Raw genomic sequence first — 72,089 nt, forward strand, 5'->3', positions numbered from 1 at the left:
AAAGGGCAGGGCTAGCTTAAGGCAAAGATAAACCTTATACTAAAAAATGTATATGCCTGGGGCATGGCTGCCCACCAAGACCTGCTTAAAGATTTATTGTCAGATCTCCGTGAGGTTACTTTCTGTAGTATCCTTGTTTCATTCACAATATTAACCTTTACCAGTAATATTTATACTTTCATGTTTTCTTGTTACTAATTAACACCCTTTTGTTTCAACTTAAATAAGTCCCTTAACATTTCTTGTAAGGCTCATCGAATGGTCATGAATTTTAGCTTTTGCTTGTCTGGAAAATGTTGTCTCCTTCAATTCTGAAGTATTTTTCATGCAGTTTTTCCTTTCAGTACCTGAAATATATCATACCTGTTCCCTTCAGCTGAAAATCTACGTACAGTCTTAGGGGGTTCCCTTGTACATAACAAACAACTTGTTCTTTCTCTTGATGCATTTAAGATTCTCCCCTTGTCTTTACCTTTATCTTCCTTTTCATTGAATTCATTGGGTGACACTGGTTAACAAAATTATGCAGGTTTCAGGTGCACAATTCTACAGCGCATCGCCTGTATACTGTATTGTGTTCAGCACCCCTAGTCAAGTCTTCATCCATCACCATGTATCCCCCCATACCCTGCTCCACCTACTCCCCCCAACCCTCTGCAGTCGCCACACTGTTGTCCAGATACAGTTTTTTTTCCTAAATCCCCCCCCCCCCCCCGTCAGCCTGCTCTCTTAGTCTGTTTTGCTTGTTAGTTCATTTTGTTCATTAAGATTCCACATATGACAGATATCGTATTTGTCTTTCCTTGTCTTTAACTTTTGACAATTTAATTATGTCATGTTTACATAGAACCTAGTCAGTATTCAATTAAAAAAAGTTATTTTGAAATATAAAAATAAAAATGTCATGTTGTGTCTCTTGAGATGCATCTTGTTTGGAACTCCATGAGCTTCCTGGATCTAGATGTCTGTTTCTTTTCCCAGGTTAGAATTTTACAGCCATTATTTTTTTCAAATAAGTTTATGCCCCTCTCTCTTCTTTCTGGGACCTGTATAATGCAAATATGGTCTGCTTGATGATGTCCCAGAAGCCCTCCCCTTCCCATTCCTGTCTTCTTGCCGCTCTGATGTAATGAGTTCCATCGCCCTGAGCTGGGTAATTTTTCCCCGCTTCATCTAGCCTATTGTTGACCCCTCTACCGACTTTTCAGTTCAGTCATTGCGTTCTTCAGCCCCACGTTCAGGACATTCTTGTATTTTCTGCCTTTGTGAGAGATATTCACCTGGTTCATGCCTTGAGACCCGGTCTCAGTGAGCACATCTACGACCGTATTTTGAACTCTGTCAGGTAAATCATTTCTCTCCATTTCACGAAGGCCTTTTTCTGAGTCTTTTTTAAAAATTTGGAACATATTCCTGTTTAATCACTTTCCTTGACTGTTGGTTTCTGTGGATTAGATAAAACAGGCACTTCCCTGTCCTGAAGGAGTGGTGTAAATGAACTTCATTGTTCAACCCTACCCTAGTTCTCGGCTCTCTCAGAACTTAGTGATGGTCCAAGCAGCCGTCTTGGTCCTAACTGGCTCCCAGTAGTTGAGGATGTGCCAAGACCCGTCCATGTCCCAAAGCGGAGGGCCTGTCAGCACCTAGCTGCAAGCTGACTGGAAGTCATGCCCTCAGGAGGTTTTAAATATACACAGTGGGAGATGGGTTTCTGTCTGCTCTTTCTCTGCTGAGCTCTGGGGGTTGGGGGTAACCAGCTAAATCTTATTTGCTACAGTCCTGTGGGAGCAGCAAATGTAAATACCACTTGGTCACCAGATGATCAAAGGATGTCCCATGTGGCAGCCACAAAAGCTGGGGTGCCAGATGTGTGCAAAACCTTTCCGGGGAAGTATAACCACCTAGAGTGAGGCAGAGGGCCAACACAAACACAGTGCTGTCCTCTGTGTTCTCGGGGAAGGACTGTAGTCAGCTCCTAGGTATGTTAAAGTTCAAGCCAGCCCCTCAGGTTGAAGCACTGAAAGCTGCACACAGGCCTACCCACCGAGACTGGGTACACGTCAGTACACTGCCTCTGCGGGGCTGGGAGCTCAGCCAGGGGGGGTCCACGCAAGCCTGGTAAGGACTGTTCTCAGCTTGCCAGATAGCCTGTGGGTCTCATGGACACATGCCCTGCTGCCTTTCAAAGCGGGATGTTTTGGGGGCCTGCCTCTTGGGTCGAAGTCTTAAAAGGTGGGGCACCAGATGTGAGATCCAAACCATTTGCTCTGAGAAGTTGGAAGTCACGAGTTTTATTCCAGCTGTGTCACTGTTACCAGTGGTGGGGTTTAATGCCACATGTGTCTCAGCCTCTCCTACCCATTTCACTGTGGGCTTTTTTCTTGTTCACCCACAGTGTAGGTCACTCAGCTAGTGTCTGGATTTCTTTCAGGGAATTGCTCTGTACGTAGCCACAGATAGTGTGTGTTCACGAGAGATGAGTTCAGGAACCTCTTATGTTGCCATCCTGTACTAGAACCTATCCATTCTTTAAACTTTTTACCTCCTCAAATAAAATGTCTAGAATACCAGTTGTTTAATAAAGAGTTCTCTATCAGTAGTTAATTAACACAGCATAATTTTTTAAAAATGTTTTTTATTGATTTTTAGAGAGAGAGGGAGAGGGGGATAGAGAGATAAAAACATCATTGATTAGTTGCCTCCTGCACAACCCCTACTGAGGATCGAGCCCGACACCCAGGCATGAGCCCTGATGGTGATCTCTTGGTTCCTGGATTGATGCTCAACCACTGAGCCACACTGGCCAGGCCAGCACAGACCTTTTGAGTGATTACTAAGTATCAGAAGAGCAAGCTACTAAATAATACTGTCCTGGATTCATTATTGATGTCGCAGTTTGTAATAAGCCTCAACCATAATTTTGGTTAGTCACCTCTCACAAAATATATCTGTCAAGAGGATTGGGCAACAGGATGAGTGCAAATCCACTGTTAAACATTTAAAAAAAAAGACTCAAGCCAGCAAATCCCTAACAATTTTACATATAATCAATACATTTAGACTTAGCTTGGTAGTTGACCTCAAATTTTGTCATTACTCATTTTGAAATAAGCAGAAATATTTCCTTTTCATCTTTAGAATCAATTTTATCCTTTATGTATTAACAGAAAATTTAAAATGCACTTGGTTAATTAACCTTCGTATTATTTCACTGAATATATATGATTTAAGACCTTTACCTGAGTTTGTTGGTAGACATAAGGATTAAGACCAAACTATTATACAAAAATTACGTTAAAATTGTTTACAAATACTACTTCCTCATTAAAAACTTTCTCATACTAAGTAGCTTTGTAAATGTGTCCCACAGGAAACAATGTAATGATTCTTCTCTGATTAATGTAAAGAAAATTTCTGCTTTGAATAGTCAGAAAACAACCAATTTAAAGAAAACTTTTGCAATAAAAAGTCATTATACAATAATTATTTAATTTTATTTTTCCTTATCTTAATCACATACTTTAAGTAAAAAAGATATGAAAGATGTTAAAAGCTGGGAAACTGAGATAGGCAAGCATCGTTAATACCAAAACAGAAATTCCAAATGGTTCCACTGTCACAATTGAAATGCATCTCCTTTTCAGATCCAGCCGCCTGGCAGAATGCACGCTGTTGTGCTGCAAATGGTGGTTACCCGAGGCCACTGCGCACAAAAACGGTGCTGCTGAGAGAAATGGCACTTTAGAGGTGCTCTGTTGCACTAATGCGGCCATTACCTTCAATTCTGTCAGCTGTTCTTTAAATACCCAGTGACACTGATATGACTGTAGAAAACGGCCTCCTGATATATTATTACTAATAAGATACAGGTTACTTCACATGGCTCCCAGGCAGCACTGGCTTTAGAGCTGATTCCACAGGCACATACTTAGGCCAAGTTACAGGATATATAGTACTTCTTATTTTATTTACTGCCTACGATGTTTTTCAGTTGAGTCTGAAATTATACTGATAGGCAGGAGCACACAGGTACCTGTACACTGAGCTAGGGACTCAGTGTGAGAACCGTGCATTACACACGCCAGTACTCTCCCCAGTGCCCAGCACACCACTATAACTGGTAGAGTAACTTGGTAAATATTTACCAGGCTTCTTCAGGCATTCCATTTTGGGATTCTTATAGAAACAAACCAATTTAAAGAATTTTCTGGGCTTTGAAAATTTAGTAAATGAAAGGCACTTGCCATTACCGATCATAATTCAAAAAGGTGGTGTTAACTTAAGGCTAGAAGTAATTATTCTGTATGTGCCTACATGTGTAAAATGAAATCTAAGATACGGAGTTATGTAATACACTAAAAACAACATGGGAGAGCCTATAAAGAATAGGGTTACACTTGAAAATAAAAACTTACTTTTTCTATAAATTGGAGCTATAAAGTATTTATGAGGAAATATTGGGGAAGGAGGTAAAATGATAATTTAAAAAAACAAAGCTCTTCCAATATAATAAAGCAGAATCCTAACAGGTTTTTGGGAAAACAAGATTTTTTTTTAATTCACTGATCTATCTTTTGCTCAATTAGGATTTTTACCATACCATACACCCTGGATTATAACTTTTTAAAAAAAATTCTCACCTGAGGATATTTTTTCCATTGCTTTTTCAGCAAGAGTGGGGGGGGGAGAAAAAGAGAGAGAGAGAGACAGAGAAACACCGATGTGAGAGAGACACATCAATTGGTTGCCTCCCACACACTCCCTGACTGGGCCCGGGGATTGAGCCTGCAACCGAGGTATGTGCCCTTCGCCAGAACAGAACCCGGGACCCTTCAGTCTGCAGGCAGACACTTTATCCACTGAGCCAAACCGGCCAGGGCAACTAATAATGTTTTGTTAAAATGCAAGGAAAAGATTTTTAGATTCTTTGAGTCTGAACAACTGAGAAATTAAAAGATCTCATTCTTCGATTTATACACTTAATTTACTTACAAAAATAACTTGTTATTGTGCCAATATTTATCTGAACATGGCAGCCTCCAACAGTAAACTAATAACTGGAATGACTACATTATCATTATAAGCTACAGCGAAACAAAACTCAAAGTTATTTTTCCTGTTTGAATAATGAAGAGAATAGACAAGAGGGAAAAACAACTACTTTGAAGAAAAACAGGCAAATGTAAATAAAAAATACATGTCAAAAGAGCCCACCCAGAAGACAGAAACATAAATATTAGAAAGATGCTTCAAAAGTTAATTACTATCATAGGGAAAATTTTTATGAAAAATATTTAGAAAATAAATTAACACATATCTTTAAAATATAGAACTCTAAATGATATATTTGGGATACTCTACAGTGCCCTGTTAAGTGCTGTACATATTTTTTTCCTCAGGTATTTCTGGATGCTGTAGAAATCTATAGAATTTGTTTACTTACTGTTACAAAAAACTTTCTTAACTGTGAAAATTAAAATCAATTCTTCAACCCGTAAGAAAGGAAAGAATGAAGAATCTTTTCATTGTAATATATCATGAAAATAGGGTATCTGTTTATTTTGCCACATGGTATTTTTAAAATGAAATATATGATTAGAGAATCAATTTTGGAGAATTTTTAGAACAGGTGACTGAAAACCAAGTTCTCTCTGGTCAGGGGAGCCACAACACTTTAAGTGATAAAGTTCACTTTGTACTACTTAGACATGTACGTATATACCAGCAGAGCAGGCTCATGTTCGAGCCAGTCAGCCCAAGCATCGTTTCCATTTCCAGCAGTCTGCAATCTATGGCTCACGGATTGAATGTGGCTTGTGATCTACTTGTGGATGGCCCTCAGCTAAGAATTGTTTTGACATTTTTCAAAGGGTTGTAAACAAAACAAAACAAGCATATATGACAAAGAACTGCATATGGTCTACAAAACCTAAATTTTTACAACGTGGCCCATTATAGACAAAGCTTGCAGCCCTTCATTCATACCAATATAGAGAATTTAGTGCAATTACAAGTCCAATATAATGTTCACTTATTCCCACCATGAATGTAGTAACAGTCTAAAAAGATGTCTTCTGATGTCATTTGTCAGAATTTCTTTTCAACTTTTTCTTCATCTTCAGTATCATTAAAGTTCATCCTTCAGTAACATAAAAGTAATTGAAAGAGAAAAAACCCGAGTTTACAATAGTAAAAACAAGGTAAAATAATATAAACTAACCACAATTTTACCCTCTCAAAAATAATTACTCTGTATTCTTATTTAATGGGTCCACCACATAAAAAATGAAACTTGCCTACCTAGCGATGTTAGAGAAAAGGGTATCACATAGTTCTTACCTGCCCACAACAGATACTATCAATTACAGTTTTACACATTCAAAGTCATACTTTGATGTGCTCTTTAACTTAATTTTAGGAACGATATTCTGATTTATGAGTAAAAGTGTTTTCTATTTCAAATGTTTAACTTAAAAGTTGCAATTAAAAAAAATAAAAATATCTTGAGAAAACATAGCTAAACAAACTATCAGGAAAACATTTTTTTGTTTGTCTATTTACTGAAACCAAGAAAATAAAGATTCATAACTATCTCTTCCCTATCTTTTAGATTTGGATAAAACAGAATTCTTGAAACAGGCTGTAAGACTTTCTATACTGGGGTGTGGTGTTCTAATGATTCTACAGAGCCAGATGTCTCTAGAACTCTCCAGAGGCTGTGCTGTTTTTCTGTCCTTTCATCTTAGAGGAAAAGAATCCAAGAAACCTCATATGTGATTGTATTAAATTCCATCCAGAAAGCCCTCTAGCACTCATGGACTCATGATTTAAAGATGAAAAAAACCAAGAGTTTCCAAAGGAGAGCAGGAAAAAGGTTATAACTGCTTGCTAGGTTAAAAATTCAAGGAGATGCCAAGATGCACATGGGTTCCAGTACATCCTGACTATCCCAAGAACAAAAGAATATTTACTATCCACATGTGTCAGGAGGCTCCAGTATAATTATTTATATTTGAACAAAAGTTAAATAACTTATGGCCAGTCATTACTTCTTGTTAAATGGTTTTACTTGTCCAAATTCCTAAGCATTTCAGAGTTTACAGGCTACATTCTGATTCTCATATTTCCCAAAGAATTTCCAACTACTTACTGTTTTTTGAAGCTTCATTTTACCTGTTTATTGACACGTATAAAGTGTAGGAAGAATAACTAGATAATGTTTACAAACTCGGCTCTAGATTCAGTTCTTACCTTATTTCTCATTCCATGTTTTTGGAGATTTTCCAATTTTTCATATATTAAGGTTGAAATCTCTTTTGCATCTCTGGAATCTATTTGCTCTCCCCAAATATTTCTCTAAAATTAAAAACACTTTTAAGTATGTAATCAAAACATGACATTTCCATCTAAGAAACTTGATTAAAATACTACAAAAGCACAGTTAACCCATTATTTACCTGAAATAAATACAAATGATACTGTTATAAGAACATGTAAATTAATCAACCCCCTGGGAAAAATGCACTGCTAACACCAAATGCCAACTAAATTGTATAAGAAAAGATATGCCCAGAGGACTGAAATAGTTCTAATACAATCTCTGGCACAGACAAAACCATGATCAACTATGACAATGGAAAGCAATGTTTATCCCCTGGCTCTCCTCTGCCCACAGCAGGGAGGTGGCTGAAAAGCAGGGGAGGGGACAGGTCCATATACCCAACTCTGCTCACCTGGGATCTAGAGCCATCTGTCTCATTCCTCCTGGAGGGAACCCCACATTTGTATGTTAGTATTTTGTTTCTTTGTATAACTGCCTACCTGGGATTGCATTTCTGTTTAGCCCCATCATATTCTGCCTTGGCCTCACTGGACCTGGACTTCTGGGTGCCACCCGTCTTTCAGTTTGGACAGGGCTTTCCTGGGTCCTAATCTGTCCTCTGAACTCCTCTGAGCACATGGTAACATCAGCTTTTCAAAGAGCTCCCTCTATGGCCTGATCATATCTGTGACTGTTCATTTTATTGATATTTCCCCAACATCATTTCATATGAAAAGACCCCTATTTATGTCACCCATTTCTCAGCTGTTCTGAAAACTGGGAAGTAGAGCTAGTGATTCCAAAGGAATGAAGATTCAGGCTCAGGTATAAGCTCCTTTCCCCTCAAATTATGCTTAACCTATGCTGTTTGTAAGATAGAGTTAGCCTCTTGGACTACTCAAAATCCTTTACTGGTAAATCTAGGTGTTTGGCAATTCCAGATTTCTGAAATTCACCATTTAATTTCTTTATTTAGTTCTATTAGAAAATGTATTATAATTACCAATAAATAAGAGCTTAATCTGATATTCTTTGTCAAAAAGTACATATTAAAATATTTGAAATTTCATATTTTATCAGAAAACATGAATATTGTACAAGGCAAATATTTTATCACAGTACTATTGTAAAAAATGTCATTCTTTACTTGGGAAGATAGCAAAGGTCATAAGTACTTTCAGTGAGGAATTATACTGGCTGACAAATATGCTCTTTTTAAAAAAAATTTTTTTTTTTTAGAGAGAGGAGGGGGAAAGGAAAAGGGGAGACACACACAAACATCTACTTGTTGTTCTACGTATTGATGCATTCACTGGTTGATTCTTGTATGTGCCCTGGCTAGAGATGGAACCTGAAACCTTGGAGTACTGAGATGACGCTCTAACCAACTGAGCTACCCGACCAGGACCAGACATATGATTTTGTATTAATAATCATAGAAGTTATCACCTGAATTTGAATTTCAAGACCCATTGGTAGATGTCTAGTTTCTTGTTGGAAAAAAAAAATATCACTGACCCAAAAAAGGAATTATAACTGAATCAAGGGACCCTAACTTTTATCTTGTAGTCTAAACCATTCATTAATAAATATTCCCCAAGAAAAATACTCAGATGCTAAGGCTCTTTCAAAAGTATTACAATAGTATACTATCCTTTCCTGGAAAAAAGAATTAATTATAAAGGTAATATATGTTAACTCTATAAAAGTAGGAAATATAAAACTTCACAGAAAGTAAATAATTACCTCGAATTTTATCACCCACAGAAAATCACTATTAGTATTTTGGTATGTCCCTTGAGTAACTTTCCTATTCATGAGTAAAAATTTTAAGGCAATGAAGATATCAACTTTGAGACAAAAAAACTTAAAAATCTCGTCATGTATATGTAAAGAGGACCTGTTTAAGTAAAATGCAATAAAATAATGACAAAGAGAGAAGAAACTAGAAAAAAGCATTATTCAGACTAAAAAAAAAAATCTTTTGAGCCTGGCCCGCTAAAGGAAAGGAACACAGAGGAAAAACCGGTACATACCTTTGCTCCTTTGTAGGGATAAAATCTAACAGTTGGATAGGCTCTGATACCAGCTTTCTGGCATGTTTGAGCATTGGCCTGACAGTCCATTTTTCCAGCTTTCACTTTTCCTTTTATCATCTGGAAAAAAGACAAAAATGGTTTACCATTCTCTTTGGCATAAAGTACTTTGGCAACCACAAAGCAATGTAATACCAAACGTTTCAAATCTTTATAAACCCAAGGATTTGTCATTGAGATGCTGTACTTCTTCCTGGCACCCATGCCTTGTCTGCCACAGCACAAACATCTCAGGTTCTGTCTCCTCCCGTCTTTCTCTGGTCTCACGTGCTGAGGCAGCACTCATCCTGTGGAAGGCTGACTTCTCCAGCTACACACTCCAGTTCCCTCCCTGTCAAAACTCTTACCCTATTCAGCGTATACACACATATACGATCAAAAACGGATTCCTTCCTTAACCGCAGGGGAAGGAAATAGGGAACAAGCAGGACAAGTGAGGCTTCTGCCTGCTGCGGTTAGGTAGATGATGATGTCATCCAAGGCAGAGATGTTAGCTAAACTTTTAAATAAAGGGTGACATCTACTGCAAAGATTATAGTCATATAAAAATGAAATAGTTTTTAAAATTCAGAGGAAACTTTTAAGAAAAAAAATTATATTTAAAATGTTTTAGCTAATTATGAAAACATGCATATGACTACAACTTATTTAAGTAGATAGACAAGACCTACCCTAGCCAAGAGCTCAAACTCTGGAGCAAAATTTTGGCAAGGTCCACACCAAGGAGCATAGAAGTCAACCACCCAATGGTTTTTCCCTTGTAAAACTTTTTCATTGAAGGTCTGAGGTGTTAGATCTATGGACGCTTGAGGCAAAAATCTGTGGCAAGGAATCAAAATTATTTTTCGTTACATAAAACCAAAGCAAACTTCTAAAATATAACACTGCAAAACTCTTTAAGTTAAAAATGACTTCAAAGAATGACAGTGTAATAAACCATAACCTTCTTGGTAAATTGTAATTCTTTACTACATGCTTAAAATGCTAGAATTTTAAACAACTTACAGTAAATTTAATTACAGACATAAGAGGAAGGTAAATAGCATTAAATCAATTGTATACAATGACATATATTTTAATTACTCACCCTAGACCCCAGAGTCTTAGGGAATAGGCATCCCTATTCCAACCATTGTAACTACTGGAAAGAAAAAAAAGTCAGTTGTAAACAGTGTTTTCCATTATTGGATATGTTCAGAACACAATCTCACTGTGCCATTTAAAAGGTAAGTTTAGTCCAGTAACTTTATCTAGCATCTCCTCAGATACACCTAGCTACAAGCACTACTCGCATGGTTTCCTAAGTATGTTTTTCACTACTCTTAATGTCTTTTTGTGCTCCACGCAGACTTGAATGTTTAGCTGCTTGCTGGACAGCTACAGACTGATGGGAATGACAAAATTCAAAATGTCCATGGCTTTAGTTTCTAAACCTTTACTCTAGTTATTACTGTCTATAATATTCCTACCCACTTTTAAGGGCCACATCAAAAGCCACCTCACAAATGCAGTATTTCATGCTGCTTCTCATAGTTGTGATCCCTTTCTTCTTTGAGATTCATGGTTCATTTTTACTTTTTTTTTTAAATCCTAACGAAGGATATTTTTTCCATTGCTTTTCAGAGAGAGTGGAAGGGGGGGAGAGAGAGAGAACCATTGATGTGAGAGAGACACATCGATTGGTTGCCTCCTGCACGTGCCCTGACTGGGGCCAGGGATCAAGCCTGCAACTGAGGTACGTGCCCTTGACTGAAACTGAGCCCGAGACTCTTCAGTCTGCAGGCCGATGCTCTAACCACTGAGCAAAAGCAGCTCGGGCGATTTTTACTTCTTAAGTAATATTCATTATATTCTGCCTTGCTTTTTCCAGTTTTCTACCTGAAAAACCATCTGATGGTGTGGAAACATGGGCACTAAAACAGACCTGGGTTCAAACTTCAACCTCAAACCTTAGCAGCTGTTATTTAAGTTAATCTAAGGTCTCTGAATCAGTTTACTTATCTGTAATAGTGTAGGAAGGGTAATAATTTTTGTTTTTCAGGGTATGTGTGAGGACCAGTGGAAATAATGTGAGCAAAGATCTAGTACAGTACCTGAAACTAAACAGGGTCTTAATAAATATTAGTTCTTTTCTCTCCTTATTTCTTCTTTACTAGACGGTTAGCTTCATGAACTATGGAACTGTTCAATTCTCTTTGCATCTTCTGAAGTTCTCATTAGCACTTAATCATAGTGAGCTCCCAAAAAATATTAGTTGGGTTAACTTTCATTTAGTTAGGATGACTTTTAATTTTTAACTGTATAAATAAATGATTATAATAAATACCTTCTAATTTTAGATGATACTTACTGATATTGATCAGCTTGATTTGATTTTGGGGGGAAAAATCTTATCTCAGGGTATCTTTGAACATTTTCTTGAGCACAAAAAGAATGAAACTGTTGGCAGTCTATGCTGCCCACATTGATCAGTCCAGTTAATGCCTATAAAAGAAAAAAAAAAGGAGACAAATATATCAAAACGATTAGAATAAAATTAACTCCATAACTACTTTACATATATATGCAATAAACTGTCACTATGAGACGATCATTATACTATTTATCAGTGATTTTGATCAAATAAAAATAAGGGCTTAAAAATAGAACATTTATAGTAATAAACTGGAAATCTAATTTTATAGTTAAGAACTTACAGTTATTGCGTATTAAATGATTTCATTCGCCCATTACATAGGGAAGATAATTTATTTCTAAAATTTGAAGTGTTAGAAACCAAGAACTAATGAGGTCTTGACAATATTTCAGAGTTTCTTTTTCAAATGGAGACATGGGTTGTGGGTAGCACACTGACTCATACCTAAATTTAAAAATTTTAATGAAAAGAGCACAAAATTGTATTATCTCAAATGTTAAGATACCAGAAATCACTTTAACTCTTAGGTTTGTTCATTTATCTTAGAAATAAATATAAAATAGTTACAGCATTTTCCATTCTGGTATTTAAGTAATTTCTTTTTAATTTTTCATGATTTATGTAATACTAAGTCTATTTGTATGAAAATTTAAGAATCCAAATGTGTTGCAGATCAAGACTATTCTGTTTATTTTTTTACTTTTAAGTCCTGCAATATTGTGAAGAAGCTGTATATTTGAGCTCTAAAAATAAAAAGTAGATACATTTTATTAGAAAATAAAGGAGAAATTTGGTCAAATATGTATACAGTAACAAAAAAGGGTAGATGACTCTATACCATTCACATACCAGACAGAAACTGAGCTGAAATTTAAGTGAAATCAGAATTGTTAAGTTATAATCTAGAGGTGGGCTTACTCATCTCAGTTTCAAAATCATTGTTAAATAAACATTCTTAGTAAATGTTAAGATTTAAAATGGGGGGCTAGATGTGGGGCAGAGAGAATCAATGGGGAAAAAAGGGGGACATCTGTAATACTTTCAACAATAAAGATTAAAAAATAAAATAAAATAACATAAACTATTTTACTATACCCGGGCCATTCTTCTCCATTCTGGCATTAAAACTTGACATGGATGACACCACGGAGAATAGAAATCAACCATCCAGACTTCATCATGTTTTCTTTGTTTAACTAGTTCATTGAAAGTGGTGGGTGACAGGGAGATCACTGAAGGATGCATAAGATCCTAAAGACAACACAGCTTTCATTAAAAGATATATAAAAAAAAGAGTTGTTCATATATTCTTGGCAAATTGTTGGTATCTATTATTTAGAAAAAATTTTTTTTGACTATTAAAAAGATACTTAAGGGTTTTTAAAGAGAATCTATAGTGAGTTATTTTAGAAAGGAAGAAATGATCCCTAATTTACTTATGAAGTTTGAATTTTCACTATCAGTCTTCTTAAATCAAGGTATATTTTGTTCCTATTTCTATGTATTATTAAAATAAAGAGACAACTTTATTTAAGATTATGAGTAGATAAGGCAAGATTTCCAGGAGCTGCCCAGATATTTGCATAAGCCATACAGTTCTGTTCTGGAACCAGTGATTGGTTTGGAAAGGGCCTTTAATTAATAATAGAAAGCCTACTAATCTATCTTCCTGACATTCTGACTGGAGGTACTGCAGAACCTCTCTACAGATCCTGGCTCCAAATGTTGTTTTAACAAAGCTTCAGTCTATCATGATTGGGTAATATTAATGAAGATGTTAACTTCACTGGGGCAAACAAAACCAAAACAACACAAAACCAAAACAACTATTCTGGAGGAGGAGGGAGGGAACAGTAGGACAGAAAGTAGAATGGGCACTACAGAAATAATCTAAAATTTTTCATTCTTAGGAAGCCCCTGTTAACTCTTTCAGTCAATTAAGACTATTAGTGAAAAAAAGGAGATGCTATAGATATATGGCACTTCTGTGCTAATAACACAGGTGTGGCATAGCTGCCCAGGTTTGAAAGGCCCTCCAGTGGGGGCTGGGTTAAGCTACCCTGACCCACCCACACACTTCCTGGGTAATAGTGAGCTTACCCCTGTCTCATCTATATGGGACCTAAAAGAAGTAAGCTGTGGTGGTTCTATCCAAGAAAACATGGACAGGGGGTGGCAAGCCTTTATGTGAAAGTATAATTTCATGTATTTAATAAACAGTTGTGCCTACTAAGTACAAGGCACTGAGCTAGGTAATAAAACACGGACTTATTCTTAGAGTTTATAGTAAGTATATAATATGAGTAAAGCATTAGAAAAACTGTAAGAAATTCATTTTCTTGTTAGAAAATAATGTTTTAGCATGAGAAGAATAAATCCTGTTATTAAACATGATTAAATATTTATATAAAGTGTACACATACACAGAAGGATTTATAGCCATGAACTTAAAATAACTTAGATTACTTCTATAATTTATAATACTACTGAGTTAAATTAATTTAAATAACCTCTATGAACTCCAAGATCTGTTCGGCGGAGTGATGTCCTTCATATTCGTGGACGTTGGACTGGTTGAACACCACTGTTGTTGGATAAGCCTGAATGTTATACTGTTCAGAATGAGAAAACAAATTAAACATGATTTTATATATTTAACCTATTTGTTTCAAATTTATAACCAGCTTCCCTTTATTTAAGTAACAACAAGGTTTAAAAATCCATCACTAAATTGCTGGTGACTAAAAATTTTTGGCCAGGACAAATTTTGCAAAGGAAATGGATTCACAGTTGTAGTGACAAATACCTAACCCTTATTTATAGGTACTCCATTAGACATAAAATCCATAGACATGAAATGCAGAGAAGAGAGCATCAGTAATTATAAGCTTGGTCCCTTTTTACTCTCCCAAACTAAGATGCATAAGGCTGTAAAGAGCAGGCTAATCTCTAGCTTAAGTCTTTTTTTGAAACTATGATAAATATTCCAATTTGTCTAGAAGTAAAAGAAAATAAAGAAAATAGAATAGCAAGAATAAAGAAATACATTAATAATTAATGTGGACACAACCATATTTTAGGTTTAAGAATGATGAATCATGCCCTAAGAATGTGGTCATTATTTATTCTTGATATTCAAGATACCTTTTATGGTACAAAATACAATTTCCTCCTCAGAATTAACATGAACACTAGCTCAGGAAGCATTTCTCTAAAGTTTTAATTTTTACTTATTCTTTTAAAAGTTATAAAGAGATCTGTGGATTTGTTGTAGCTGAATTTTGCACCTTTAAAGTTGACAAGCACTTATTAGTAAATTGGAATCTTTGACTAGGGTTCAAAAATAATTTCAGAGCTCTGGATGGTGTGGCTCAGTGGCTGAGCATCAACGCATGCACCAAGAGGTCACTGGTTTGATTCCCCATCAGGACACATGCCCAGGTTGGAGGCTCAATCCCCAGTAGGGGGCATGCAGGAGACAGCTGATCGACGTTGAGACTCTCCCATTGATGTTTCTATCTCTCCCTCTCCGTCCCCACCCTCTAAAATAAATAAAAACATGCTTTTTAAAATGTAGATGTCCATTTGAAAAAGTTATTTTATTTTAATATTAGATTAATGAGAATACATTTTTAATATTTTGCCTTACCATGTTACAGAGTCCCTCATGAACTGTACAATCTAGTGTACCAAACTTAAGCTGACCATAAAGATGCTTTGATGCTTTTCGTAATTCTGGCAATAAGGCTCGACATGGTGGACACCACTACAAAAGAAAAAATATGCATAAGCACTGAGCCAAGTAAAATGAAAAAACAAAAACCCACATCATTTTTTTTAACAAGCAGTATACTAAGTAAGAAAAACACACTTAGTTGCGAATCTTATGCTTATATATGTACTTAATCCTTAGAGGGAAGCACATCAGTGCTATCTTAGATGTACTATGTGGCCAAAACTGTACCCACGCTTCAAGGTTACTTAGAAAATCTCTTCACTGTAACAAGAGAAAATCTGACAATATTGAATTCTGACAGATGAAAATAACTTACAGGGGCAAAAAAATCAACAAGCCATGGTTCTTTGTCATTGGCAGGAAAATTCTGAGGTCCCAGTGTGGTGACATGAGAATGAACACTTTCTTTGGCAAAGGCAAGTATATCATATACAATCTTCTTTCCTTTGAAATTAAGAGAAAAGTTAAAACCCACATTCTGCCTTTTATCCATAAAAACACTTCAAAGTTTTTATACTTAAAATGTTAAAGAAAGATAAACATATGAACAAATGGATTTTGGTGAGGTTTTAATGTTCTGTAAGCTATATGTACACAGGTTCACTCTGCCGGGAGCACCCAGTTAAAATGTCAAGATCTCTTTGAAAGTGTCTGTTTATCCTCAGAGGCAGAATTTTAGTGTCCTTGCAGTGTTCTTAGAGTTCTTTATGCTTACCTGAGCTATTACTATGGCCTAACTCCTAAATCTGTTACTTTAACCTAGACTTCTATTATGAATGCAAAAACCTGTACTGCCAGCTAGCTACTGAAAAACTAACCTGGATGTCATACAAACATTTCAAACATAATACTATGTCCAAATTGAAGTTCTTTCCCCCCAAACTTGCTTCTTCTCTCCTACCCTACCTAGGCAATGGCGGATCATCACCTAGGTGCCTAAAGATTGCCCAGAGGCATTCTTCCCTTCTTTCTTTGGCCCTGTATCACAACTCCATCCCTTTTATCTCTTGCCATCTCCAACCCCAACTTAGGCTACTGCATAAGCTGTTTGGCCTACTGCAATAACCAAGCTGGTCTTTCTGCTTTTTCTTATCTAGTCCATTTACTACATTGCTTCTATAAAAAACATTAACCTAGTCATGCTGTCCCCTCGCCTGAAGACCCCTGGCGATTTGCCGTTGCCTAAAATTCACGTACTTCTCGGCTTGGCAAATAAGAGCTTTCTCAACCAGCATGCTCCCTTTTCCCATGTGCCCTTTGGCTTACTCACTCAATAGTCAATACTAAGTCAAGCACCTATTATGGGTCAGGCCCTGCTTTAAATGCTGCAGGGCATGCATCATAAGACACAGGCTTCTCCTTCAGGAGCTCACAGTCCAGTGGGAGAGTTCCACACATACTTGGATGGAGTGAGGACACCACTCTCTCCCGCTCTCTTCCTCCCCCTCCAGCTGCTGCTGCTGGGGTTGTTTAAAGAATCTTCTCTTTGTCCCTTGAAAGTGATCCTTAGGGCTCTGATCTTGTCTATTTACCCAGACAAGCTCATCCTCTCAAGGCTGAATTCACTAATGCGACGATTATGTACCTTTTTAGCTGCGACATTCAGCTGTGGAGGGGGTGTACTCCCCACCCACTCCTCCTCTGGGAATGACACAGTCACTCACTCAACCAAGCCACTGAGGCAGAAACTTGGGCCCCCTCTTCCTACTCTCTCGCAGGTAAACAATCATCACGTTATACTGATTTTGTATTCTTGGCATTTGAAAAAACCTGCCTACTTCTTTCATCCACACCGCCACTGTTTAGATAAGCAGCCATCTTCTCCGACATGAATGTGTTGGGCTTCTATCTGCTCCCTCTTCCTCCAGTCTTGCCTCTATCCAGTCTCAGCACCTAGTCACCTTTCTAAAATGTAAAACTAGCTAAATTATATCTCTGCTTAAATCCAGGAATGCCTTTGTTGCTCTGTCCTCAGTACAGAGTCCACATTCTTTTACCTGTCAGAGGAAACACATAGTTTGAATCCCTGGTACACTCTCTAGCCTCAAGTCTCATTCTTTTCCAACACTCAACATTCTAACTATCCTGAAATTCTTGCTTTCTAAGAATAAGTGAGGCTCTCCTAGAGTCCATGAATACAATTGCTGGTTCCTTTGCTTGGAATGTGTTTGCTACCTTTTTATTTAGGTAACTGTTACTTACACTTTAGGTCTCAATGAAGAGATCGCTTTCTTTAAGCTCAGAAAATTATTCCTCCTAACTGTTCTTCCTAAGTGTAACCCATGCTTATCTCTTGTGGTAGCCAGTCTCTAAACCAACCCCCCAGTAATCTCTACCTCATGTACTCTTACCATTGTACTAGGGTTGGTGTGGGATCAGATTATGAAAGATATTGTTGCTTCTATGTACGTGTGTGTGTCTCTCTCTAAGCCTTCATTCTGAGAGAAGCCGGCTGCCATGCTGTGAGCAGCCCTATAGAGAAACCCATGTAGTAAGAAACTGAGGACTTCTGACTATTGTGAAAACTTGGTCATTTCTAACATGTTAAGGAGGTAGTATTTAGTGAGCTGGATGCCTAGGCTTTGGAGTTAGACATATCTGGATACAAAACCTACACGACCCGGTTGCTGGTGGTTGTCCTGGGCTCACAAGCTACTTAGCCTCTTTCGGAGTCTCAGTGCTCGCCTGTGGGCTGCTGTGAGGATAACACAGAAATGCAGAAGTGCACAAAGCCTTGAGGGAAACGTTTGCCGTAGAAAAAGTACAGAATGAACAGTCATCATTACCAGGATTACCTGCCATACAAGCCTCTGTTCACATAGATCCTATGGCTTAAGAGACTCACTTTTTGTACTTCTATGTTTGCTTTGGGAAACTGAGCATTCAGCTCCTGACTGATACTTTGCAAGTCTCTTTATTTGACTTTATTAATTTATATGTAATGGCCACTACACTGGTTTTCATATTTGCTTATAGATCCCCTTCCTCTTATCTGCACTGAATATTTTAAGCATCTTCAGAGCAAAGTTGTATCTTACAACTTTGCATTCCTAACACCTAAAACAAAGCTTGTCACATAACAGGCACGTCACTATCTGTTATCTGCTTAATTGTGCGATAGTTGGTAGTCTGCTTGCCTTTTGCTGTATTTCACCTTTTCAGGACAGGAACTATGAAGGATCCCAAACCCTAGGAACTGGAATATTGCCACATGAATGCAAAGCTGCAGTCCCAAACAAACTGAAATATATAAATGCGATCATAAATTCAAGAAAGATGACAATGGAGATGTCTGGTGGTCTAGTGGAGGAAACAATCTGAAGGAATGCCTGAAAATTACTCATACGGCCAAGATACTATATTTGGCAAACTGGAACGAAAACTGCAGATGTTACTTTGTGAACAAGCAAGACCCTCAAACTCCTCCCTAGCCTAACATGTCACCACAGTTCTTGCTGAAACACTGATCAAGAGTAGAGTATAAACTAACCATACACAGTTAAAAATGTCTTTCCCTGCAAGAAACAAATTTACTAATAAATGAGAGCAAAATTATTAAAAATTAGTCATGCCTTGTTTTATTGTGCTTTGCTTTATTGAGCATCACAGATGTTGCATTTTTTACAAATAGAAGGCAAGACCCTCCACTAGCAAAAAGATATGACTCACTTTATTGTGGTGGTCTGGAACTGAACCCACAGTATCTCCAAGCTATGCCTGTACTATCTGAAAATTAAGATAATTTTTATAATTTTTTCCCTTCTTACCATGATGAATTTCATACTCTTTGGTTCCTTGTCCTTTAAAAACTGCTAGACATGGCTGAGAGACATAGAGATTGCTACAGATGTCTGGTGCAGAGGAACAGTCAAACTTGCCAACCTAAAGCAGAAAGAGAAGGTTCAATATGATGAAAATGAAATCTTACCCATTCAATTAAATATTCATAAAGAGAATCCCAAACTGACACTGCTCTAACAACAATTTCTAAACAGAAGTTAATGGTCTATAAATATAACAGACAGAAATAATTAATTTACATTTAACACTAACACTAAAACTCAATATAGTAAAAAAAAGCAGAGTTCAAAAGCCTGAGAAGATATTTCCAAGATAATATAAAGTTGTTTAAGAAAGCCACCCTTCTAAAAATGTAGAGAATATTTATATAATCTTGGAGTGGGGGAGAAAGAAACCTTTTCATGTGAGGCCCTAGAAGCAGATAATAAAGGAAAAGGCTGACATTTTCATACATTGTGGAAGAAAACCAGTAATTTAAAATATAACTATGTATTAAATTAACAAGAAAGCACACTAGCAGAAAGCTGGGCAGGATACTTTTTTCTTACTTGAATATGTTCATTTTTTAGTAGACCCTTTAGTTTCTTCAACTCAGGATCATTTGAATTTCCATTTTTTCCAAAATGAAAAAATAAGAGCCACCGGTGATGAGCCAAACGATCCTTAAAAGAGATGGGAAAAGTTGAAAAGAAATGTTAAAGATAGGAAATTCTAAGAGTTCTAATCTTCCTTTTTTATTCTCTTATAGTTAATTTTAATAATCCTACCCATTACTTCAAAATAATGTCAAAAAGTTGGAGACATCCATATTCTTATTCTGTAGTTCATTTGGAATAATACTATGTAAATCAATTATGTAAAATTACAGAAGGGTAAGAATCACATTATAAAATGTTATAGTAAACAACTGTGCCAAAAAAAAAAAAAGTATATATAATATGGTTTTAAGCCTGGCTGGCATGGCTCAGCAGTTGAGCACTGACCTATGGTCCAGGAGATTGTGGTTCGATTCCCGGTCAGGGCACATGCTGGGGTTGCAGGCTTGATCCCCAGCAGGGGGCATGCAGGAGGCAGCCGATAGATGACTCTCTCATCACTGATGTTTCTATCTCTCTCTCCCCCTTTCCCTTCCTCTCTCTGAAATCAATAAAAATATATTTTAAAAAAAAAAGGTTTTAAAATCATCTGGCTAAAATGTTGAGAAGTAGGGGAAGTCAGCTTTTTCAGGTTTATCAATAAGTTCGATAGTATTATTTTTAGAAAGCTCTGGGATCAATAAGTAGAAAAAAAATAATGGATTCTACTGTAAGTATTTCTAAAGCTGCTTCTTAATTCTCAGTGAAGTAACATAAACAGTTCTGAAAGCAAGAATATAAAGTTCCAAATCAGATCCAAAGTGGCCTTTTGATGAAAATGGTGCCTTTTTTGATACTCCTTTAGGACTGGTTAGGTTTTATAAAACTACAGATCCTCCCTGTACCACCAGCAGCTCCAGCAATTAGAATTTAACCTAGAATTGACTGAGATATAATCCTTTGAAACTCTTACTTTCTTATAGTGATGAATAAACCAAAAGCTGACTTTAAAATATTAAGACTTAAAATGTTAACATTATTTATTATTATAAAAATATTACCTCTAGTGTGTCTGCTGATAGTTGTTCAAAATCTGGAAGATTATGCATGATTTCCAAATATATTTCTTTAGCATCCAGTGAATTAAGAAACTAGAATAAGAGAATCGTATTATAATCTTTTTAATCAACATCCATTTATTTTAGTATCTTTTTTGTTGTTTTTTCCACAGAAGAGCTTTTAAGAAAAAAAGTCACAGAAGTTAAACAGTTTTCAAGCTATTTATTATAAATGTTGCCTTAAAAAAAAAGTATCATATTTTGGCAATTATTAAAAATTGTATAACTGGGCTGTTTCTTAAAAAAGGGATGTAAAACAAATTCCATTATTAGGTGTTTTAATACCTGGAATTTTCTATTAACTGTTCTGTGCTCTAAAATAATCCTCACAATAACCTGAGTGACTCTGAATCAAGAGGAAAGAGCTATATTATGTTGTTCAATTTTATGCTAACTGTGGTTTATAGAATGCCAACACTTTAAATTCTTTAAGAATTGTTAAAACACTTGAATATTTGAAGATCCAACATACTTCATTCCCAACCAACACTAAATAGGAACTGAGATAAGAACTTATAACTGGAAAATGAGAATGCAACTTGTTATAGAGATTTTCAGAAATGATGTCCAAAAAACTAAACTACCTATGAGTTTTGCAGAGTAAACTATATGGATAAAGATCTTATTTTAGATATGTTTTAGACCTAAGTATCTTATTTAAAACACAAACAACTGAAGAAGGCACACCTCCCTTCCAACTCATCTCCTTTACTTCTGTTCATATTGTATCCCCAGCATATTTTTCTCACAAAACCTCTCTATTGGTCTATTTCTCAGTGAAGCAGCTGTTACTACAAAGAGTGCAGCAGCAGTTATATCAAGAAAATACATATGGGTTGACAAAACAGTTTAATATGTATCTGTAATTACATACCATCCATGTTTGACAATTCAAATATTACTTGAAAGATCTAAAACTCCACCGAACACTTGAAGGACCTACCACTGTATTCACAGCTTAATTGTGCCCAATATGAAAATAACCATATGGATAGAAACAATGGGAATCAGGACAGAAAACTCAGTTTTTCCCCTGAAAACTTGTTTTTGTTTTTTTAATAAAAATCTACAGCATAAATATTCTTAAAGCTCTATATGAAATGTTTTCTGTAACCAAAGCCCTTAAGAGGCCAAAAAAGAATTCTTTCATGCCTCAGTACTAGAGCTCATTCACTTTAGTGGCATTCATTATGAAGATTTCACTAAAAATACTCCTACAGCAGCATGTAAATATGTGATGAATCCACTAGACCCTCATTATACACCTATTTGTCTTAGTGTAAAACTTGGTAGTTATATCTATAAAGGACATTGTCCTGTCTTCACATTTCACCTTCCAGACATATTTAGCTGGCACAGTGTCTTCCATTTTTTTAATCTTGAATGCTTTTAGGAGGGACAACTTTAATTTATCACTCCTGGTTATTACATTTCCAGTGTCACTCATTTATGTTTTCTAAGATCGCATCTGAGCTTGCAGTTTATATCAAAAAAAGTCCAAAGATCTCACTAAAATATGAGGTTGTATGTTACTGAAGGTAAGACCTTATATTAACTGTGGGCCAGTGTACAGGCGAACCTCATGACCTAATGGCACAGGGTAAACGTGACTTTCTGTACAGCAGTCTGGGAACAAGACCTGAATTTAACATTGCCACAGCTATTTCATTCTAAACAGATAACTGAAGTGCAAAAAGGAGAACAAGATTCTTCATTACACTGCTTATAATCATAAAAAGTAGAAACAACTTAAATTTCTATTAAGGGAGGACTGATTAAACTAAGTATGTCACCTTTAGTCAATGAATTACTATTCAGGGACTATTGATAACTATTATATATACACAGGAGTGAGCAAAAGTAGGTTTACAGTTGTAATACAAATAAATAATACAATAAATAATAAATAATACAAGAATAAATTGTTTTGTGTACTCACAACTGCAAACCTACTTTTGCCCAACCCATGTGTGTGTGTATGTATATATGGCACATAAGTACTGTGTGTGTGTGTGTGTGTGTGTAGAAACATATATATTTCATCAACTGAGGTGGGGAAAACTGTGGGTAGAGCAGATTTATTAGGGACTGTCAGGAGTATAGTTACAGACATCCAAGTCTGCGACATCACTTAATACCCCAGGAGATGTTGAACAGGCAGTAGGACAGAGTACATGTCTGGAGTGGAGGGCAGAGACCTATGCCACAGATAAAGCTGGAGAGTCACCAGCACCAAGTCATAACTGTAGGTACACCTAAGTAGAGATCTGGAAGGATATTTACCAAAATTTGATAGTGCTGGTCTGTTGGAGATTTGGTTTTAGTGAATTTTGCATCTTTCTTTACCATATATGAATTTCTGTAATAAATATGTAGGTTTATCAACATCAAAAAAGGAATTAAAATACAGAAAAGAAAACTAACAGAAGTTTGTTCTTTATTCAAGCCTTTTCTTTTCTTTTGGGGTTTTCTAGGAACCTGCCCGATACCCCATTATTTATCCCACCTCCTTGACAACTAGTTTGACCCTCAGTTTCCTCATTCATAAAATTAGGAAGGTGAACCACACCAGTAGCTCTCTAAACTGAGTTTACCAGAATATAACAGGCTGCTTAAAAAAAAGATACTATTTTTTGGGTAGGTTTGGGTTCCAGCCAAACCTACTAATGATCTGTATTTTAACATCAGAAAATATACAAATAAATGGAAACCAATGAAAATTCATTTAACCTAAGAATGTATTCCGTACTTTTGGGGTTTGAAAGTATAATAGTTTATGCCAGTTAAAAAGAATTTTTATAGCCCGGCTGGCGTGGCTCAGCAGTTGAGCATCAACCTATGATCCAGGAGACTGAGGTTCAATTACTGGTGAGGGCACATGCCTGGGTTGTAGGCTTGATCCCCAGCAGAGGGGGCGCAGGAGGCAGCAGATCAATGAATCTGTCCTTCCCATCGATGTTTTTTTCTCTCTCCCTCTCCCTCTCCCTTCCTCTCTCTGAAATCAATAAATAATCTCTTAAAAAAAATAATTCTTATAGCAAATTTTACAAACGGAAGTACGTATTAAACAGAATCCCAGTAATTAAATTTGTTCTAAATTATTAAATGTTCCATGTTCAGATGGTATAAATGGATTCATTTTCTTGCTCATTGTTTACAACAAATAATGTATTCAAATGTGTGCATTTAAAGAAATTAAAATGATTCATACCAAAACATTGCTTTTCTCTTTGTCATCTAGAGTGGCTCCTGAAGGAAAATAGGCAGTAGTACTTGTTGTAATATCCAAACTTAAACAAAGGTTGGCCTGGGTGTCACAGTCCATCCATCCTACATTAACAAGACCATCCTAAAATGGAAAAACAACAACACAAAAAATAGGTTGTGTTACCCTGGCTGGTTTGTCCCAGCGGTTAGAGTGTTGGCCCACAGAGAGCAGGGTCATGGGTTAAATTACTGGTCAAGGGCACTGTACCTTGGTTGCAGGCTTGATCCCCTGCCTGGTCAGGGCATGTGCAGGAGGCAACCAATTGATATGTCTCTCTCCCACAGATATTTCTCTCTCTTTCCTTCCCCTCCCTCCCTCCCTCCCTCCCTCCCTCCCTCCCTCCCTCCCTCCCTCCCTCCCTCCCTCCCTCCCTTTCACTCTCTCTAAAAATCAATGGAAAAAATATCCTCGGGTAAGGATTAAAAAAAAATAGGTTGTGTTGCAAGTGGAAGAAAAAGTTAAAGGAATTTGGCTTTATTTAGCAAAAAACCCATTTCTATTGTAAATTAAACCGTTCTTTAAAAACACTAAAAAATGCAGATTTGAATAACATGATTAATATTACTAATAACAGGGTACTTTAAAATTAATATTACTAACAAGTAAAATTTGATCTAGTAGATATTAAAATAACATTAAGCTTACATAGAAAACATTATTTCAAGTACACATAGAACTTTTGTAATTTTCCCAACTGGCAAAGTCCCAACCCACAAAGGGAGCTTTCAACAACAAAGTATCAAAACTATCAACAACAAAGACTACTCCCAGACTATAATATAATGAGAGCTAAGTAAACAACAAAACAAACAGTAAAGCTTGGATATGATAAAAACACTAATACATAACTCCTTGGTTAAAGAGGACTTCATAATTAAATTACAGACTACTAAGTGGTCAAATGAACCACATGTCAAAATGTATTGAACCCAGCTAATCATTAGAAACCTGTAACTATGAATACATTTACCAGAAAACAAGAAAGATTACCAATAAGTAAGTGTTCAAGAAACTACCAAAAACAGTATCTGGAATTTGTTTTTAAATTTTTTTTTTTTTTTAAACATGGCTATCCAGTTTTACAAAATAATTGATGCTTACCAACATGCCACTAAGCCTGAGACGTGTCTGTGAAGTCAAACAATCTAGAGGGGAAAAATAGTAAGCAATTTCAGCTTTATTAAGTGTACAGTTTCATTTGCCTTTTCATAAAACTATCATTTTGATTTTAAGGCAATTAATTGAGCTCTCCTGGTATTGAAACCTTTATTTACTAGGTAAATACTCTGGAAAAAGTCTCATTTTACACACAGAACACATCTCTCTCTCACTCATTCTCTTGTTTCTTCCCCCTAGCTTCCCAGGATTTCTACTAGAGAGAAAAGGGGCAATTTTCTCTCAAGCATTCCTTCAGGATCTTACTCTCAAATCTCTCCTCCTATCAATAATCCTCTTTATCTAAGACATCTCATAATTTGGGGGAAATAACATGTAATGAACCTATTTGATAAAAATATGCAAAAAAATCCTTAAAATAAAACAGCTTCTTCACTATTTTTATAAAAGTTCTGTAAATATAAATAGTAGGACTAAATGAGATAAATTCAGAAGGGAGTTGTAGCATCACAGAGCCTATAGAGATAGGAAAAATCTCTAGTTTTAAAAGTTTTCTTCATGTGTAGAATGGACAAAAATCTCCTCAAGGGTAGACTAAATTTAAGAGTAATTTTATTTTCAATGCAATACCTCTTCAACATAGCAGCATAAAACCTGAGAGGTGAAGTGTCAGAAAAAGATCTGTGTTGGGAACAAACATATGAAAATGTATTAATGAATTAGGATACTTTATCATACTGGGACCAATTTTTAACCAATTGCATTGCTTGAATACAGCTTACAGTTTGTGGTTTGGTTATGTAGAATATTGAATTTTCAACTTAATCTACTGGGGAAAAGTTCCTAGAAACAGAAAGTTGTCACCTTCAAATATATTTTATGAGGTAAACATGTATACTTTTTTTTTTTTAATATACCTTTACTGATTTCAGAGAGAGGAAGGGAGGGGGGAGAGAGTTGAAACACCAATGATGAGAGAGCCATCATTGATCGGCTGCCTCCTGCACGCCCCCGATCGGGGATCGAGCCCGCAACCTGGGCATATGCTCTGACTGGGCAAATTAAACCTCGATCTCCTGGATCCTAGGTCGATGCTCAACCGCTGAGCCACGCTCGGTCAGGCAACATGTACACATTTTGATATGCATAAGTATGAGGCAAAGTCAATAACTCCAAAAAATTATTATTTTGGGAAGATTGTATCTGTAAATGACTATTTTTGCAAAATGCCAAATATGTACATCTGTGGCTATCTGAACATACCATTTATTGTGAATATAATTAGGCTGAAAAACTTGCCCACCAAATAGAAACCTTAAATGATACTTTGAGAAATTAATAATTTTAAAACCTCTGTGTAAAATAAAAAGGTAAATATTTATTAAATAAAAAATTATAACCTTGGATATAAATGATAGTTTGAAGTACTGAACATCATTTATAGTAGTATACTTAAGATGGTCACCTAGTCTAAGGGTTCACACAGTTATATGATTAACAAGTCCTGGGGATCTAATGTACAGCATATAGTGATTACTAATAATCACTATATAATAGTATATTATATGCTTAAAAGTTGCTGAGAGAGATCTTAAATGTTCTCACTAAAAAAAAGAAATGGCCATTATTTGACAGGATGGAGGTGTTAGCTAATGCTCTGGTGGTAATCATTTTGTAAGTGTATCAAATCAACACGTTGTACACCTTAAAGTTACACAATACTATTCAATTATATCTCAATAAAGCTGAAAAAGTAAAAAAAGACTGTCATTTAAAAATTATATGTCACGGTCTCTTCATAACAAAATATTGAATAAATTTACCTCCTCCTTTGGAGCAAAAAGTTATCAGCCAGCCAATACCAGCAGCAAAAGCAGTTTGTATGGCGTTAACGAAATTTCCTTAAAAGAAAATAAAGCAAATTTCTGATCACTTATTACTTGATAATGAAAACAGTTTTCTAAATGCTTTTTCCTTCTAATTTCACCCTCTTCCACTATACCAGTTTTGGAATTCAGGATTTCCTAAAAATCCTCTTGAGCATGTCAAATTCATTCTCTGGCTCTCCCGTTTTTTCATCACATAAAATCTAAACTCATTATTTCATCAAAAAACTCAAATTGGTAAGGCCTGTTGTGATCTACCCATTCAGCCAGCCATATTTTCCCTGTGCCACTCCACAGCTTTATTCATCCTTTTGTTAGAGTCATGAAGTATTGCCAGTTCCCAAACACACAGTGAGCTTTTAAGGCTTCCTCCTCACTTTCATAATAGGTTGGGTCTGACATCATTCCAGAAGCAGTTTTTAACCTTTCCTGTTTTCCCCACCTGAGTTTTCATATCCTTCAAGCTTCCCTAAGCTTACCTTTAATATAATAGTGACTATGTTGAATTTTAATGGTTTACTAGTGTCTTCCTAGCTAAAATAATGAGGTCCCTCAAGGCAGGGATTATGTATTTTATTATTATAGCCCTAGTATTTAACATAGTTTCAGAGACATAACTGATATTCAATGAATACCCTTTAGATGTGAATACCATCATTTCATGGGTAATACAGAGTAGTTAAATAACCCACCTCGAGTCACTCAATGAATTAAAAGCCTAATATTAGAAGAGTTTTTAAACTTTAAAATTAAAATGAATAGGCATGAATTTACTGTCTGATACAGCACTCTTATGAAAGCAATAAAACACCTGGTTAAAAAAATAAAAAACCTGGTTTAGTAAACATTTAGTTGCACTTTGTATTTGCCTTTTCACCCATCCCCACCTCATATCTATTTCCCGTATCTTAATTGTTTTAGTTTCTGTACATATATAATTCATTTGTTAAATGCCTACTACTTAGTAGAGGTCAGAACAAATGACAATTCCCTCCCTAAAAAGCATGGGAAAAAAAAAAAAAGTCAATATTATGACCAAAATATTAACACTGCCACTGAAAAACTTAAATTATCAATTTCAAAGTAGCCCTAAAAATCAAGCAAATTAAGAAAATAAAATTACCTGCCCACAATTCCGTCACTGTGCTTCTGACATGCTGCATGGCGAAACTCACTAAACTCTCCTTTGATCTGTCACCATGGTATTTCACTGCAGCCTAGGTTGTTTTTTTAATAAAAAGAGAAACATTTTTTACTTTTTCTTTTTAAAACCCACTAAAAATACCAAATACTTCTCATGCTACATTATTTTGAAAAATACAGTAAGACCTGTCTCTCAAATGTATTTTCAAATGATATTTTGAGAATCTTGAGTATACAGATTTCATTAAGACATTTTAACAATACTATTTATAATAATTTCAGTTTCAGTTTTATAGTTAAAACTGGGAAAAAAAGGGATACCAGAATTTTATATTCAGTGAGATAATACCTGAAAATACTTCGTAAGCTTTGTATAATTTTTATTCTATAAAGTAGAATATGCATATTGGTTATATTATGTTCTTTAAGACAGAAACTGAAATTGGCAAACCTTTAGTTTTGAAAGTACAGCTGACCATTGAACATGTGGGTTTGAACTGCACAGGTCCACTTATACTCAGAAGTTCTTCAATTGTCTCACTTGGTTTAACTGTCTGCAGTTCAAACCCCTGTTGCTGAAGGGTCAACTGGAGGTTGGAAATCTGTGAATGTGGAGTGCTCACTTGAGTTATATACATTTTTTTATAGGCACCACTATTCAGGGGTCAACTGTAATGGCACCTAAATGTATTTATAATATCCAAACTGTTTTATTATGACTAGAGCCTAGTTAGGTGGCACCTAAAATAAGACTTAAATATCAAAACATTCTACAAATTCTCACATTGTTTTCTCTAGTATTTTCCTTGTTATAAAGTTCCCCAAATTTAAAAAATGCTAACTTTCTCCCTTACCATTCCAGACCTAAAAATGAAGAGGCTGGGATAACTGTTTACTCCTTTCATTCGGCAAAGCATTCTATCATCACCACAGTTAACGGCTCCGATTCGAAGTAATCCATCCACTTCTTTAGCAAAGTCTCTCCACTATGAGAAAAAAGAAAGCATTAAGTATTTCTCTGAACTCCTCCCTTGAACAGTCTTCAAGCTATACATTCTTAAAGAATATTTTTAGCAAATAAAACCACAAATATGTGAAAATATATAATTATTTCTGATAGTTATAATTCCGATTAATAGAAAAATCCCAATATATTAAAAAACTCAAACAAATAGATTAGAAATAATAAAACTTTAATAATCATGATGTAAAAAGTACATACTGTGGGAGCTAAATCATGGCAGTGTGAACATCCTGGAGAGTAAAAGTTCACAAACCACAGTTCTCCAGAATTGACAGCAGCATCTAAAAGTATATGAAACCAAAACAACTTAGAACTATTTATTAAAGTTTTTGTAAATTTTGATTAAAAGTTTTTTGTTAAGATCAGAAAGAAAAAAAGTTAGTCATATATTTTTCATACTGCCTTTATCAATCATTTTCTGTACAATTTTTTCTAAAAGAAAACAAATTTCAACTGTCGAATACCTTTTTCTTAAAAAAAACTCTTTGAAGCCCATACATGTATAAGAAGCTGCCTTGAAATGTACAATACTATGCCACCATGAAGCTGTAAAACGGGAACAGCCGCCAAACCTCATAGAAGTGTTTGTGCAGATGAGAAAAATGAAGAGAAACAGTGAGAAAGAGTGAGATTTAAGCTCTTCTAATGTCTGCAGCATAGGTGAAACATGGGGTTAATCAATTCTGACAGCTATTTCAAATTCTGAAAGAATGAAATAAGGGACCTACATGAAAGGACTCTGGGATTCAATTTAATCTTTGCCCTTAAAACATCTGCTTTGGAAAACTGTTATTTGAAAAGTATCAAGATTTTTAATAATTCAAAACATACATACTTACTTTGTAAAATAATAGATTTGAACACCACATAATGTCTAGCCAACAATATAGTATATATTATAATGTATAACATTATGCAAGTAAACAAAATTTATTCATTTAAAATTTTAACACTGTAAGGATGTGCTCTAACATTTAAGATAAAAAAGTGAAGACAATTTGCTTTTAAAGTTTCCATATAATTCCACATCAAAATTGGTGAATTTTTAAATGAAAATTTTCATAGGTTGTAGTATGTATACTAACACATGAAAACATGCATACTATTTTAAGTATGTGTAACTGCTTCAGGTTAATTAGTAACATGCGTAGGACTCAATGTTCACCTCCATTTCAATTACAAACCACATAAGCTTATGGGAAGAACAGTTAAGCCTTATATTATAGACAAGGTGTATAATTTAGTTATTTTATTAGCTGTTTTTTGGCAATGCTTAGAAACTGTGACAAATAAGAACACTATCTAGGTGGTGAAAATAATTGCCATGTTGACTTAGACCACCAATTGGTACTAATTTAGGTAAAATCTTAACAGTGCAAACTTAAATAGAAATAGGATATTTCATTATCTATAAACAAGAATAAGGTGGTTATTTACATATAAAAAAAGAACAATAATTAAATAAGGTATTATTGTTTGTAAGTCTTAAAAATATGATGCACAACAAATCTAAATGGTATCTAATTTGACAAAAAACCTTCCTTGCAGTAAATATGTCTCCTATCTTGGTACTTGGATTTTATAGAGACCTTAAAATATTTACCCAGTTCCCACTGTTGTTGAGATCCAGTGACCCAGAATACAAATATATTTCAAAATGGTATTTTTGGGTTTCAAAACTATACAACTATACATATAAGTGAAATTATATGGTATTTGTCTTTCTCTGACCTGTTTCACTTAGCACAGTACCCTCTAAGTCTGTCCATGTTATGGAAAATGATAAGATTTCATTCTTTTTTCTATGGCCAAGTAATATTCCATTGTATGTATGTCCATCTTTATAAATTTGTCTTTTGACTGGAGCATTTAATCCATTTACATTTAAAGTAATTATCTATAGGTAGGTAGTTATTGCCATCTTATTGTTTTCTGATTGTTTTTGTAGTTCTTCTCTGTTCCTTTCTTATTTTCTTGCTCTCTTCCCTTGTAGTGTTCTGTTTGGATTCCCTTCTTTATTTTTTATCTCTTGTAGATTTCTGGTTTGTGGTTACCATGTGCTTCATATATACCAAGCTAGATTTATAGCAGTCTATTTTAAGTTGGTTGTTGCTTAAGTTCAAACACGTTCTATACTCATTACCATTTTTACTCAACCCTTCCACGTTAATGTTATTATTTACTTCTGTGTGTATCCCTTAATTTACGTTGTAATTACACATGATTTTCCTACCTTTGCCTTTTAATCATTTGTACTAGCTTTAGTATTGGTTTGATCCACTGCTTTTATTATGTGTTTGCCTTTGTCAGTGAGAATTTTTTTCCTTTGTGTTATTTTCTTATGCATAGATTTCCCCCCCCTATTTCTTAAAGAAGTCCTTTTAACATTTCTTGTAAAACTGGTTTGGTAGTGATGAACTGCAGCTTTTCCTTGTCTGGGAAACTCTTTATTTCTCCTTCCATTCTAAATATTAGCTTTGCTGAATAATCTTGGTTGTAGGTCCTTGCTTTTCATCACTGCGTATTTTATGCCAGTTCCTTCTGAACTGCAAAGTTTCTGTTGAGAAATCAGCTGACAGTCTTAGGGAGCTCCCTTGCTTTCTCCTGATGCTTTTAAGACTCTTGTCTTTAACCTTTGGCATCTTAATTATGTATCAGTGTGGGTCTCTTTGGGTTCATCTTGTTTCGGACTCTCTGCTTCCTGGACTTTTATGTCTATTTCCTTTGCCTGGTTAGGGAAATTTCTAGTCATTATTTCTTCAAATAGGTTTTCAATCCCTTGCTTTCTTTTCCTTCTGTTACCCCTATGATGAGAATGTTATGCTTGATGATGTCCCAGAGGTCCCATAAATTATCATTTAAAAAAAACTTTTCTTTACTATCCTGATTGGGTGTTTTCTGCTATCTTCTCTTCCAAATTGCTGATTCAATCCTCTGCTTCACCTCATCTGCTGTTGACTCCATATAATGTATTCTTTTCAGTTAGTGTATTTTTCATTGCTTTTTAAAAAAATGTTCCCTATCTCCTTTTTAATGTTTCCCTGTTCTCAGGGACATCACCTATTCTGCCCCTAAGTTCATTGGGCTTCTTTATAATCAGTGTTTTGAACTTCGTACCTGGTAGATTGCTTACCTACATTTTGTTTAGTTCTTTTTCTGGAGTTTTGTCCTGTTGTTTCATTTGGGACATGTTTCTTTGGCTCCTCACTTTTGCTGTCTCCCTGTATTTGTTTCTGGGTAGATCTGCTAGGTCTTCCAGTCTTGGCAGAGTGGGCTTACACAGTAGGTGTCTTGGGGGGCCCGAGAGTGCAGTCTCCCTGTTCACAGCCAGGTGCTCCAGGGGTATCCCTGGTTGTGTGTATGGTCCTGTTGTAGTTGAGCCTTGATTACTGGTGACATGCCAGTGGGTAGGATGGAACCTCAGGCTGACAGTCTGTAAGTACTGGCTGTGACTATAGCAGACAAGCTATTGTGTGGGCACTGACCCCACTGAGTGGGATTTGCTTTAGCAGGGCTCTGGTTCCTGTCAAGTTCACCCTTTAAGTGTGTATTTTATGGTACTAATTGGGTGATGCCCTGGTGTGGTTTGAAGCTGGCCACCAGATGAGTTGGCTGTGAGGCCTCTGGGGAGGGGCCTGGATCAGGCCAAGGTCAGCCACTGCCTGAGTTCAGCATGGGATCACTTGGTAGGAGTTATAAAGTGATTTGCAGATGGTAACTCCCTGTGCTGGGCTTAGAGGTGCCTGGGTATGGTTATGCTCTGAACCAAGGCTGGCTGCCACTAATGTCAGGCTTGAGGCCACTCAGCAAGATGTACATGGCATGTGCCAAGGCCAGCCACTGCTTATTTGGGGTTTGGACCTTTGATAGACTTTAGGAAAGTCTGCAGTGTAGGCCCAGGTTTGCCATTTGTGTGGATTAGCCTGTGAGAGAGGTTCGGGCCTGGCACGTAAACTGAGTGGGGCAGGATTTCAGAGAATCACCAGGGTAGGGTGATGGTATTAGGCACGGTAAGGAAGATTTATACTTGGTGCTTGCCTGTGCCTGCACGATGTGCAGGAGGAGGGCTCAAAAAAGGAACAATAGTGCCTACTGGCACTTTAGTCTAGGAGAGAGCTGACCCTCTAGCCTTCTCCCTGATGCCAGACAATTCAGTTCTTCCCTGTTTGTCCATAGTTGCTGCCCTTTCTCTAGAGCTTCAGCTGAGTGTTTGTGAGGAAATGAGTCTGTGCTTGGGCCATTTAAGAGTATGCCTAGGTCCAACGTGGCCCTTTGCCTTACCAGATGTAATCCCTGATTTTCACACCCGGCTGTTGTGGGGACTCCTCTTCTTGGCACTGGAGCCCTGAGCTGGGGAGCCCAATGTGAGGCTGGGACCCACTGCATCTCACTGGGGACCTTTGCATCCAAGATACTCCTCCCAATTCTTAATCACCACATGTGGGCATAGAACTAGCCTGTTTCATGTCTCCACCCCTCCTACCAGTCTCAACATGGCTTCTTTATATCCTTAGTTACAGGGCTTTTGTTCAGCTCATCTTCAGGTGTTTCTCAAGTGTAGTTGTTCTATAACTTAGTTATAATTTTGAACGGTTGAAGGAGGAGGCGAACACAGCCTTTACCTACTCCACCATCTTGGTTGGAAGTCTGATAAGAACATTTTAAAGCTTTCAAAGTCGAGTTTATTAATCACATTTTTTCCTTCTATACTATAGTTAAACATACTAGAGTTCGACTCCTGATAAAAACAAACTATGTAATTTAGACTAACTTTCCCACTACAACTATAGAACTGAATGAAATAGAAAAGATTTATGTTGAAAACATCCAACTTACCAGTGTGGTGAAGAATTAGGAAGACAATATATGGGAGGAGGTAGAAATCAGAGGATGAGTGCTTGCCACCTCTAGAAGAGGTAGCTGATAGGTAAAAAACAGAATTTTCAATAGATTCATGAGGATAAAGGGAGAAAAATGGAGTTCAGGGTACATGTAAGGAAGGGTCTTAAAAATAAAAACAAATTGGAAAATGACCAGTCGTCTTAAAATCCAAAGCTCAGCTTCTAAATTATTTCAGTCTCTGATCTGAGATTATTAGTGACCCTAGCCAGAAAAAAGCATAACTCTTTTCTGGAGAAAGAGTACATGACTTTAAAATAATGTAAATTTATATAACTTAAACAAAAGACAAGACTAAGCAACTCAAACCAACAGGAATAACTAGTAATGGAAAAGGACCCCACAATCAACTAGGCTAATGTGATATTTATGTAAGTACAAACTGGTAATGCTATCTATGGTTGCTATTTTCCCTTGGCTTCTTCAACTAAAACTTCAGCCTCAGCTTATCTTAGCAGGGCAATATGAAGAACAGTCTTAGACATCAGATGTAACGGTGGCAGCTTTGTTGTGTCCAGCTTTTATCCTCTGTGCAGATGTATGTATACCTTTTGCATGATCTGTATTATACTGCATATACAATTTTATTTTAGTGATAAAAATCACTAAACATACTTTAGGATGTTGTAAAAACCTACTTATATAGAAAAAAGAATGATATTGGTTCATTATAATTTCAAATGTGCCAATCATACACAAACACACATGCATAGAATGTTGAGGATATTGCTTAGTTAGCCCTTCCAAGATTTCATTTCCTCACGTGTAAAATGTGAGGAATAACTGTAGCTACTGCATAAGGAAGTCATTAAAGTTCATTAAGACAATGGAAGCAAAGTTGATGACAATAAAAAAATTATGTAAAAATCTTAATTATGATTACAGAACATTGTTTAATATATAATGTATACCATATAACCCTGCAAAAATCCAAAAAATTCTAAATTCTAAATACATTTGTCCTCAAGAGTTTTAGATAAGTGATTGGACTTGGACTAGTTTTAGAAAACTGTATGCCCATAAACTTACCAAATTCTCTTCTATCCAATGTTATGATTTCAGGATCATCATCATAAATACCTAATTTTAAAAGTATATAAAAATTATAAAATTAAAACTTCATCACAGAAGTAAATCACATTAAAAATAGGTTACCTATTACTCTTGTCTTAATCATAAAAAATCAGATTACTATACTAAATCTCAAAGTTGAAATATATGCAACAAACTAAGAGAAAAGGCACGAGTACACAAAACCACTGGTGGTTCATTTAAAGAGTGATCAAGATATTAGTTTTCTGATATGGATTGTCATAGGTAGGGGTGTTTGTGGGGTTCCTAATATTCACATAATTTCATCTCCACAGAAAATCTCTATTATGTTTTTTAAACTTTTTATTTTGAAATAGTTATAGACTTACAGGAAGTTGTCAAAATAGTACAGACTCTCATGTACCTTTTACTCAGCTTCCCCTAATGGTGCCATGTTATATAGTTTTAGTACAATATCCAAACCAGGAAATTGGCATTGGTACCTTACTGTTAACTAGTCTACAGACCTCATTTATTTTCTAATGATATGTTTTTAATATGTGGTATCATTTAAAATTACATTCTACGGCCGAAAATCTTATGATTAAAACCAATGTGACAAAATTTCTCATTACTATTATGAAGTACCCAAATAGTATTAGTGATGGCTATGGACCAAGGGTTAGCAAACTTTCTGTAGAGGCCAGTTAGTAAATATTTCAGGCTTTGTGGGATGTATAGTTTCTGTCACAACTACTCAACCCAGCCCCGGAAGTGTGAAAGAAGCCACAGACAATATGTAAATAAATAGACATAACTGTATGGCCATAACTCAGAAATATTTTGGGTTTGGTTCTAGACCACCCCAATAAAGCCAGCATCAAAGGGAGCTGTAATCTTATTGCTGGAGGGTTTTGCCTTCAATCTGTAAAAAACACAAGACCTGTGAATACCAATAAAATGAGATATGCCTATATCCAACACTGTAAACCATATTAAAGATGGCATTTCCACTGAAGTGACCACTATTAAACTTAGAAGAAACTTTAGCCTTTCTCGGAAAACATGATGCTCTAAAAATAGTGAAAGGCTTCAATATTTAACTTCTAATGCAAATATTTTTAAATTAAATAGCAATCCTTATTTTAAAAGTATTTAACAAGATTGTAACCCAAACACCTTCATATCTGTGCAGGTAATAGCTACCTCCCAACTTTCTGTTTGAATTACCCATCAATGTTACATTAAAAAGAGTCAAGGTAACACACATTAATTACATAATTAAGTGGTGAAACAAAATTAATTTTCTAAATTATCCCAAATAAAAAACAAGAATTTCATAAGGAATATTATATCATCTTACCAAAATCATAACGATAATAATTCCAGCTTTCATACTGGCCTCCTTGATTATCTTCAAGTCCCTTTTCTCCGTATTTGTCATACTTTTTCCGCAGGTCTTCATCTTTGAGTACTTCATATGCTCTATTTATTTTTAAAAAATCACTATGTGCGTTTGGGTTATTCTATTAAAAAATATTAGATATAACATTTATTTCAGATACACATCAAGTTTCTTCAGAACCTATATCTAGATTTTATTTAATCCTGAGGTTTCTGGGAGAATAGATATCAAAGTAAGGAGTAGTCAATATTAAGTGGGTTATCATGGGTTGAAATAAAAAAGAATTTTCAAAAAACTACAATCTTAAAAAAATAAGAAAAAGAAAAATGAGAACTGATGCCTCAAAAGACTGACAGATGTGATTATACAACATAAGTCATTCCTTCTAAGAAATGCAACTGAGAAAAAACTGACTAATGAACCCTTGGAAATCCTTAGTATTGTTAAGTATTATTTGTTACCCCTAAAACAATTACAAAGAAATTTGTAGGTTATTCTTCTATTTGAGGCAAAATTAACATATTAAATAAAAAAAAAGTGCCCCAATCCATCAGATAATTAAGTAAAAACCAGTATCAGATTAACAACTTAAAACCAGATTGGAAATATTCCTTATTTGTTCCCGTTTCAGAGAATTGGTTTTTGAAGAATACTTTCATCTACAGTTGTTTAGGTCTACCACCTTTCATATGGAAACTTAAAAAAAAAAATCACATTCTAAAATTTTAAAAATAAAAAAATAAAAGCCCTAAAAATAGTAGAATATAGATTCCAGGGAAAGATTACCAAGTAATGACAGTTTTAGAAAAAGACTGATTCTAGTGCTCAGCTTTACGCAATCAAAATAAAAGTCCCTTTAAAAAAATTCTATCTAGAAAATAGAAAATTATAACCACATCTTTCTCCTTGATGAGTGTCAAATTACAATAAAAAAGGTGAATTATAAAAATACCCTAAGAATTAAAACTAATTTAGTTTTGAAAGATTACATTGTTGGATACATAATCAAATGTTTATGATTGGAATTAAATGGATTTGGCTGTACTCAAGTTTTATTTATACTTCCTGACTCTGGTCTTAGACTTGTGCATGGGAGAAAATAGTGAAATAGTAGTATCATGCTATTAATAGCTATTACTGCCATTTTTAGCAAGACATACTCTCTAAGTTCTAAGGAAATAATTTTTTTTACTGCTCTAAAATACTTGACCTTAACCTACTTTACTAAGAAAACTACTTCACAGACTTATTGTCTGCTTTTGGATTAACATCTGTAATGCAACTGTTAGAAATTTAGTTTTTAAATTAAGAGGGAATTGCATTTTTGGTACTAACATTCTGTTACACTGCTCTACATGAACATTTTGCTTCTTCTGTTTTTAGTATATAAGTTGAATTAAAATTTTTGACATGTGACTGTGTAATTTAAGTAGATACCCAAAGTTACCAAAATACATTACTCAAATATGTTTAAAGAGAAATTTTTACCTACCGGGTTTTTATCAGGATGAAGCTTCAATGCCAGCTTCTTGAAAGCTTGTCTTATTTCTCTACTGCTCGCAGTTTTGGATACTCCAAGTAAACTGTAAAAATCCTGATCTGTGTCCACTGAAACGGCCATATACACTATTAGAAAACAGAGAATGACCCTTTTCAAGTCTCTGACATTGTCATCTTTATTTAACCAGACTCCCATTGTTTTTCTTATACAAGTTCTGATTTAAGTGAACATTAAGATACACCACTGGTTCCGGTTGATGTAATATGCAAGGTTGAGAACTTCTGTCCACATTACTCCAAGGGTGACTCAATCACGATAAAACTGTCTCCCAAATGTTAATCTAAAGAGAGGAAACCAAGTAGTTAAAATACATTTAAAAAATCCAAAACCCAGCAATAACACTATTTATTAAAATAACATGGTTAGCAATACAATCTCCATTAAATAGCAAATCAGAGTGAGTGCCCCAGACTCTATTTTTGGGAGGCCCCTTTCCCTGGGTATCCAGATTTGTGAAATCATCCAAGATGGCAGGTAAAAAGGTAAAGCTAGTGTGTGGCTGTAGCTAGCTAGAACATCTACAAAACAAACTGAGCAATTTTTTTCTGATCAGCACCAGAACACAAGGGGGGGGGCGGCTAGGGCAGTTTCCTTCCTTTTTCTACCCAGCTTTAAGCATTGCCCTTTGTAGTATCACTTCCTTGTTGGCTACTTGTTCACCCCTTTAATACTATCGTTTTCATTTTAATCAGATTTTACTTGTAGCAAATATCCTTTGGGGGGGGGGGGTAACTACAAGGAAGCACAGGTGCCTTCCAGAGGGTATTTTCCACTTAACCCTTCCAAAAATGGCAGTAAATTGTTATTGTTATAATAGACAACTTGCATAGGAGGCTGTTCCCTCCTCCCCCAAGTTTTCTCAGAAGGTGCTTACATTACATGTAAATAGAGACTATTTTATAAAAATAGAAGAATAAAACCTACAAGTTAACAGTGTGACTTTATTGCAAAAGTTTACATTTGGCAGAAATACTAACAGAAAAAGAGAAAAGAAGGGAATCAGTTATTTACACATGGGCACCTGTGTAGGGGAAAAATAAGATCAGGTCACATTTAAACTTGTATACTTCCAAAGATCTCATAAAGCTTAGGAAAGGCTAACCTTCCTAGCATCCTCAAGCTTTCTTCATTTAATCCTAAATGTCCATTTACAACTTTTGTCCTTACCTGTGTGTGGTCATTGGCTCATTTCTAATCCCTCCTTTTCATGCCACCAAAAACTACCTTTGGAAAATACAGCGATGGACAGGAACAGATATCCAGACTAGAAAACGAGGACTGATTAAAACAGGGAACTTCTCAAAGCCTACTTTGGGTGAAGCGGTGCTCCCCGCCTCGCCGTCCTCAGCGTGGGCGTGACGCCTTGCCCGCGCCACGCTGCGGGGACGGTGAGCGCTGCGGGGGCGGTGAGCGCTGCGGGCCAATGCAACGCCAACACCTGGCAGCGACCCCTCCAGAAGGCGACGCGCGGGGGGGAGGAGACGGAGACAATGGGTCCCGGGGCCGCGCGGGCTGCTGCCGCTGCGTGACGGCTCAGGCCAGAAAAGGGAGAAAGATGCCCGAGTGACTGAAGCTCAAGCGGGAAGCTGGAGCACGGAGCGGGGAACCGCTGACGGGCCGGGGGGCGTGGGTACCAGGAAGACGACCGGGAGGAGACCAGCCAGCCGGCCGCCGAGCGGAGCGGGCTCAGGCTCCCGGGACGCCGCCGGCTCCGGCGCAGCCCCGGCCCGTGCCCACCTCGGTGCTGCGGGGCCGCCTCCAGCAGCTACTCCCCCATCCTCAGCCCCCGCGGCTGACCCTACCGGCCGAGCGCAGCCGTGCGTGCGCGCGTGCGGGAGACACGCACCCTCCGACCGCCGGGCGCCGCGCGGGATGGGGGAGCTGGGGCCGCAGCGGCAGCAGCGAGCGCGGCCACCTCCGGTCGGTTCCTCGCGCCGGTGTCCTGGCCGAGCCGGGCGGGGCGGGGCGCGGCGCGGGGCACTGTGGGAAAGGCGTGGACCGCAGGCCTGGGCGGGCGGCCGCGGCCCCGAGCGCGCGGCAGCGGAGGGGTGCGGAGGGCGGCGCAGCTTTAGGTTGACGTGGCGGTCGCTGCGGAGTCCGGCTCCGGTTCCCACCCGGAGCTGAGGGACACGCCGTGACCGCAAAGTCGCGCCCCCCGCACTCATGGGACTGGCGCGAGCGGCGGGCCGGATGCCGGACCGGGGAGCCCGCCCCTTCCTGCTCCCGTTGCTAGGCGACGGGGAAACCCGGAGGGCGGGTTTGGGCTCGGGAGCCGCCGGCGATTCCGTTCTTAAAGGCAGGGCGGGGCTGGGCAGGCTGCGGAGATTTTTCTGGTTGGTTGGTGGGTGGGTGGGTGGATGGGGCGGGATGGGGACATTTTCCAAAAAAGCGAAAGCTTGGCCCCCGGTTGCCCAGCTGGTTAGGTCTTTGCCCCTCCATACACCAAGGTTGCAAGTTCAGTCCGCGGTCAGGGCAAATGGGGGAATCAGCCAATGAATGCACAAATACGGGAACAGCAAATTGATTTCTCTCTCTCTCTAAAAAAGGGAAAGCTTGACCGAAGTGACATTGATTTTAGTGTCAGACTGGAGGGCTTTTCCCTCCTGAGTCGTGATTCCAGCCACTTCTATAAGCAGCCCCGGTTCTTTTGCAGATGATACTTAGAAAGCAAGAGCTGGGTGCTGGGCATGCTCCATGCTTTTGGGATGATGTGGCTGCTCAGTAGACAGAGGTACGGAACATATGTGCATGTACACTCACACCCTCACACACACAGCTTCATCTCACATGTATATGAGGCTATGAGTTTACACCAAAACGTTCAATTCCAAAATAATGCCACAGGAGCCATTCCTTTCATTCTAGTTTTCTCCTTTCCACATGTGCAGCTGCTTTCCCTGATAATGAGAAACCCGGTTCCCATTGTCCTTGCTACCCATGTGCTTGACCTCCAGCCCCCCCCCGTGTCAGCAATCTCCCCGGGCTGATGCTAGCCCCTCTCCTGGGCAGCTGCCCTCCTCATCCCGCTTGGATCCCCACACTTCATACTGGACGGCTCTGCTGAGCAGGTGCTCAGCTGCTTCGCTCAGGTGCCAACCTGTGCCAGGCTGCCCTTCCACAGGGACACCCTGAAAGGGCTCCAGTAGTCACACACCGCCCCTCCTCCCCCCAATTCCTTTACCTCTGCCCAACGTGGAGCACTCTTCACCTTGGTTGGACTCTGACACTGAGCCTGCCCACCTAATGGCTTTTGGCCTGAATTATTCAGGATGGGGAAGGGCCATGATTATTTTCTAATAATCATTTAAGCTGTAGTTTGAAGAATGTATTGTAGGAGGGCAGTAGCAAATATAGGAAAATTGGCTATGAGACTATTGGAATGGACTAGGTGGTGATGATGGCTTGCCTAGGGTGGAGTTAGTTCATATATAGAGAAATGAACAGATTCAAGAAAAAAGTAGGTAATATGTATAGGATTTGGTGATGGATTGGTTATGGTGGGGAAGAGAAAGATATTTGAAGGCACATCTTTGCTTCAGATACTTGACATCAGGGATGTGCACTTGCTTCAAGGAAAACAAAGCCTTGCCAACTTCAGTATAATAAATCAAAACTTACTACAACTGCTCCATCATACATACATTAGATCTGTTACAACAAAGGGACTGCTTTGTTTCATTTTTAGTTCCAGCTGGGGAATTGCTACTCTTCTTACAAGACCCAGTTCATGTTTCTTCTGAAATACAACTTGCTGGAAGCCATTCGAGCATGTTGATCACTCTATCTTTTATTATTGCATTTATCAAACCATAATGCAATTACATTTCATTGGTTTTTCTATAATGAATTCTTTGAGATCAGATTTTTCTCTCTCTTTGCAATACACTAAATACTGGATGCATCAAATATCTGCTTCAAAGTACAATGGTACAATGAGCCATCTTTTCTGTAATTACAATTTGGGGCATTTCAAACACATTCCTTTGAAGACTTCTGGTCAAGATGTTGGTGTAGGTAAACATGGTACTTGTCTCCTTCCACAACCACATCAAAATTACAACTAAACAGCAGAACAACTATCATTCAGAACCACCTGAAACCTAGCTGAACGGAAGTCCTGTAACTAGGGAATTAAAGAAGAAGCCACATCAGGGCTGGTAGGAGGGGCAGAGATTTGGAACATGCTGGCCCCACACCCACATGTGGTAGATAAAAATCAGGAGGGATATCTTAGCTGCAGAGGTACCCCCTCAAGAGCAAGGGGTCTCAGCCTCCTGCCAGCCCCCCATCTCAGGATTCCAGTGCCAAGAAGAGAAGTCCCTGTAACTTCTGGCTGTAAAAACCAGTGGGGATTGAGGCTGAGGGAAACAGAGGGCTGCTGGAATCCCAGGCAATATCTCTTATTCGGACCCACTCCCTCTGAGCTCCAGCACTGGGGCAGCAGCTTTAAAAGCACCAGAGACATATGGGGAGGAGCTGAATTGTCCAGGAACGGGGAGAGACCTGGGGGGCTGAGGAGGAGGGAGGGGGAGCTTTATCCCAGACAGGTGTGCTGGCAGAGGCTATTGTTCCTTTGATGAAACACATTTTATTTACTTTTCCCTCAGTGCCTAGTTAGAACAGTGCTTGGCGGCTATTCAATACATGCATTACAATGGACTCAAGACTCAATATTTATTATGTGCAGAGAGTAAATAAAGAATAACCCTTTGTTCCTAAAGTCCTTATTGTCTGGCCTCATGAGGAGAAGAGTGAAGAACACACACATTCACACGTAGACATACACAGTAATATCAATGTTGAATGAGTGATTTAAACAATATGTTCTATAGGGAATAGATTTTGAGCTTACTAAATAAAAACAGAATTCCTTTACAGACTTGGAATTTTAGAATCAGGTAGAAAGTTTGAAGTTCCTTAAATTCTTAAGGGAGGAAACTGAGGCCCAGGAAGGTTGATGAGTGTGTCTTGTCTAAAGACACTCAAATGTAAATGGTTGAAATGGATATAACCTGTTTTTTGTTTTCTTAGCCAGTGTGAAGTGATAATGATAATCATAATAACTAAAACTTACATATGCTTTATACTCTCAGGTACTATGTAAAGCATGTCACTTATAGTAACATATTTAATTGTCATAACAACTCTATGAAGTAAGTGCATTTATTATGTCAATTTTAGAGATGAGAAAACTGAGGCTAAGAGAGGTTAAGCTACTAGGCCAACATTGCACAGTAACGGTAGAATTTTGGATTCCAACCTGGGCAGTCTAGATATGGAGTCCAGAAGGAACACCACAATCAGTTCATTAAAAAATATATGTATTTTAAAAATATATCTTTTTTGATTTCAGAGAGAGGAAAGGAGAGGGAAAGAGAGAGAGAGAAACATCAATGATGAGTCATTGATCAGCTGCCTCCTGCATGCCCCCTCCTGGGGATCGAGCCTGCAACTTGGGCATGTGCCCTGACCAGGAATCAAACTGTGATCTCCTGGGTCATAGGTCAATGCTCAGCAGCTGAGTCATGCTGGCCGGGCTCATTAAAATATTTTTGACAGCATTTATTTAAGCTAAGTAAGGTGTTATTTTCATAGCATTTTTAAAATATAGTAACATAATAACCTATCATGCAAACTTTATTTTGGGGGTAAATTGTAATGTTTTATTAGATCAGACCTAATTCATAAAGACAAGTTGAGTTGATGTCTTAAATCACCTACAGCACTTACTAGTGGACTTGACATTCAACATATGTGTTGAATTCCGTTGAATTTGCACTTGTTCATATATCTATGATAATTGTAATTTTATATTTTTATCTCAATAAAACAGGTCTGCCTCTAGCCATAACTGACCTTTCTTTTGTGCTTCTTTTCTTACATTCCAATTATTTTGACACTACATTTCATTAAAAATGGTATGGGGTAATTAGACTCATTAGCTTTTCTTGGCACTAATTCATAAATAAATATGAATTGATAGCAAACAAAAAGCAAGTATGGTTTGGCAGTCCTGCTGAAATACTTTTTCTTTCCATTTTACTTGACAAACAACAAAAGGCTAGGAGATCAGATTATAAATTGATAAAATGTGCCTGCAAGTATACCCACATCCCAAATCTTTAGAGAGGAATTTATTTTAAAAGTCCTCTTTGTCTACAGTATCACTTTCCATGGGTTCAGTGACGTACGGTCAACTTCAGTCTGAAGATATTAAATAAATTCCACCTCACTTCATCTCATGACATGGGCAAGATATCATCACAGAAGTGTGGGTATAGTACAATAAGATATTTTGAGAGAGAGAGATCATACAGGAAAAAAAATGTATTGAGTTGAGTACTTTCTGAGGTTTCAGGCATCCACTGGGGGTCTTGGAATGTATCCCCCACAGATAAGGGGGGACTACTATATACCTAAAGGAATTTCTTTATTAAATGTTGTTGCCAGGGATTATTTCTTTCCTCCCCTTACATTTAAAAACATCAAACAAAACAATGTGCTTTTTGCCCAAATAAATATATTCAAATCTAAGATTAAATGAAAATGTGAAAATTTCAGTTGTGTAGTAATATGCAGAGAACCGTCCTCAGTGTTGAATGGCTATGCTAACTAGGACTAGCATTTCCCAACCCTAAGTGAGGGAATAGGATTTCAGAGAAGGGAAGAGACCCTGAAAGTCTCTGAGATTTTTAAAACACTGAAGCACTATTCCTGTCTGTCTAGATATAGTGCCTGACCTGGGGATGGCACCTTTTGGACTTGTCATGTCTAATAGCCAGCCTCTCACATTTTGATATAAGATTTTATCTTGTTCTCCATCGAAAGGCTTTAATTTTCAATAATAGTAAGACTTTTCAAAAAAAAAAAAAAAAGCTTAATATTAAACTGAAAAATTCTGTTAGCAAAAATGGCCAAAAAATCTGATATGTTCCCTCTCAATAGCAGTGGATATTTTAATACAGTTATTCCATGTTTAGGAAAGTTTCATAGCATAATAATGAAATCAGCAATTTTCTGCAGTCAAATATAACTTTAATTCAATTGTCATACATTTTCATTTGGAGACATAATCCTTTTTAAGACTAATCTATATCCCAAAGCCCTAATCTACTCCTGGTAAAAATGTTCTCTTTGATGTCTTTTTTATTATTAACTAGCAATGTTATTAGTCAAATAACTTTTTTATTTACAAAGCTACAGGGCAGACGGCCACCAAGTTGATGGCAGCAAACATACTGTTATTAAGCCTGTCTCCTCCTACTTTATTATTGTTTTTGTTCAACTTGTAAAAATGCCACTGAGCTAGCAAAAGGTGCCACCCACTATTAATTACACAAGATGAGCTGTCAAAATATATTGAGAAAGAAATAGTTTTTCTAGTGAGAAAGCGTTCACTTCCTCTAGAATTTTTGTTTGAAAAATTATCACACATGGTATTTGGTCCTTCAGGATACTTGGAGGTTTTCAAGTTTTTCTATATTCTTTAAGCACTACCACTTTTATCTGATTTTGTTTCTATTTATTTATTTGGCGTTGCAAAAGGAAACTATAGGCTGCAGTTTGCCACGTTCTCCAGGACATACCTGAGAAATTAAAAAGAAAATCTTTTAAATCCTTCAATCAATCATTAGAACATGAAGTATGATCTAGGGACTCTTGGGGGCCCCTAAACTCTTTCCAGCTATCCATGATGTAAAAACTATTTTCATACTAATAGTGAGATGCTAATTGTTTTATAAACTATTTTCACAACAATAAGATATTATTTTGTCCACTCTCATTCTTTCTCAAGTGTACAGTGAAGTTTTCCAGAGAGTGCATGATGTGTCATATCACAGTAGGTTAAATGCAGAAATAAACTAAGAAAATCTAGCCCTCTTTTGTAAAGCTAGACATTAAATAAATTTGCATAAATGTAAAATCCTGTTGTCATTACTTTTTGGGAAAAATTTCATAAACATGTATGCTATTATGTAATGGAATTATTATTTTATAAAATAAATTAATATTTAAAATCTCTCAGTTTAATTTCTAATATGATATACATCAGCACTTTGAAGTCCTCAATAATTTTAATAATGTAAAAGGATCCTGAGACAGAGTTAGAAAACCACTGATCAATCTAATTGCCAAGAAAACTTCCTACTTTTACCATTTTATCCCAAGAATTGTGTACTTGAATTTTTACCTAACATTACCTTATTTATTTTAATGACCTCAACTCCATTTTTAGTTCACGTATCCTATGCCTTCCCTGCCCTTTGCACTGCCACCTCCCTCAACCCCAGCTATAGATTCTGTCACATCAATTACCTTGGATCCTGAATTTTACAGAGTCCTGAACAACTGCAGCAACTTGGTGACTTGGGAGGCAAAACTGCTTGGAGAGGTATGAGGAGATAGGAGTAGGAACAATAAGTTTCAAAGAACTGGGGTTTTATAACTGAGAGTATTTTTTCCTATAACCCCTATTATTCAGATAACCAGGCAACAAGAACGGACCAGAGCTAGAATCTTATCATCAATTATGATCTATAATATGTCAGACATTCCATTAGCTACTTTATGTTCTTTAATTTTTTAAATTCTCACACTTTCTTTGGAGGTATGCATAATTGACTCCTTTTATGGATGAGGAAACCAAGGTTCCAAGAAGTGAAGTGATTTGGTTGAGGTCACACAGCTGGTTGGCAGAGTTGGGACCTCCAGCCTGGCTTGATTAGCTCGCAGGCCACATGAGCAAGAGGCGCCTTTCAATTCCTACTGTAGTATTTCTTCTTTGGGGGAGGTCAGGACCATAATAGATGTTTAATAAATACATATATAGAATGGAGACATAAATTTGACCCAACCCAAGAGCTCAGTGCTGCTGAGCTGTTCCAGGACTCTTTTTCTTTTCTCTCAGGTCATTCCAACTCCCTGATTAGAATCAGAATTTCTAACTGTTCCTTCTGTTCATAAAAGCTTTATAATCAGATATCTTTTAGCATGGAGAGTCACTGACTTTGCAAGGGCTATGAAAATTAATGAGTGAAGATAGGGCTGTTTTATCCAGAATGTAAATTGGAATTAATATAAGAGGAACTTAAAATTAAATTGCCACTGGGGACTGAAGAATTATTAGAAATAAAGATCAATCCTAAGTAGAATTTTTAACCTAACATGAAACATACATCTTGAGATACTTACCCACACCCCCTCCAGAAAAGATATTCTATCTTGCTTTCATTAGTCTCTGTAGACCAATTTGGTTGGTTCAAATATACTTTAGCAATCAACTTAAAGTACATGAACAGTTTCATATCATTAACTTTCATCTCTATTTGCAATTATAACTTTAAATTTTAAAAAGTAATGGCTATCCTTTTAGAAAGTACTTTCTGTGATTTTTCTATCTGAAGGATCACAAGGAAGAAAGAGAATAATTCACACAAATCTGAATTGTTATATTTTAACTATCACTCTTTTACTCATTTTATTGCTAACAGGAAAAACTTGAATTTCTACCAGTCACATCAATGGTGGTGAGGGAGCTACACCAGCCACTTTGCTAATATAGAGTTAGATTGACTCCAGGCAAAAATTATTAATATGGCATATAAGTTAAGAGAGATCTAAATAATTAAGAAAATTGCTTTTAAAAGTATAATTCTAATTTAATATTACATATTTTTCTTATTCAAAAATATCTTTTAAAAATAGTTTTTATAATTATGAAAAATAAAATGGTGTGTCTCTGTTTTCTCTGATCCCATCTGTTAATTCATTGCACATACTTTATGAGGTGCATCACCTAACAATCTTGTGTGCATGTCTCTTCTCCCTCACTTGAGTGCAAACTTGTAAGGACAGAGAATCTAATTTTCATCTCTGTATCCTTCACTAACAGCAGCACAGTGCTTTGCATATTGTGCGTATCCATTAAATATTTATATGCATAAATTATTACTTATCACAAGTGCTAAGGTTTCTCTCACAATTTTAATTTCAATACTATATTGGTTTCTCTAGAGGAACCTAGAATCTAGAGCACCAAATTAGCTGAGTCTTCCTTAGATTATTTATTTACTTATATTTAAACCTTTGCGGTCGTTTGTCTACTCTCAGCCACCAAAGCTTTTTTACCGTTCTGGTTGTATGTCTGCTGTCAGCCACCACAGCAAGGAACCGTACGAATCTTAACTCCATTCATGTATCAGTTCATAATTACTCTGAAAGCTCTTAATTCCGACCAGTACGACACCCATGTCCAAATTTAATACGACCGCAAAGGGTTAAAAGTGTGTTAACATAAAATGCAGGAATTTTCTAAACCAGGGGTGGGGAAACTTTTTTCTGCCTAGGGCCATTTGGATATTTATAACATTATTTACGGGCCATACATAATTATTGTTGATATGAAAAAAGTTCCTAGATTTATTGAATTTTGAGTCCCACCTGTGGTTGCATTGGCAGGGCCAGACCAAATGATTTCGAGGGCCTTATACTGCCCTAGGGATGGATGTTCCCCACCACTGATCAAAACAATGATAAAATCGGTCTCATTAGCATTGTCTCAACCGGTTACTTTTGCTGGAATAGATGTTCTGTTCTTGGATCACACTCCAGAGATCACAGCTCCTCTGTCATGTCTTTGAAGACTGGCCTAGAATCACAAGAGGGTAAAAGCCAATAGGTAGTTTTGGACAAATCTATCACTCTTAGTCATTTGGACACAGGTTTAAAAAGTAAACAGGCATTAAGATTTAGGATGAAAAGAAAATATAACTAAACAGGGCAGGAAGTGAACAAAGTATTCATGTCAGGAAAGTGGTGTCTTCTTTAATGAAAACCAATGAGAATATGTATTCCAAAGATTACATTTTTTTAATGGGGAAATCCCCAGAACTAATTTGCCATATGTTGTATTTTGGAGACAGTTAAGCCACAAGAGTAAAGTGTACTCGCAATGCAGCCAACCCTAGAGTAGGCCACTAATTTTTATTCTTGGGAAATGTGACCTGCTATGAAAGTACTTGTGTTGTCAAGAAGATATAATGACAGAGGCAAAGAGAAAGTGGTTTTCCTCATGAGAAGGGCAAGTTGGAGAATAAGGTCTTGTCTATTTATGTTGGTTTTTTTTTTTTTAAGGAGAAAAACAGGGCTGGATGACCAGCAATGTGAGCAGCAGCCTGAAAACCACCATCAAGAGCAGGGGTTACAGGAGACTGAGGTGGACTTGGGTTGGAATCCCACTATGCCATTTTAGACCTGGACAAATCAATTAACCTTTCTTATTTTCTGTAGAAGAGTCATAATGATGATCTCATAGGATTGTTTTAAAAATTAAAAAGACGATGTTTTAAAAAAGCTTGGCACATAATAAGCATTGACAAATTGTAACATAAGACAAACAAAAAACACACTGGTTCTTTCTACAGAAATATTCTTACAGCAGAGAATGGTATTTCATCATGTTATTTTAGCTTGGTGAAAATATTTCTTAAGAACCTGCAACCGCCATCTAAAATTCTACATACTCTAAGTAACCTCCTCTATTTTACTTTAATTTTTTGAAGAGGAGTTAAGTCAGATGATTGATACCTTGCAAGGTAAAAATCATACATCTGTATTCTTGATTTTAAATTAGTTCCTTGTAAAATATATTGTGTATCAAAATCACCAATGCTATATTACCCCCCTTCCCAGGAACTGATAAAAATAAATTTTCAGAAACTAAAAAGCAAGAAAAATATGTTCCTGAAATTTGGTATATCTACCAAAATGCAGCACCCATCAGCCTAAAACAATCAGTAGATTGATTATACCTATTTCATTGCCAGGAAAAGAAATAGAGTGAATTGCCTCCTCATAGCAGACAGTGAGCTATTTAGCACAGGGATTTATCCAGAAGCATTAGTTATCCTGATGAGTTTAATTCCTAGCCTGGTTTCCTTTGTGAAGGTTCAGGGCAAGGGTGGAGGTTTGAGTCAAACAGGGATCAAGAAGCCAAACTATTACTCATAAAGGGCTATGTCAGGGATAGACATGCAGCCCGCCTTCAATACTTGAGCATATCAGATTTCTGCCGGATCCTCCTGTTAGTTGACAAGTGCTGCCAACTGTAGACATTCCTTGGGACCTAGAGGTCTCAGGTCCAAATACACTGTGTTCTCATAACCTCCCACATGAGTATATTTAGAGATGAAATCAGCTTGAAATGAACATTAAGAATAGTCTTAAAGGGGAAATGAAGTCATAACCAGGAAGTTTTATCTTTTTGACTTTGTAATAAGGTATGTTATGTGCTCACTGTATTCAAATGTCTCTGACTTTAAAAAGAAATATATTTTTTCATGGTAAGAACAGGTATAAAAAGGAGGAGAAAAAGAAAAAACCCCTCATATATGTACCACTCCAATATAATTACTATTAACACTGTTCTGTGTGTCATTCAGTTTTTACAAATCTGTAAAAATATTGAAAAATATTTTTTATTCTGCTCTTCCTTTTTGAAATTACAAATATTTTCAATGTTTTAAACATTTTGTAAACATGTTTAATAATAGTATAGTGTATAATATTTCACTAAATGGATTTAGCATAATTTAACTAGTCACCCTATAGTTATTTCCAGTTTTTTAAAGTTGTTTCCAGCTTACCCTTTGTGGATATAAATAATGCTGATGTATCATTCTGCATAAAACCTTTGCTGTTTTAGATTCCTTAGTTTAAGATAGATTCTCAAGAGCTGAATTTTAGGGTCCCAGGTATACAGGGCTGGGAAAAAGTAGGCTTACAGTTTTAAGTATGTGAAACACGAGGTTAATAAAACTATTGTAATAAAACCTGTATGTATTTTTCCATGTGAACAACTGTAAACCTCCTTTGGCCCACCCTGTATTTAGGGTGTAAGGCATGTTCTCTCAAGACATTTTTAGTAGGAGACAAAGAACCACTTTCTCCTGATAAACACCTAACCAGTGCTCTAAAATCTGGTGTCTGAAGATTGTCCTGAGGAGTTATATTTTAGGAATCACAGTGGGGCATATGAGACCTATATATGGGAGTTGCATCTATCACAGATAAAAACCATTTAGCGGCTAGAACCAGGAAAAAGTGCTGACCTTCTTTGCTGCTCTTCTGATGTATAAGAGAAGTTCAACAGAAAACTGAGCATATTTTCAAATTGATAAACTCCTCAAGGAAAGGGACAGGAACTAGCATTTGCTGGGTGCCTACTTGGCTTCAGGTACAGTGATGGAGTTACATAGTAGGATTGTTGCCTCAATTGTACCACTCATGTCTTCTTCCCTCCAGGATTCTGGTCAATAAAATACAGCAGTAGAGGCCTGAGTTTAACAGGGCTCAAAATTTTAGCCATATTACCGGTAAAGTTGAACTGAGGATGTGAAATGTCTTCTAATTTCTTCCAAGCCTAGATTTTAGAATCCATCTATCATTTGTCTACCTGCTTACATGTAATAAGCCAGAGTTGAGTAAACAGGCCCCCTTTAATCCTTATTATATAAGGATTAAAAACACAGGTGTTCACTGTGTAAGAGAGCAGACAGGCCCCAAGGGACATGAGGGGGTCTCCCGCCACATGACCATGCAGTGCTTGCCTCCTGGTCAACACAGGCCAGTGGAGAACTGCCTCTCTGTGAACCCAATCGGGCTAGCCATTCCTCCCCTGGGGAGTGTGTAGAGAAGATGGACCCTCATGGAAACATGAGAAGGGAAATACTTCCCCAAGTTATCACAAATAGTCTTGAAAAGAATATTATGAAGATTAGAATCATATTTGGTGATAAGGAACCTGAGGTTCACATATCTTACGCAACTTCTTAAGGTCACATAACTAAGCGGCCAGTGACTCAATAAACATTCAAATTCAGATGTGTCAGGTCCCAGGTGTTATTGGTGGAAGTGGAGTTCTTGGGGTGCTGTGAGGAAAAGTTTCCTGAGGCCTCCACGGGAGAATGGGGTTTCATGGAAAGTTTTATTGATGTAAAATTAAGGGGGATCCCACCCCAAGGTCCCACCTCTGTCTGTCTTGCCGTGGAAGAAGTCCAATCTTGTCTTCAGCAGGGCCAGAATAAAGATTGCTGCCCAGAGTTTCTGCTCCATATTAAAGTGCAGTCCAGTCCAGCATCCTTCTTCTATCTGCTTCATATTGAGTCACAGGCTTCAATCCTTCCTATATGAACTTACACAAGCAATCTTCGGGTCATTTTCAAGGTTAAGTGCCAATTTTATTATATTAAGTATTTCTTAACCATTTAGTATGTATAAAACTGTGCTATATTTTTAAAAATTAGATTTCCATTGTTAATGTGTTATTGATGAAGTTTTTGAGTTTTAAACCCTAGCCTATTTTTCCTATAAGCCCTGTGATTTTTATTGGGCAATTTTACTTTAATGGGGTGATTTTTAGAAGCATAAATTTTCTGTTACAGTAGAAATAACTATATATATATTTTTTCTGGTGATTTGAAATACTGCTTTTATTTTTTAAATTAAATTTTGATATGTGACTTCCCTATTTCTGGACATTCAATTTTGTTTCATAAAGTAACTATAAGTCTGACTACTCATATGCCAAGGCCACATAATTTTAATTATTAAGGTTTGATACTATTTTAACATCTAACAGAGCTAGCTAATTCTCTTCCTTCTGCTCATCTCCCTCTACCCATAGTTCCTATATTTCAGGGTTTTCCTGCCCTATTTTTGCTTTCTTATTTTTCTATGTGAACTTTAGAATCAATTTTATGAGCTCTAGGAAGAAATGTGTTAATGATTTAAATGAAATTGCATTAAAATAATGAATTAATACAGAGAGAATGGACATCTTAGTAATATTGAGAGTTCTTTCATGAAATACCTTCAGAGAATGCTTCTCATTTGCTCAAGGCTATCTTTGTGTTATTCAGAAGGGTTTTAATGTTTTTTTTCCTCATAAAATTTTTACATTTCTATTAAGTACATTTTAAGCATTTTGTATATTTTTTGTTGCTATGGTGAATGAGATCTTAGTTTGCATCATATCATTTAAATGGTCATTGTTTTGATAAAGTCTATTGATTTCTATATCCTGCTACCTGAGGTATTGTTTGTGGTTGTTTTTCCATTGATTTTCTTGCGATTTCCGAGTATACATCATATCAGATGATGTAACTTTTATGTTATTAAGCAAGAGAAATCTTTTAGGGCATTTTCCAATTCACATGCTCTAAAGGCTTTTTCTTTCTTTATGGCATTAAACCTAATGCTTCCAATACATATGAAATAGTAGTGACAGTGATTATCCTGTGGTCATTCTTACCTTTAAAAAGAATGGTGCTAAGGGCACGTGCCCGGGTTGCAGGCTCGATCCCCAGCGAAGGCCGGGCAGGAGGCAGCTGATCAATGACTCTCTCATCATTGATTTTTAAAAAATATATCTTTATTGATTTCAGAGAGAGGAAAGGAGAGGGAGAGAGAGAGAGAGAGAAACATCAATGATGACAGAGTCCTTGAGTGGCTGCCTAGCCTGCAACCCAGATCACTTGGATCCTAGGTTGATGCTAAACCGTTGTGCCATGCCTGGCCGGGCTCATCATTGATGTTTCTATCTCTCTCTCTCCCTGTCCCTTCCTCTCTCTGAAATCAATAAAGACATATTAAAAAAAAATAAAAAGAGTGGTTCTAATATTTTTCCATTACATGAACTCCTGGCTTTTAGGTTGTAATATATTAAGCGAGTTTCTATCGACAACCATTTTAATGAGTAATCAAACCTTTATTAGTAATCCTTTAGGAAGGAGAAGAGAATTCCTGGTCTAACTGAGCACTGTTTGATGAAATAGGCTGTCAAGGATGTCAGAAGGAAGTACAGTAAGTAGAAAGCAGGCTTATTGAGGTTTTGTTTTTAATTTATCTTTATTGGTGAAAGTATCATAGGTGTCCCATTTTTCCCCCTAATTGACCCCCTCCACTTTGCTCCCACCCCCTCCCCAGGCCTTCACCCTGTTATTGACTGTGTCCATGGGTTATGCATATATGCATATAACTTCTTTGGTTAATCTCTTCCTACCCTCCACCCCCCTTCCCTCTTCCCTCTGAAATATGATAGTCTGTTGCATGTGTCAATGTCTCTGGATCTATTTAGTTCGTCAGATTCTTTTGTTCATTAGCTTCTTCTTAAAGAAGACCCTTCAACATTTCCTGTAGTGCTGGTCCGGTGGTGATGAACTCCTTTAGCTTTTTCTTATCTGCGAAGCTCTTTATTTGACCTTCAATTCTAAATGATAGCTTTGCTGGGTAGAGTAATCTTGGTTGTAATCCCATGTTTTCCATCACTTTGAATATTTCTTGCCACTCCCTTCTGGCCTGCAAGGTTTCTGTTGAGAAATCAGCTGACAGTGTGGGTGCTCCCTTGTAGGTAACTAACTGCTTTTCTCTTGCTGCTTTTAAGAGCCTCTCTTGTCTTTAACCTTTGGCATTTTAATTATGATGTGTCTTGCTGTGGGCCTCTTTGGGTTCCTCTTGTTTGGGACCCTCTGTGCTTTCTGGACTTGTAAGTCTATTTCTTCCCCCAGGTAGGGGAAGTTTTCTGTCATTATTTTTTCAAATAGGTTTGCAATTTCTTGCTCTCTTTCCTCTCCTTCTGGCACCCCAATAATATGAATGTTGGGCCTCTTGAAATTGTCCCAGAGGCTCCTTATACTATCTTCATATTTGTGGATTCTTTTTTCTTTTTGCTCTTCTGGTTGGGTGTTTTTTGTTTCCTCATGTTCCAAATTGCTGATTTGATTCTCAGTGTCCTCTACTCTACTGTTGATTTCCTGTAAGTTATTCTTCATTTCAGTTGGTGTAGTCTTCAATTCAAATTGTTACTTTATTATGTCATCAATTTTCTCAATTATTTTCGTAATAATATGCTTGAGCATCCTTATAAACAAAATTCTGAACTCTGTATCTGTTAACTTGCTTGGATCTATTTCATTTAGTTCCCCTTCTAGAGATTTCTTCTGTTCTTGCCTTTGTGACATGTTTCTTTGCCTCCCCGCATTTTGGCTGCTTCCAGGTGTTTGTTTCTATGTATTAGGTAGAGCTGCTGTGTCTCTTGGAATTTATAGAGTGGCTTTGTGTAGTAGGTGTCCTGCAGGGTCCACTGGCTCAGCTTCCCCAGTCACCTGAGCTGGGCCTTGTAGGTGCTCCCCTGTGTGGGCTGTGTGCACTGTCCTGTTGTAGTTGAGCCTTGGTTGCTGTTGGCATCCCTGGGAGGAACTGACCCCCAGGCCAATCAGCTGTGAGGACCAGCTGCAACTAAACCCAAAGAGGTGCTATGCTGGAGATACCCCTATGGAGCAGGATTTACTTCAGTGGGGCTTTGGTGTTCACCAAGTGTGCCCCTTGAGTGTGCCAGTCGTGGCTGTGGTAGGGTTGTAATCCAGTGTGGTCGAGTCTGACCACCAGGTGCACTGTCTCTGGGGCCGCCCAGGAGGTGCAAAGTCAGCCTGTGCCAGTGCCCTGCCCAGGGCCACTCAGCATGAGCTACACAGCAAACCGTAGTTGGCTGCTCCTTGTGCTGGGCTTGGAGGTGCCCAGGAGAGGCCAAACTATGAGCCAATGCAGCTGCCGCTAGTGCCAGGCCTGGGGCTGCTTATCAAGCCCTATGGGGCCAGCTGCTGCCTGTCTGAGAGATTTTAGGAAAGTCCTAAGCATGAGGCTCGAGAGGCCACTTGCACAGAAAAGCCCCTGGAAATGGCCCGGATGAGCTGCAGGTGGGGAGGGGCAGGGCCTCCGGGAATCATGGGGCGGGGCCAGAGGTGTGAGTCAGGTGCTGGCGATTCAAACATGGCGCCTGCCTGCCGGCTGTGTGCAGGGAGGACGCGCCAAAGGAGCCATGGCCTCTGCCAGCCCTTCTGCCCGGGAGGAAGCCGCCCCTCCACCTCTCGCCCGGATCTCAGGCAGGTTAGTTCCCCCCGAGTGTCCCGGGTCCTTTCAGGCTGCCGCCCGGCGCTGGGCTCAGAGGGAGCGTCCGAGTGAGTCCGTGCCGGGCCCTTTAGAGGAGCTGCTGGGGCTCCCGCAGCCTCCGCGACCCTCAGGGACAGTCCCCGCTGGTTTCACAGCCTGGAGTTGTGGGGACGTCTCGTCCTGGCCCTGGAGCCCTGGGCTGGGGGCCTGATGTGGGGCCGGGACTCCTCCCTCCTCCGGGAAACCTCCGCTGCCGAGATTCCCTCCCGGGTTTAACCCGCGGCACCGGGTGTGGGCCCGCGGCCGCGTCTCCGGGATTCAGCCCCGACCCGCCCGTGTCTCTGCCCCTCCTCCGGGTCTCGGTGCTGCTTCAGCTCCCTGGTTGTGGGGCTTCTGTGCAGCTGGATCTCAGGAGGCTCTGAGTGACGGTGGTTCTGTGTTTTAGTTGTGATTTTGATGTGGTTGCGGGAGGCGGCGGGTGCAGCTGTGACCTACGCCGCCATCTTCCTTCTTGAGTTTTTTTATACATTGTTGTGAAAATAGAACTTCTTTGAATCTACCGCTGAATTAGTTTCCGGTTTCACCATGATGAGAGGTGGTAATTCTGAATAGATTATAGACAAGTTTAGGTGTGGAACTAGGGTGGGTGGGGGATACAGAATGGGCAAAGGTTGGTTTACAGTTGTGAGTACTTGAAACAGATTACTCCTGTATGATTAGTTATTAATTATTGTATCATTTTCCATATGAACAACTCTAAACATACTTTTGCCCACCCCTTATACGTGTTTATGAATGGAACTTTGTAATTAATAAATGTGATTAAATCCAGAATTGAGTGTCAATTTTTATTTTGTCCTAAGCTCTGCATTCAAGAGTTTATATTAAAAGAGATGATACCAGCATTTTATTTGCCAATTCTACATACACAGGTACCAGATTATTACAATTTTAAAGTAAGAGCCCAGATAAAAGAAATACGAATTTAAAGGGGGTAATTAGGAGAAGGCATACTGGAGGCTGGGGCTCTGCTTCATTGTGTTTGTCTGAAGTTCTTAGCAGCAGGCCCTGTGAACACTCTGCTAAATATTTGTGTAAAGAAATGAATTTGGAGGCAAGTTTAAAAACAATGCAGCTGCCGTCGTGTTGCATAGTGGTTTAGTGTACAGTGCAGGTTAGTGTCTTAGTACGTAGCTTTTGGTGGCAGACTTCTTGTGTTTAATCCTGGCTATACCATTTATTGACTCTATGATTATGGTCAAACTCTATACATCTTTTGTGCCTTAATTTTCTCATTCATAAAAACAGGGATGAGCCCGACCGGGCATGGCTCAGCGGATGAGCGTTGACCTAGGATCCAGGAGATCGCAGTTCGATTCCCGGTCAGGGCACATGCCTGGGTTGTGGCCTCGACCAATGACTCTCATCATTGATGTTTCTATCTCTCTCTCCCTCTCCCTTCCTCTCTCTGAAATCAATAAAGATATATTTAAAAAAATAAATAAATAAAAACAGGGATGAGATGCCTACTTCATAGGTTCTTATTAGGTTTGTATCAGTTTTTATATCTAAGAGTTTAAAATATTACCTAGCACATAGTAAGTACTCTTTAAGCATTCATATTTTTATTGGATAGAAAGTTCTATCTAGATTTATGGCTGGATGCTATTTGGGACCAATTTAGAGTGATTATGTCTGGAAAACACAGGTGATTTATCTTATTAAGTAAGAAATTAGGATGTTTATCTTATAATTAAGGTATCATATTATAATATTCTTGGCTTTTATTATATCAGAGACTGTATCCTAGGAGTTTGGGTTGAATAAGCAACATATTTAAAGAAATGCTATCTAAAGAAGTCTATGATTATTTGTCATATATAAAAAGTACATAAAACCAAATTAAAAACTAAATCTCAAAATTACATTTCAATATAGTCTCAAATTATTTATTTAAAACAATAACATATTGAAATGTTGCCCAATTGTGTTATTAAGATATAATCGATACTTCCTAAAGATAAAATAGTTTTTGTGACACATTTTCTGAAATACTATTCTCTTATGTTTTTTTATTGTTTAAAATTTTTAGCATGTTATAGTGTGAATCTAGATATGTAGAAGGTAGACAAGAAGTGGCGTCATGTTACTTACCTCTTTGGGCTTCATGACCTCATAAAAGTAGAAATTTGTGTGCTAGATCTCTTACATATCCCTTCCAATTCTGAAATTTCTTATAAAGGGAATTTTAACCTATCTTTAAAGTAAATGGATACAGAAATGGAATAAAATTTATTGATCTTTTTAAGGTAGGGTACGTAAATAAATAATATGATTGATAGAAAATGTTCTCTTGAATACTCCCATAACCATGGAAATGTTTTTATTAGGTATTAAATTTCAGTTTATATTACATAGAAACTATATGTGTTTTGTCTGCTCTTAGATTTGACAATTAAAGTTTGCTATCAGAGTACTTTGGGAAAAGCCTTCTTTCATTACAATGACATATTTGGTAGCAACTGGTGTAACTTCCCTTTCTAGAAAAATGTAGATTAGTTATTGTAAACTTTAGGAATCAATATAGCAACTTCAGCAGTCTAGCTTATTTCTTATTCTCAAGAAATTTTAAAGGTCTGAAATTGGGCCCTATTTATAAACTAACAATTTAGTCTCATGAATGCAATAAGAAGACAGACTTTTAGGCCAGAGATAAAGGACAATTTTTTAAATTATACTAATAGTGGTAGCTAGAATATCAGCACTTTTGTATGGCTTCCCTGAGTTTCTATTCCCATAATACAATGTGACTGAGGCTAGATAATACATGCATACATAGTGGGTTGGGTTATAGGAGAGAAACCCTGAATCTTTTATAATGGACAATAAGGATACCGATACCTGCCCTTTGCTCCATATGATACATTATCTCTGTTTACGAAAGCTGTTCACTGTACAAATATCCTTGAAAAGATAGTCTGCAACAACAGACAGCAAGTGCCTCTGCTCACAAGAAGTGTGGAAACATTAGAGGCCCACAGTGAGTTGTCTCTCAATACTTACACCTCTTGATACTAATTTTATATATTCTGATTAATCTTTAATAACTCTTACATGTTTAGATGAAGACATGTCAAAACTTGAAATTTTAAGCTTAGCCTAACACATTTACAAAGTCATACATCTGGAATAATCAGAATTATAGAAGTTTCCGTATTGGGTTAGACAGTGATATGTCTAAAATGGCATGTGACTAATTATAAAATGGTATATCTTTATTAACATTTGGTAGCAATTGGATTCTGATAATATTATATGAGTTGTTATGATTCTTTTTCTGTCCTACTGTCATTCTTTCCACTCTGGGGAAATTCCTCTGATGTTTTCTAAAAGTCATTCCTGGAGTGATGTGAGTAGCAGGATGCTACTTTACGAGTCAGTTGATAACTACCGGAAATACACGTTAGAAGATGAAATGGACCATGCTTTAGAATGGGGATTCCCAATCTGGGGGTAGCAAGACTTGAGGGGACATAAAATCATTATTACAAATTAGAATGAAGATCGAGTTGCCTCTGAAAATGAGAAATTTTGAGGGGGCAAATGGTGCAAGTTTAGTTTTATTAAAGTGGATGTGTTAACAGAAAGGCTCTGGCAGACGTCACACAGAGGCAGCCTGTTAAGAATGCTGCTCAGCTAAACTCCTAAGGTTTGAATCCAGAAGAAACTAAAATAGTTTTTACTAACAAATAGTCAACTGGTTCTAGGGCAGACTGCCAATGGCCTCCAGCCAATCATCTTCCATAAAGAAAGTGACACAAATGCAGATCTGATGACTATTCATCTTTCAGTCACTTTAGCAGAGAATGATGAATTTCTCTCTAGCTTCTAGACCTAACTCATTTCACAGACCTAGAACCCCTTGATTGAAGGGGGGCCAGGTCCGCTTGAGAAAGGATGCTGCACACAGCCACTGAGTAGATCTTGTAAATCTTCCTCCATGCCTTTCCCATCTCACCATATTCACAGGTTCTGCCTGCACTTGAGGGGAGAGGATTATACAAGGATAGGGGTCAATGGAGATCATTTTAGGTTCTGACTATCACAGCTACTATATACTCATATGTAGAGTGTCATTTTCCTTCTTCCATTTTCTCAGAGATACATTTTCTTTCTTGTTTCATGGCATCATTGTATGAAGGTGTCAGTACATCTCTTTTCAAATATTTGCACTTGCTTAAACTGCCACATGTCGTAAATTGATAGTTTGGTTTTTAGCCTTATTTTTTAGGTAAGCCTGGGGCCATTTTTTTCCTGTGCCTCTTAATAGTTGGATAATTAATTTTAATCCAAGAGATTCTGGATTTCATTAGCTTTAAGCTACTTTTTCAGCTATATTCAAAGCCACATAGAGACATGCACATACACCCCACATACACAGCCATATTCAGAATTTCTGGTAGTTTGTCCCACAGTTTTAATATTGTCTTGCTGTTAGTTAGTAATAGGCCCGAATATGATTTTATTCTCTCCCAGTTTGAATATATAGAATGTTTAAAAAGTTATGAGAGCCTTATAGAATCCTAAAGTGACAAGAAAAAAAAAGATTTTCATGGCATTTTGTTTTCCCTTTGGGAATGTGTACTTTATCATTCATACTGACATTTTTGTTGCTTTTCACAGTTTACAAAGTGTCATGCCACATATGTCATTATTGCTTCTCAGCCCTGTGATGGGGAGGAAATTGGGGCCTACATTGGTGATTTCCCAAATCACTCACGTAGAATTGGATAGAACTGGGAATTTAACCCAGTACTTTCAACTTCAAGTGTAGAGCTTTTTAACGTAACTGCTTCTCTACCACACAAGTAAAAAGACTTTGTTATTCCTCTTATATTTGCATGAAGTAATAGAGATAGAGCTTTCTGGAACTGAAGGGGTGCTTTTTTGTGTAGTCCTATTTTGTGCAACTCTGAATTGGTTTCAAAGTGTGAATCTGTTCTTCAATGTCCTATGTGTAATTCTTTTTGAATTGGTTTTAGTTTATGTTATTGTTTATAATTTGGTGTATGTTTCTTGTCTGCTTTATGTTCTTGTATTCTTATGAGTCTTATTTAAAAGAAGGAACACATGGAAAAATGCCAGTTAATAGATTTATTCAGGGATTTCACAGCTCTCCACACTTACACTGTTCCTTATTACCCACATTTCATTGTCTGGTGGCACATTTTCCAACAAAAGATTGACATTATATTCAAAATGGAAATATTCAGGATGTCCAGAGATTTATGAGCACATTCTACAATGCAAGTGGCTTTTGTTGAGTAGATGGAGCTTACAAATATGATGACAGATGATGTAAGCTGGTAGATATCAGGTGACTTTTAAAACTAAATTATTTTAAGTAATATAGAGAAAGATGCATGATCAATTTGAAAAGATCACAAGAATGTGTAGTGAGAAGTGAGTTTTTTCTCCTGCCCCTGTTGGTTGTTTGGTGACTTGCAGTGAGTACTTGGAGAGGTTTCTTTGGTCTTCAAAACAGGAAAAAGGATTTGCTAATGTTGGAAAGTATAGCAGAATTTAACAATGAGTGGGAAAAGGCAGTAAAATGTATTCATATGCATATGGGAGAAAATTTCTGGGTATCTAATTTACAAAAGAATATTGCCCTTAAACAGGCACAGAGTTCAATGACTGAGAGGACATGGCACTATTTTCGGTATGCTTGCTGGGTTCAGCACAACATGATGAACAATTTATCACTTATTGAGCTCCTTCTACTATATTCTTGCTCAACTCGTGAACAGAGTGTCATTCCTTCTGTTATCTTCACTTGGGTTGATCTCTCACTTATGGTATGGAAGAAACTTATGTTATTATAGAATCAGCAGGCATTGTGGGTTGAACTGTGTACCTCAAAAGATACGTTGAAGTTCTAACCTCTGTCTGGTACCCATGAATGTTGCCTTATTTGGAAATAAGGCCTTTGCAGATATAATCAAGTTAAAATGAGATTATATTGGATTAAGCTCTAAATTCAATGATGAGTATCCTTATTAGAAAGCCATATGAAGACACAGACACACAGGGAGAATGTTATGTGTTGGTGGAGGCAGAGACTGGAGTGATGGCAGCTGCAAGCTAAGGAATGGCAAGAATTGCTGTTAATCACCAGAATCTAGGAGAGAAGCATGGGACAAGTTCTCCTTTAGAACCTCCAGAAGAAAACCAACCTTGCTGAGACTGATTTTGAACTTGTAGTCTACAGAAGTGTGAGAGAATACATTTCTGTTTTCTAAAAAGTTATTAGTTTTATTTTTTTCAACTACAGTTAACATTCAATATTATTTTATTTTAGTTTCAGGTTTACAGCATAGTGGTTAGACAAAAATTTCTATTGTTTTAAGCCACCCAGTTTGTGGTACTTTGTTATGGCAGCTCTAGGAAACCAACACAGGAGGAAAGGCAGAAAGAACTTTTTCTTCACTGAGAAGCTACTTGCATGCTAGGCACCATCCAATACACACATTATCTCATTTCTGCTCTTTTCTCATAAAAGCCTTGCAAGGTAGATTCATCCCCATTTTACAGATGCAAAAATTCAGGCTCAGAAGTCTTATGTAACTTTTCCAAGGTTACATAGTAAATGGTCTGGATCTGAAGAAGAAGATGCTACACCACACTGTTATTGCTGATCGCCCATTTTCAAAGGGACGGCTAAACATGGAAATGGTTTTATCCATCTGAGTCAGCCCCACATAGTCTAATTATAGCAGCATTAGAAGCATCTCCTACTGATGCCTGAAATTTTACTATTTTTCATAATTAATATTTCTTTAAAAAATATAGATATCCTGGAAGAATTAACATACTATACCCATGAAAATATTAATGTGCCAGAGAGTTTTTTCCTGTCCCGATGTCATAGAGGATCTATCAGCTCGAGCACATTGTTTACGTGGTGATAAAGATGAGTGTCGCAGGAAGAGGAAATAGGATAGGAGCATAAAATAAATCCTGTGCACTTCAGGGTTTTGCTGAGTTCTGGAAAATATTTCTTAGATTTTTTTTCATCCTTAATCAGTTCTGTTGTTAGGGCTGATGCTGTCTTCACTGGAGATTTATATTTATAATGGTGTGAAATATGAGGACTAAGTGGAAATATTTGGTAGGTATGGGATAGACTATATAGGTGATACGTTACCTGTATTAAGGAACTTTTTGACATTCTAAATCTGGTTGCAAAAATTTCTGTAATATAACTTGTTTTTACTACACAGAATACATTTTCACTGTGAAAAATTTAAAAAATATAATATTGAATATAAACTGTAATTGAAAAAAAGCAACATAGATAAGAGAAAAGAAAATGAAAATTAACTGTAATCATACTACCCTAAATCTAACAAGGTTATCTTTTGGTGTGTCTTTCTGGGATTTAGTGTATAAATACTTAAAAATTAAATGGGATAATACAGATATATGTTTTTAAACTGTTCAGCAATTTTTAAATAAAATGAAAATATTTAATTTAGAAACAGATGCAGAAAACTATATTTGGCAAGCCTAATATAGTTAAAAATGAGTTGAATTTCTGCTAATAGGCTTTTTATGTTTTAGGTGCAGCTACACATTGAAGACTAAGTAAAGTGACATTTTAAAGATTCATTTTCATTTTCTACAGAAGTTAAAATCTCATCCTAGGGCCCATAAAGGAGAAGAGCCTGACTTACTTCATTTGTTGTCAATATAACCCTGATACAGGCTGCACCCAGAATTCATAAATGATGATTTTCTTGTGTTTCTCCCAGTTCAATCCCACTGAAATAGTTTCAATAGTTTCAAAGTTAAATGATCATAGACTGTGCCTTATAGATAAACCACAAGCTAGCTGCCTGACAAAAGTAAAATAAAGTCCAATCATTTAGATTTCCAGAGGTTTTGGTTGTAATGAATGTTGCTTGTTAAATAGATATCATTTCTAGCTCTATAATTCTTGTGTCTCAGAGGGTTTTTTTGGTGTGTTTTATTTTGTTTTTTTGAGAAGAAAAGTGATGATGTTAAGTGGAATGGTGATAACTCCTGGGGTGATATGGTGCCGTGGTTAAGAGTCTTACCTGTGGTGGGTTGGATGTGCAACAGGTAGAAGGTGAAATACTGGGCAGTTTAGGAATTGAATAATGTGGCGGGAATAAGGACTGTATAATTGCCTGGCTTTTGTTAAGTGCTTTGGAATCCTTTGAAGAAGGAGAACCACAGGCTCTGATCAGCCAGTTGTCCACCTAGGACACAGCAGTGTTTAAAGTGACTCATCTCTTGCAGCTGGAGACCAGGCTGGAACTGTAGTTGAATTGTGAGGGTGGTCAAAATGCAGAGGAGATGGAGAGAGAACCCTTGTCAGGCCTTTTATGTTACAGCTAGTGCTCTGATAGTGGAAACTTGAGAAATAGGATGAGAAAATTGGGTGGATGTGCCAGAGAATTTTGAACCCTCAATTGCCCTAGGCTGGCAGAAGTAACCCCCACCCAAGAGCTAGAGAAGAACATCCTCCTCTTGCCTGGGATGAAAGACACTACATGAAAAACATCAAAAGGGCCAAATGCCTTGCAAAATGATACTTGTCTTCCTTAAGAAATGCTCCTTCCTTCCCTCATTGCCTAGAGACAAGAAACAAGAGTCAAATCTGAGTACAGTTTGAGAAGAAAAGCCTGGGGGAAAAAGTTAAGGCAAAGTAGTGCAGGGTCTGGATATGATGTACCACCTGGAACTGGGAAACGTGTGGGAGTAGATCTTGAGGTCACTGGCCTTGGGCTAGTGCAGAATATAAGGCTAGAAAGTGGGGGGCTTATTGATCTGGGTTCACATTCCCATGACTCAAACTTAATGTACTGGCAAGGACACCTGGATCCCATCCTAATGCCCTACTGTGATAGCTCTTTGAACCTAGGTAAAGCCAGAACTTCCTTAACAGAATATTGAGAAATGGAGTTAGAGGCTCAGGCAGGTGGGCATGTTAGAAAGGATTTATTGTGTGAAGCTAGTGAACCCATCCGTGTCTCTGTTTCCTGGGAGAGACCAGATAACAGAGTTTAGTGAACATTCATTCAATAAAGCAGCACCAAATGCACGGTTGAGGGAGACATTGGCATCTTTGAAAAGTCCTGATGTAGTGGTTGTCCTCTCTGTTCTAGCTCTGACAGCTGGAGATTGCCATCTGTGCCTAGAGAAAATGGGAATGACAGGATTCCAGAATATCTGAGGCCAAATGGTGGCTTCTTGGACATAATTACTGTGATGGGCAACAAGGCCAGAGTGGCAACCAGGAAATCTTGATGTTGTGGGATCTGTGGCGAGGGTTCATACACCATGGTGCTCCTAAGAGAAGAGGGAGAAATCTCATCAGGGTGTAGCTTGTGAATTTCAATTAATGGAAAAATATGAGGTGCGAAGAAAAGGCTGATGTTAGAGGAGACAAAGGAAAATAGATTCCAGATCAGAGCTAGTTATCAGAGAGATATGAGCTAGTTCACAGATGCAGAGCCCATAGATTGAAGGAGGATTGGGTTCTCTTGAGAAAGAACACTGAGAGGTTACTTTAAGTACATGCAATCAATATTCTCCAATCCTTACCCAGAAGGATGTACAGCCACTTATCAGATTCTGACACATTGGGTAAAGACCTTTCAAGGAATTTTGGATAAATAATCTGAGCTAGTACTTATGATAGGGGACCAGAAATATTATCATGAGCCTTGGTTAGGGTGAATCATTGGAAGGGCAGGTTCTAAATGGAGTCCTGGTGTAAGTCTGTCTTAGAGTGAGTCCAACTCCCTGCATCAAGAAAAAAAATCGGAAATAAAATTGAAACTGGGAGAAATTGTAGACGTTAGTGTCATCCTCAAAGACTTAAAGGACACAGAGTTGTTCCCAACATAGTTCCTTTCAATTCACCTGTTTGACCCATGCAACAAGCATGTGGATTTTGGGAGATGATGGTAGACTATGACAAACTTTATCAAGTAGTTGGCCCTGATGCAGCTGCGCCAAATTTTTTACCTTTGCTAGAACAGATCAATATAGCCTCTTGTACTTGGTATTGATCTAGCAAATGCATTCAAGAGTTTCAAAGTCGATTTACTTTTTGTTGATAGACAGTGGTACACATTTACTGTCTTGCCCCAGGGCAACATTAATGTTCCTACTCACTATAAAAATAAGGTCTTCAGGGACTTTGATTATCTTAATATTTCAAAGGTCATTACACTGGTCCACTGTACTGATGTCACTGTGCTAACTAGATCTGATGTGCAAGAAGAAGAAAGTACCCTGGTTGCCCTAGTAACAACATTCATGTCAGATGGTGGAAGAAAAATTTCAGAGAGCAACTTTCTTGTCAACATTTTTAGACATTCAATGACCTTGGACATTCCAGGATATTCTCTCCATGGTATAGGACAAGTTATTGCACTTTGCACCCAGTACAGCCAAGAAAACAGGCAGAGTGCTTAGTAGGCCTGTTTGGATTTTAAGATAGCATACCTGGCACTTAACAATGCTTCTTTTACCCATTTATGGGATGACTTTGATGGTTGCCAGTTTCAAGTGGGACCTGTAGCAAAAGAGGGCTCTGTAGCCCTATTGGTATTAGACTTACTTTAAATATAATTTATGTGTAGGCCATAGAAAGAAAGTAAAATAAAAATGTAATACATATTAAATACAAGTCTTCAGTTTTTTGGTTTTGTGTAGATAAGTAATGTTCAAAGATATTCTTTTGGGGGAAAAAGAGTTATACTAAATTTTGTAGATGCATACATTTTTGCAGCAGCAACAGACAAGTTTTGCCATGTTTCTAAATTATAATGGGCATAACCAGAAATGAAAAAAATGAAAATTTCCCCCTGATTTGTTATTAGATGTATCATAGAATTGTACACTTGAAACCTGTATAATTTTATTAACTAATGTCACTCCAATAAATTTAATTGAAAAAAAAAGTAAATAAAAAAACCCATAGAAGACCCTAGAGGGCACTCTACGCCTGTTGTTTTTCAAGAGGTGGTGAAATTCCTTCTCAATGCAGCGACGATTGCAGATACTTAAAATTTATCTTGACTACTTCCCAGAAGATTAGAATTCTTATTCAAGATCTTAAAATCAGTACAAATTAATGGGATTTGGCATTTTATGTTACATGTTTACACTTGGGATAGTTTTTGCTTTTTAATGCCTAGGGTATAATTAAGTGCTTAAGAGAATATACATTTAAAAGGTTAAATGTTCTAATATGTGTAGGTCTAATTGTTTTCTCTGCATTGCTTAATTATGTTTTATTTAATTTCTTTACTTGATTACTATTGCTAGTTCCATCATTATTATTACTGTAAGTATTAAATTCCTTTAGTCAGAGTTTGGCTATGTTTTCTGGAGTGCGATTGTCAAGTTACTTTGATTCTTCTATAATTACATGCACATTATGTATATATGGGAAGGCCACATCCAGTGTCTGCATTATAGTAGGTGCTAAATAAATGTTCCTTAGATCTGAATCTGAAGATAAAAAACACCCTCCTAATATTAATGAAAATACCACACAGTGTGTATCTGTGTCTTCGTCCCTGGGCCACTTATGGGTTAGGTGATGGTAAGAACCTGGTCCCTAGGGGTTTAATTTAGCCCAGAGACCATTTTGTTTGGAGGTAGGTTTTCAAAAATCTGAATTTGACTGCATTTAAACTTGCATTCTAAATTCTAACAGTGCTCACATTTCCCACTGTTGTATATCACCTGCCTCACCTGAAATGCTATGTGTGTTTAAACCCCTGAACAGACCTAGGGCCTTTTGCTGGTGGCAGATGTCTCTTTGGAACACCATTTTGTGGTTGAATAAGTGTTACCTCATCAGTTTGGTTTATTGGCCCTTGTATAAAACTTCCTTAGCTTTCTGAGTCTCTCCACTCTTTATAACAGATATTTATTTCCATTCGTAGGCTCAACTTTGGCAGACTTGACCCAGGGAACTGAATTCTTAGGAGTATCTCACTGCTGCTTTTCCTGTTCTGACTTTGTTTTCAGTGCTAATAACTTGTGTTTCAAAAAGCTCCCATGACATTCGCCATTTCCAAGAAGTGGGCACTGATTCCCCCCCCCCCCCCCCGTATGTCTGAAACTTATCTTGATAACATTTCTCCAAAATTCTTCCTCAAGTAACTTGAGTCCTATTTTAAATTTCTTCTATATGTGGAGATGATAGTCTCCAGGTGACCTACTGGCCACTAGAGGGAGTTGTTATCTGCTGCCACTTTGCCACACTGTACAGTTCTTACATTCTACGTTTCCATGGTGGAGTTCCCCCCCCCCCCATAAGGACTTGACTTGTTGGACTCTCCTGACACCACTTGCCCACATACTCTTTACCTGGTAGTCATAATCCCTTACATTTAGGTAGGACTTCTAAACACATTACTTAATTTACTCATCAGCTCTGATAATAAGCATCTATAAAACTGATATCACTTCTTTTGTATAGATGATAAAAATGCTGCTGAAAAAGTCAGGATTTGCACCCATGTCTTCATATTGCAACTATCAGAGTGTTTTTGTGTTGTTGTTTGTATAAAGTCATTGCAACTAGTAATAGGATTTAACTGTCTTACCTGAACTTCTTATTACTACCGAATCTGCTTAAGCTCTCACCCCACATTGTGAGGCCTCGATATTTTTCTTCCGCTCATCTGAATCAGAGCTCATATGCTGGCTCCAAGAACGAGATTATCATCTTATTAGCAATGAGGTTTGCTATTCCCAAGGCTCAGAATATCACCATAAGCACACAGAGGCATCTTCCCAGCTAATAACTTGACATTCTCTTTTCAAGCAGCGCATCCCAAACTTATTAGAGAAGACTCACCCAAGGCCTTGTTGTATGTGCATGTTGCCAGCTACCAGGTTCCTTCCCTGGCACACTGTGGTTTAGTAGGATTAGGATGAGGCCTGAGAGTCTTTAAACAAGTGTTGTAGGGAGTTGTTATTTTCAAGCAAATTTGAAAATCAACTTTCTAGAGCGGAGTCTCTTGGAAGGGTGAAATTAACCTGCTTATGCTCTTCTCCTTTTCTGTGCCTTTTTCTCCCTTGGTAGATAAATTTGAACATCCTTTCATTTTTTCCCTCCTCTGCTCAGCTCCTGCTGTCAATGACAGAATATCATTTTGATGGCCTATCAGCCTCCTGCGTAATTTGGGTTTGGAAAGTCATTTGATCTGTAGACTCTCTGTGTCCTGAATTGAATTGGAATAAATGATTCTGTACTCACCCAAGATGGTTTATGCCATAGTGTCTTTAAAGGCCTCACATTAATAAAAGAGTTTTGGAACCAGATTGTGTTGGATTTAAATCTTTTTCTTATCTCCTCAGAAGAAGGTGATATGCCTTTCTCTAAATGACCCCCTTCCATCCTTGTAGAAGCTGCTAGATTATCTCAATGACTCATAACTTAAATTCCAGGAAACCCTCGGCCCATTGTACAAAAAAATCATGTATATAAAAATCCCACGAGAAAAATGAAAAATCATATAATGGCTATATATGTCAAGAAATAAGATGTTCTGGAAAGGCAAGGCATGTAATCTAACCTAGCCATCCTCTTGGAAGGAGGTGGGAAATAAATTCTCATCTTGAAAACTACAAATTCACCCATTAATGAATCTATATTGTCATGTTCCCTCATCTGTGGGGGCCTAGCTCTAACAGAGCACATGGAAGGGCACAGGCCATGGGTGAGATCAAACAGCTGTTGTCTCCCAGAGAAGAGGCCTCATTGAAGTGGAAGCACTTTGGAGGATTTGCTGGGATCCTTAGCAGGACAGGCTTAAAATCCTAATTCAGGCAGTTCCAGAGCTGAGTTCAAGTTAAAAAAAAAAATTCTAAAAATTAATGTATAAAATCAGAGTGCCAATTTATTACTTTGCCTTTATATCTGTGGTAAGAACTGGAATCCTTCTATTAGCCAGAATCTGCTTTTTCTCCATGTAAACCTACGTGGAAATGAATTTTATTATGATAGTCTGATGACTAAATTTCATATTTTTTTCTTGATAGTCTGGTCTGGGTAGTCACTGTCAATGTTTGTAAAATAATATTCTATGATTTTGTAGCCAATAAATCTTTTCTTCTGATTAATACATAATTTCTTCAGCTATATTACAACCTTTAATTGAGTTATACTTATGTTTCACACACTTGGGAATTGTACTTTTTAGGTGACTTTATTTAATTATTACTATAAATATTCATGACCAATCTGGCCTATATTCTTTTTTTTTTTTTTTTTTTAAATATATCTTTATTGATTTCAGAGAGAGGAAAGGAGAGGGAGACAGATAGAAACATCAATGATGAGAGAGTCATTGATCGAGCCCGCAAGTGGGCATGTGCCCTGACCAGGAATCGAACCCTGATTGCCTGGATCCTAGGTAGACGCTCAACCGCTGAGCCACGCCTGGCCGGGCTGGCCTATATTCTTAATGATCTAATTACACAGAAGATTGACTGAAGGCTTTTTTTTTTTTTTTTTTTTTTTAACACTATGCCCTTTGATTTCTTATATATTTTCAAGTAGCCCTTCAGAAGCTATTTTCAACTGAAACATGACATTTTATTCCCCAAACTGGAAAGGCATGAATCACTAATTCAGCATATTTAGAAAAAAAGAAAGTTTATTTTAGGCAAGTTCTTTATTCTGGATGGCATTAAGATGAATAATAATCTACCTTTTTAGCGGAGTGATAATACTTGAAACATGAATTTCTCTTAACTATGAAACCATCAGTTGGCATAACTTTTACTGTTTTACTTTATCACATTAACAATTCTGATTACATTGTACTTGGATTTAGCATATTTTGTTCAGTACTGGCCACATATTAATTTTTTTATTAGGAATTGAAGACTTCAGGTGATCTGAAAAAAATGTCATGTTTAATTTACTTTAGGTACTCAGGGTTTGTGCTGATTTTTCTTCCTTGAGCATAATGATTTGATAAACATTGTCCCACTATTATTTGAATATCTGACAGGGTCTCCATTAATATTCCAGATAGTACAGCAGTTGACTTCAGTTTGACAGAAAAAGATGAAGTGTACCCTGGCCTACAACATTATTGATGTGCTTTGAATTAAAAAATGTCATTTATGCTTTTGTGGCTTTGTACGGATGAAGAAAATGTGAAAAAAATAAATTGGTAGTGATTTTATGATGTGACAATTTTATTAGAAAGAGTATCCCAAAGGGATAATATGGCATCGGGGAAAAAGGAATATTCACATTTGTTTTAACAATATTCACATTTGTTTAACAATCCATAATAGAAAGCAGTTGCAAAAGTGTGGAAGATCTGGGTGTGCCTGAGGATGTAGAAAATGATTTATGCTATTTCAAGTTACTATGCTTTTGAAAATTAAAATAATTTAATACTATTCATCTTTTAAATATATATGTTCATATATATATTTTTTATTTTAGAATCCATTTGTGTTCAGACATTTTGGTGAGTTCTCTGGCCTTGCTTATGTCTTAAGTAGAACTGGGAAAGAAGAGCAAATCATGTTCTAGCCACTCTGCCACTTCTGCCGCCTCCCTAGTCACACTTAATCACCACCACAATCTTCTTTTTTCTTTTTCTTAATTTTATTTTTGTTTAAAATATTCCAATGTCCCTTTTTCTCCCTAACCATCACCACAATCT

General features: G+C 37.2%; 1 protein-coding gene across 3 annotated transcripts; it reads right to left on the reverse strand.

The window, feature by feature from the left end:
* Positions 1-5,519: 5,519 nt before the first annotated feature.
* On the reverse strand, positions 5,520-39,848 carry DNAJC10 (DnaJ heat shock protein family (Hsp40) member C10). Of its 3 annotated transcripts, XM_016211613.2 has the most exons (22): positions 38,329-39,637; positions 36,795-36,957; positions 35,429-35,479; positions 29,699-29,781; positions 29,331-29,462; positions 28,457-28,550; positions 27,271-27,348; positions 25,433-25,476; positions 24,275-24,412; positions 21,007-21,096; positions 19,919-20,032; positions 19,337-19,451; positions 15,886-16,013; positions 15,483-15,599; positions 14,344-14,445; positions 12,929-13,084; positions 11,768-11,901; positions 10,505-10,558; positions 10,089-10,236; positions 9,358-9,477; positions 7,252-7,356; positions 5,520-6,139 (listed from the first exon to the last, which is right to left on the reverse strand). In XM_016211613.2, the coding sequence occupies exons 1-22, from the start codon at positions 38,530-38,532 to the stop codon at positions 6,128-6,130; spliced, it is 2,382 nt and encodes a 793-aa protein (XP_016067099.2). In that variant the 5' UTR covers positions 38,533-39,637; the 3' UTR covers positions 5,520-6,127. The 3 variants fall into 3 exon arrangements, with proteins under 3 accessions (XP_016067099.2, XP_087675853.1, XP_087675854.1); XM_087819727.1 differs by lacking the exons at positions 5,520-6,139; positions 7,252-7,356 and having other exon boundaries at positions 9,250-9,477; positions 38,329-38,677; positions 39,565-39,848; XM_087819728.1 differs by lacking the exons at positions 5,520-6,139; positions 7,252-7,356 and adding an exon at positions 39,708-39,726 and having other exon boundaries at positions 9,250-9,477; positions 38,329-38,677.
* Between the last annotated feature and the right edge of the window lie 32,241 nt (positions 39,849-72,089).

This window comes from Miniopterus natalensis, chromosome 8 (assembly GCF_054644295.1).
Source record: "Miniopterus natalensis isolate mMinNat1 chromosome 8, mMinNat1.hap1, whole genome shotgun sequence".
Lineage (NCBI taxonomy): Eukaryota > Metazoa > Chordata > Mammalia > Chiroptera > Miniopteridae > Miniopterus > Miniopterus natalensis.

Coding starts and splice junctions, on each gene's coding strand:
- DNAJC10 (XM_016211613.2), bottom strand. CDS start 38,532: ATGGGAGTCTGGTTAAATAAAGATGACAATGTCAGAGACTTGAAAAGG. Junction 35,480..36,794: donor TTATTATCGTTATGATTTTG/GTAAGATGATAT, acceptor TTTTAAAATTAG/GTATTTATGATGATGATCCT. Junction 21,097..24,274: donor AAGAGAAAAGCAATGTTTTG/GTATGAATCATT, acceptor CTCTTATTCTAG/TTTCTTAATTCACTGGATGC.